The sequence below is a fragment of the Panthera leo genome, chromosome C1, assembly GCF_018350215.1.
Source record: "Panthera leo isolate Ple1 chromosome C1, P.leo_Ple1_pat1.1, whole genome shotgun sequence".
In the NCBI taxonomy this organism is placed as follows: Eukaryota; Metazoa; Chordata; class Mammalia; order Carnivora; family Felidae; genus Panthera; species Panthera leo.
In genome coordinates this window covers 18,758,638-18,819,585 of record NC_056686.1, presented here as the reverse complement: position 1 = coordinate 18,819,585, position 60,948 = coordinate 18,758,638, and the positions used below count along the sequence as shown (strand labels likewise).

The 60,948-nt window shown below is 45.8% G+C and overlaps 2 protein-coding genes across 11 annotated transcripts; one reads left to right on the top strand and one right to left on the bottom strand.

Moving 5' to 3' along the window:
* Nucleotides 1–366: 366 nt before the first annotated feature.
* On the top strand, nt 367–37,469 carry LOC122228851 (RH-like protein). Of its 5 annotated transcripts, none has more exons than XM_042954253.1 (10): nt 376–628; nt 10,079–10,265; nt 14,230–14,380; nt 18,718–18,865; nt 19,633–19,802; nt 21,497–21,634; nt 23,809–23,942; nt 28,963–29,042; nt 32,692–32,765; nt 37,264–37,469. In XM_042954253.1, the coding sequence occupies exons 1-10, from the start codon at nt 448–450 to the stop codon at nt 37,288–37,290; spliced, it is 1,290 nt and encodes a 429-aa protein (XP_042810187.1). In that variant the 5' UTR covers nt 376–447; the 3' UTR covers nt 37,291–37,469. The 5 variants fall into 5 exon arrangements, 4 of the variants coding, with proteins under 4 accessions (XP_042810190.1, XP_042810189.1, XP_042810187.1 ...); XM_042954254.1 differs by having other exon boundaries at nt 496–628; nt 10,079–10,305; XM_042954255.1 differs by lacking the exon at nt 21,497–21,634 and having other exon boundaries at nt 373–628.
* On the bottom strand, nt 34,427–57,066 carry TMEM50A (transmembrane protein 50A). 6 transcript variants are annotated; one of them, XR_006206773.1, is made up of 9 exons: nt 56,918–57,066; nt 55,222–55,327; nt 53,125–53,237; nt 50,396–50,463; nt 48,528–48,620; nt 45,143–45,203; nt 39,483–39,698; nt 35,952–36,051; nt 34,427–34,757 (listed from the first exon to the last, which is right to left on the bottom strand). XR_006206773.1 is itself a non-coding variant. In XM_042954259.1 (7 exons), exons 2-7 carry the CDS (start codon nt 55,312–55,314, stop codon nt 39,653–39,655), a joined length of 474 nt encoding a protein of 157 aa, XP_042810193.1. In that variant the 5' UTR covers nt 55,315–55,327; nt 56,918–57,066; the 3' UTR covers nt 39,230–39,652. The 6 variants fall into 6 exon arrangements, 2 of the variants coding, with proteins under 2 accessions (XP_042810193.1, XP_042810194.1); XR_006206775.1 differs by lacking the exon at nt 34,427–34,757 and having other exon boundaries at nt 35,123–36,051; XR_006206774.1 differs by lacking the exons at nt 34,427–34,757; nt 35,952–36,051 and adding an exon at nt 38,056–38,374.
* Nucleotides 57,067–60,948: the final 3,882 nt, after the last annotated feature.

Here is a 60,948-nt window from a genome sequence, read left to right as displayed (position 1 = left end):
ACAGTGAGAGACGGGGCACAAGCAGAGGAGGGGCAGAGAGAGGGGGAGACACAGAATCCGACGCAGGCTCCCGGCTCTGAGCTGTCAGCACAGAACCCGACGCGGGGCTCGAACTCACGGACCGCGAGATCATGACCTGAGCCGAAGTCAGACGCCCAACCGACTGAGCCACCCAGGCGCCCCATGAATGGCATCTTCTAAACTGAGCACAGTGCCTGCCGTAGAGTAGGAGCGCAGCAACTACTTGTGGAATGAATAAATAAATAGCGAATGAATGAGTTCATGTTGGAATAAGTGCATTTCTTCCCCCTCCCTGTCCTAGTCCCTCTGCTCCTGTGTTAACTCCATAGACAGGCCAGCAGAGCCAGGCTTGCAGCCTGAGATAAGGCTGTTGGCGGGTGTCTCCCCCTATGACTCCCTTGCGGGGGGGACGAGGGCAGACGGCTGATGCCTGGAGCTGGTGTAAGTGCCGGACCCAGAATGGGCTCTAAGTACCCACCATCCATGCAGTGCTTCCTGCCCCTGTGGACCCTCGTGCTGGAGGTGGCTCTCATTGTCATCTTCTTCTTTTTCACCTCCTATGACACTTCCTCACAGGATCCGAAGAAGCTCATGGAGACCTATCGAGGTGAGTGTCCAGAGGGGAGGTGGTCACAGAGGCAAGTAGCAGGGACAAGGGAAGAGGAGGTCCGTGATCCTCCGGGGGCCTAGAGGTTCCTTTCCACAAAGTCGTTGAGTAAATAGGTTCCCACACCTTCTTCCGTGGGTTGTGCAAAGACCCAGCCAACAACATAGGCTCTCCTTTAGGACCAGCGTGGACACCCCCTCTTGATGAAGCCTTCCTGGATGTGTCAGGGCAGTCCGGGGTCTCCTAGTCTGTATTTACAGAATTCCCTTTGCAAAATGGTCTTCGTAAGTCTCTGCTTCTCTGTCCCCTCCTCCCCTGTCTCCTTAACAGCAAGGAATTTCACGCTGTTCGGCTTTTAGTTTTTGTTTCCTGTTTGGGAGTCTCTCTTGTTCATTTCTGTGCCACCCGCCTTTCCGGGGCTTTGGTCTGTTGCCCCTCCTCCACCCCCAGCCTTCTCCTCACTTATTGGCCGGAAGTCTACATTCTGTCTGCAAACCCAGAGCCATAAGGTATGGCTGAAGAGGAGTGTAGAATGGTCGTTATTCTACATGCAGCTAAAAATAGTCACAGACTGTGACGAGGACAACTGTCAACGAGACGGGGGTGTCGCTTTTGCTTTTTTAATTTTTTAAAAATTATTATTATTTTTTAAATGTTGTATTTATTTTTGAGAGAGAGAGCATGAGCAGGGGAGGGGCAGAGAGCGAGGGGGCAGAAGATCCTAAGCGGCTCCGCACTGACAGCAGCGAGCCCGATGCGGGGCTCGAACTCACAAACTGTGAGATCATGACCTGACCCGAAGTCAGACGCTTAACTGACTGAGTCAGCCAGGTGCCCCCTGGCTTTTTGCTTTTTTTTAAAAAAAATTGAGATGAGTTTCAAGTGATCTCAGGGGGACGATGTCTTATCTATGATAATGGATGGGCCTCCTTGAGTGACCTCCCTGAGACAAAGCTGAACCTGGAGTCTGGTTGAGTGCCTGCTTCTTCCTAAGAGATGTGAACTGGCTAGTTAGTTAAAGCAAAGATAAGGCATCCCGGGGCCTCAGCAGCAGGAGTGGGACAAAGAGATGGGGGGGGGACGGGGAGGGGGCAGGCAGGGAGGTAGGTGGGGGGAGGGAAGCATCTACACTTCAGGGGCTGCCTAGGGAGGGGCCCTAGGCTTGTACCTAACAAGCAAGGCCTAGGCACAATTTAAATTCATTTCAGTTTACCTTAATTCTTTTCAATCCAATACAGTGTAATTCAATGCATGCATGCATTCATTCATTCAACCCTGTTATCATATCCCTAAATGTGGGATTTAGACACATGCCAATCAGAGCTTATATTTCTTGAACTCCCACTATGTACCAGGCACTATTTAAATGCTTTATGTTGAACCCTCACAACAACCCCATGAGGTAGGTATGGTTATGATCTCTGTTTTTCATACAAGGAAATTAGGCACATAGATGTTGAAGAGAGGTCACTCAGGAGCGACAGCATAGCAAATTTAAATTTACACAGCCTGGTTTTAGTTTCCACGCACTTAACCATTAGGCTTCACTGCCCCATTTTACAACGAGGTTGAGTCACTTGTCGTATAACCATTGGGTATAGGAGCCAGTATTTAAACTCTCTAGAGTGGCTCCAGGGTCCATGTTCTTCAGCCTCGTGCTGTGCTGCTAGCATAAAGTGTCCTCAGACACTCACTTTCCATAGAAGCACAGAGAAGAGCCCATAACCCGGGCAAGGGAGTGGATAGTGTCAGGGAAGGCTTCTGGAAGGAAGTGACTGCCCAACCAGGGCTTGGAGGCTCAGTAGGAGTCAACCATGTGAAAATGGATCATCATCCAGAGTGAGAGGACAGCAAGAGCCATTGTGTGTGTACTCATTGGAGTGGACCAGGTGAAGGCTTAACATTGCAACATTGGAGCACCAAGATGGGGGTAGGACATGGTAGACCGACTGGATTGAGTCTGGAGTTTGACCCTCATGCTGCTGACCTAATAGGACGAGTTTGGGTTCAGGTTATGGCGACATGCACCATATTTACATGTTACAGGCCAAGTACTGCTACATTAATATCTTTTATACATGATAATAATACACACACACAAATTAGAAAATTTGAAAGAGGTCAAATGAAATACATAATATTTTCAAATTACGGGTTGTGAGGGTACCAGGACCAGTCAATCTCGAGGCAAGGCCCATTGTTCCCATTACCGAGAAAGAATGTAAATCCATTCCTAGAGTCTTCTTGATAATTTCAAATTCTCTTGGTTGACTTCCTGTCAGATCTAATTAGACTGACTTCTTTTTAACTTTGTGACCAGTAAAGAGTTTGCCAACTCTTTGCCCTTTTTTTTTTCATACACTTGGCTGCCATTACGGTTTTGCCTTCATTCGGTGGTTTTAGGCAGGTGTCCGTTCCGTGAAGGTTAGTTGAACTAGAACTGGGTAACCTAATCTGTCAACTCACTTAATCTAATCCAGTCCAGGGGAACAACAATGTTATTCAAACCTGCCAATTCCAAAAAGACATTTTTGAGACAATCAGCAAGAATCCTGTACAATACCCAGGAATTGTTGTTAGTTTTGTTAAGTCTGAGAGCAGCACTCTGGGTTTTTTTTAAAGGCCCTATCTGCTAGAGAGATATACTGAAATGAGGCAATGTCTGGGGCTTGCTTTATGCCAAAAAAAAAAAAAAAAAAAAAAAAAAAAAGAAAGAAAAAGAAAAAAAAGAAAAAGAAAAGAAAGAAACAAAAAGAAAACAGTGGAAAAGGATAATAAAATAAGATTGGCCCCGTGTGACAGTCATCAAAACTGGGAATGGGCACATGACATTCATCAAGTGACTCTCTGCTCTTGCATATGCTTAAACTTTTCCATAATCCATAATCAAATTTAAAACAAAAACAAAACGAAATCCTGCCATCCGTTGCAACATGATGAATACAGAGAAACAGATGTCCCCTCTTCCCTGTGGCCCAATACTCCCCTCAGGCCACCTTCCAAAGCTAGGAGACTAGAAGCTGTCTGACATCCCGAACAGGCAGAGGAGGCTCCTGGGGTAACGTGGATCTTAAATACTCTCAGAAATGCAAACTTCACCCAGGGCCTTTGGAGGAAGAGGCGCCTAGATCAGTGGTTCTCAAAGTGTGGTCCCCAGAGCAGCCACCTCAGCCACGGGCACCTCAGGAATTTGTTAGAAATGCAGATTCCCAAGCCCAGTCCATACCTATCCATCAGAAATGTTCAGGGTAGGGCCCAGCAACCTGAATTTTCCCAAGCAAGCCCTCAAAGTGACTCTTATGCATGTGAAAAGTTTGACAAACGTTGGAGCCAGACAGATTCAAACCCTGCCTCTGCCTCTCCTTAGCTGTGAGACCTTGGGCAAATTATTCACCGTCTCTCTGCTTCATTGCTATCACAAGACAATAGCACTTTCCCATATAAAGACTGATTAAACGTATTTGCTTTTATTATTAATAGACTTTAATTTCTTCTATTTTTGAAATACCATTTTTTAATGTTTACTTATTCTTGAGAGAGAGAGAGAGAGAGAGAGAGAGATTGACCAAGCATGAGTGGGGGAGGGACAGAGAGAGAGGGGGACACAGAGTCCGAAGCAGGCTCCAGGCTCTGGCTGTCAGCACAGAGCCCGACATGGGGCTCGAACTCATGAACTGTGAGATCGTGACCTGAGCCGAAGTCGGACGCTTAACCGACTGAGCCACCCAGGCGCCCCAGTTCCTTATACTTTTATAAAAACAAACAAAACTGGAAGGGCTAATATGTTCCTCCGGGAGCCCCTGTGGATCTTCTGGAGCATCTTCTGAGGTGTGCGTTCCCTATGTTGGCGACCACCGTCCACACGGCCGGCGATGAGACCAAATGGGCAGGGACCATGAGGGAGAAGCAAAGAGTCCCAACATTCAAGAGATAGCTAGGAGATCAAATGAGCTGTACCCGGTGAAAGTGAAAGGAGCTCAGGATGGCTTTAGACGTGTGGTTGGGTATATGGACGTGCCAATTCCTGAGGTGAGAAGCAGGTTCGTGAAATGAACAATGATATATTCACTCTAGGATTGGGGATGAGGTGCCTCTGAGATGCTTAGGGGAAGCAGAGTGTATCAGCTATCCATTGCTGCATAACAGACCGCCCCCAAACGTAGTGACTTCCAATGGCCATTTTGATTTGTTAATGGCCATTCGATTTGTTCCCGATTGTGATTAAGTGGTTCAGCGATACGGGTGGGGCCCAGCCGGGTGGTTCTTCTGTCGGTTTCCTAGGCTCTCTCGTGCATGTGCAGCCTGGAGGTTTGACTGGGGTGGGACGGCCTCATTCACATGTTTGGCGGGTGATGCTGGCTGGTAGTGAATGTGATGTGGCTCCATCACCCTAGCCCAGACTTCTTCACATGGTAGCGGAATAGTTACTGCTGCAAAAGAGGGTAAGCCCCAATGGGTGGGTGCTTTTCAAACCTCTGCTCGTATCGTGTTTACTCATGTCTCATTGGCCGAAGCAAATCACAAGGCCCAACCCAGGGGGGAGGGGCCTATACTGGAAGGCATGATTCCTTCATTGGAACCCATTACCGTAATGATCTATACACAGAGCCTCTTCTAGGACTGCCAGACTGGGGGAACATCCTGGGCCCTGCACTGTGGATACTACCCAACTCCCCCCTTACTCCCCAAAAGGAGGAGAGCTACTAAAAGACATGAGGGGCTTTCCCACTGACATACAAATATGGTACCCCCAAATCCTAGAACGTCCCATATCTTAGCCTTGGCTGTCCCCTTTGATTGGGAAATCTCTTTTTCTATTCCCAGAATGCTGTAGGGGTGAAGGTAGGGTGGGAGTAGAGGCTATTGGGGAGCAGAAATCAGCATGGGGCACTATGGGTGGTCCCAGTCTGGGGCTGCCGAGATCTTCCCAGTCAGCAGTGGGGAGAATAGTGCGGAAGTCGAGCCTCCTAAGGGACAGAAGCTGGGTCTGGCTTCAGAGCTCTTGGTGCTGGAGTGCCTGCAGGCCAGAGGAAGGAGCAAAGGCGGGTGGGAACACAGAGCTAGGATCACAGGGGCAGCCAGGCCAGAGGAGGGGGGGGAAGAGTCTTGCCCAAAGTCACACAGCTAATGAGTGGTAGGCACAGGATACGTGATTTGCGCGAACCGGCGAAAATGTTCGTGACAATCCTCTGAGCAGGCACCATTGTTTCACACCCATTTTACAGATTAGGCAGCTGGGACACAGAGGTAGAGGTAGCCTCTGGACCCTGACAACCTGACTCAGTCTATACTCTTCACCATTATACTATGTGTGCTATACGGAGAGGCACGATGTGTGGTGGTTAAACCCAGATGGTCCAGATTCAGATTGCTCACCGTTTGCTAGCTGTGTGACCTGGGCTAGTTACAGCACCTCTCTGTGCCTCCCTTTCCCTATATGTAAAATGTGGGTAGCAAATAGGACGTACTGCGCAAAGTTGCTGTCGGTTAAAGCTGTCAGGCACTTAGAAGGGGGCCTGGGGGAGGGGGGCGCACCACATACGTGGCTGCTGTTACAGTGCTGGTAACAAGTGCCTCGTCTCAACACTGGCCTCTCAGGCTAGACCCTTTCTGCAAGCCATGGGGCTTTCATAAAATTCTCCGGAGGCCTGTCTTAGACTGTAAAATTCCCCTCTGGGGCCCAGTCACGGGGGCCCCTGTCGCACATCCACTCCTTATCACCCCTGAACACCTTAGAGGCCATTAGCCTATCAGCCCAGCAGCCGACGTGGGGTGCAGCGCAGGCTCTGAGAGGTGGAGGCTGGCACCACTGGGGATGCTCTGAGCTGGGACCTGGCCCTGAAGTGGGGGTCCGGATAATGAGACCTAGGAAGAATCAGAAAGGGGCCTGGGAGACCAGGAGAAGAAGCAAGAGAGTGCAGGGAGTGGAAAGGCCTGAATTCTAACGTCATGGACTGATTCATTTAGGGTGAATGGGCTCTGTCGACAGCTCCCAGAAACTGCCACCCTAACTTTATCCCGCTGGGTGGAGTACAGCTCCTCCCTTAGGGACAGTGTGGGGCCTTGGGGAGGAAGGCCCCGAGCTCCTACACCGGGCAGCGGTGGGGATGGTAGCTGTGCCTGATAAAGCCCCCCCACCCGAGATCCTCTGACTTCCTCCTCCTTAGGGCCCCCGCCTCTGCCCTATCCCGGTCACCCTCCTCTCCCCACCCATTGATCCTCTCCTCAGAATATGCCAGAGTTGGGGCGCCTGGGTGGCTCAGTCGGTTAAGCGTCCGACTTCGGCTCAGGTCGTGATCTCACGGCTCGTGGGTTCGAGCCCCTCGTCGGGCTCTGTGCTGACAGCTCAGAGCCTGGAGCTTGCTTCGGGTTCTTGTGTCCCTCTCTCGCTCTGCCCCTCCCCCACTCATGCTCGCTCTCTCTCTCTCTCTCTCTCTCAAAAATAAATAAACATTAAATATTAAAAAAAAAAAGAATATAAAAAAAGGCCCAGAGTTATAAGGGCCTTAGAGAGTACCAAGTCCAACACCTACATGTTTACAGAGAGAGAAATTGAGGCCCAAAAGAGGACAAGGACCTTGCCTGAGGTCCCTTAGTGAGGTGGGGGCGGACAAGAGCGAGAAACAGCCCAGCCCGGTTAAAGAGCACCATACCTGGGGGTCAGAGCTCGGTTCTGCTGCCAGCATGCTCTGTGGCCTTGAGGAGGTCACAGGCTCTCTCTGGTCTGCTTCTATACAATGGGAGGAAAATGAAAGGGTCTCCCGACTCATGGAATCTTCAGTAAGTCTGGACCCTATGCATTTAGAGTTGCTGCTAAATGGCACACGGGTTGGGCTTAACAGCGGTCTTTAAGACAAGATTGAATTTGAATGCTGAAAGCGGGGTGTCCGATCTCTAGTTGGCCACAGGCCCTTTCATCCATACGGTTTCCTGCTTGGGTCCTGAAGGAATTTGAGCGCTCCCAAGAGGAATGCCCTGTACAATATGTGCCCTGTCACCTCCATTCCCAAGAGGGTGTCAACAGGAGACTGAAATGTTGCCTGCACCTTTCTCTCCCCCCATGTCAGGGGAGAAGGGGCAAAAAGTTGAATCAATGCCCTTTCTCACCTACTCCCCAAGTTCCCAGACCCTTTGGGGTCCCCAGGGGTCTCCAACATCCTGGTGTGATCAGATTGTTTGGGGACACGTTAACACCCACCCAAGTCTGATGTGTACGACCCTAGGTCTACGCATTTCTCAATGAAAGTGGGTTTAAATGTAACTCGAAGGGGCTTTCTGAGACTTTGGAGAGTTCTGGAAACAAGTGCCTCCTCGTTGTCCTCAGGGCCAGGGATCGAGGCCCGCGGAGAGCAGGTGGGTTCTGGTAACCGTGATGGTGAAGAGAATGACGGCGGTGCTGGTGAATCGCCACCACTTACGGAGTGCCAAGCACTTGAACAAAATATCACTTCCTTCAGCTCTCCCGTCCCCTCGGGGGTGGGTATAATTGCCCTTATTTAGCTGACGAGGAAGGTACGGCACCTCCGAGGGCACACAGCTATGAGGTTGAAGCATATATAAAATGCCATTTTTATAGGTCAAAAATGGCCAAATGTTGGCAATTTTAATACGGTTTAACCTAATGGGGAATGACAGAACTGGGACCAAACAGAAGTGTCTAAACTTGAAGGCTGTGCTTTCTTTGGTGCGTGTGTGTGTTCACGTGTTGTTTTGTTTGTTTTTGTTCACTGTCTAAGTGCTGGTTGTAGAAAATTTAAACACAGAAAAAGAAAAGAAAAAAAAGAAAAGTAAAACTCTCCCCAAACCAGAGGATAATATTCATCGGGGGAAAAATTCTTGCAAGTTCTCTCCCTGGGTATTTATACATGTGAAATAGTCGGTGTTTGTTGATCAGTCTTTCTGTCCTGAGTGATGGTGGGCTATTATAGCATCAGACTCTGGGGACCCGACGAAGGGTGTGATCGTTTTTCCCATTGAGCGGGTGAGAAAACTGAGAGCAGATAGTGTGGTGGGTGAAGGCACAGGCTTCGGGGCAGACCATCTAGGTTTAAATCTGGCTGTACGAGCTGGGGTGAGTTACTTCACTCCTCTGTGGCTCAGCCTTCACATCTGTGACATGGTGATAAGAACAGCACCCGCCTTGGAAGGTGGCTGTACGAAATAAGTGAGATGGTCTGTGTGAGGTGATTAAAATCCTGGCTGGCTCAGTCCGGAGAGCGTGGGATTCTTGATCTCAGGGTCATGAGTTCGAGCCCCGCATTGGGCAGAGAGATTACTTGGAAAAATAAATAAAAGAGTGTTGCCGTATGGGAAACACTTAATACATGTAGGCTGCTACTAAAGTTCAGAGACATCACACAACTACCTTAAGCCGCACAGCTGGAAACTGCTAGAGCCCTGATTTGAACCCATGTTTGTCAAGCTGCGAACCATTTTTCAAGCTTGGAAGTAAATACAAGGGTCCACCCTTTTCCTTTTGCTGGACCTCTCCCTGCCATTAGGCAAAGTCTCTTGCGCTCCCCTGCCACAGCAGCCCTTGAGCAGGGTCCAAGGCTGGAAAAAGGTGAGGGTCTCTCAGAAGGCCCTGGTGCTTTCTGCCCGAACACTGGGTCCCTCCCAGCAAGGGACAAAGGGAGACAGCTGTTTTCTGCAAGGATAATCTGGTTCTTATCAACAGAACTTCGGGACCTGCTTCTGCCCCCTCTTTTCTGGGCCAAGTCACTGGCTTCTGTGGCCTTATTTTCTTTCTTTTTAAAAAAATTTTTTTTAATGTTTATTTATTTTTGAGAGAGAGAGAAAGAGACACAGAGCACAACTGGGGGAGCGGCAGAGAGAGAAGGGGAAACACAGAATCCGAAGCAGATTCCAGGCTCTGAGCTGTCAGCAGATGAGCTGTCAGAGCCCAATGCAGGGCTGGAACCCATGAACCGTGAGATCATGACCTGAGCCAAAGTCAGATGCTTAACCAACTGAGCCACCCAGGTGCCCCATGTGGCCTTATTTTCTCACGTACATGATCAGGAGGTTGAATCTGATCCTCCACAGCAGCGGTAATTACCTTCATTGAATGTCAACTGTGTGCCAAGCATCGATCCAGATGTTTTACACATGTTCATTCCATCGAGTTTAGTAATAATAATTGCTACATTTACTGAGCACTTACTATGGGCCAGGCCCTGCCTTTGTGCCTACCCAGCATTAGCTCATCGAATCTTTGCCTCAGCCCTGCCTGCTATGTATTTTCCCCATGATTCAGATGAGAAGACTGAGGCTCAAAGAGGCAAAGCAACTTGCCCAATGATCCTTAATGATCCCTTCCAGCTGCCACCCCGCAAATTCACGCGGAATGTAGGTACATTCTAATTCTGTAAGTTCTGTAAATTCCAATTTCATACAACTTTCCATCTCGTCTGCCTCCCTTTCTCCTTCTCCATATCTGCTCCTGGGCAGTCCTGCAGGATGTTACCATCATGGTGGCCCTTGGCTTTGGCTTCATCAACTCGTCTTTGCGGAGATACGGCTGGAGCAGCGTGGCCTTCAACCTCTTCTTGCTGGCCCTGGTGGTGCAGTGGGCAGTCCTACTGGATGGGTTCCTGGAGCAGCTCTCCCCTAAGAAGGTGGTCATCAAACTGTCCAGGTAACCAGACAGTGGCTGGATCGTTTTGTGGATCCTTGAGGTATGGGGCCCAAGAGGGCTGGTTCTAGAATAGCTGGGATGTCCCCTTGAAGCCATGCGATATTGGGATATACCCTCACAAATTATCCACTCTTTATCTAAAATTCAAATTGGGGGCGCCTGGGTGGCTCAGTTGGTTGAGCGTCCGACTTCAGCTCAGGTCACGATCTCACGGTCCGTGAGTTCGAGCCCCGCATCCGGCTCTGGGCTGATGGCTCAGAGCCTGGAGCCTGCTTCCGATTCTGTGTCTCCCTCTCTCTCTTCCCCTCCCCCGTTCATGCTCTGTCTCTCTCTGTCTCAAAAATAAATAAACGTTAAAAAAAATTAAAAAAAAAAAATTCAAATTGAACTGGGAATCCTGTATTTTCTCTGACAACCCCGGGCTCAGATCTACAGCCCTCCCCAAGACCTTTCTTTATTATTGACTGTGATTTTGTAAAGTTACACGAGCAGCATGGGTTCGAAGAAAAATGAATAGAGATTACAGAAAAAAAAAAAAAAAGAACTATCACAGTCTCTTGAAAATAAAAAAGTATTGCTAGTCCTCAAATGTTGGTGAGCAAGAAATAGCCACGCCTTTCAATTCAGGTTGATCCATTTGGCTGTGTTTATATGAAACTCTTAGAAGTAGCAAAATGACCCATGTTGCTAGGAGTCAGAATAATGGTTACATGGGGAATGCGATGATTACTGAATAGGAAGGAGCAGTCCGTAGAGCATGCAAACCTTCATCTCGGCGGCATGAGTTCAAGGTCCACGTTGGGCATGGGGCCGAGCCCCCCGCCAAAAAAAAAAGACAAAAAATTTTTTAAAATTAAAAAAGCCGTTAGCCCATGACAGGAGAAACTAGGTAGAATTTACCTTGAAAATTGGTTTTTGGTTTTCTCCACCTCTGAATCTCTGTCCTGCCCGGATGATGATGGTAAATCCCATCTTGGGGGACCTGTCAGCTCTCCAGGCCACTCCATCCTCCCCTCTGAAGCCCTGCATCTCTGAGCACATCTCTGAGCTGTTGAACATCTCCCCGTGAGCCAAACACTGTACCAGGCAGTGCACAAACATGGCTTCGTTTAACCCTTCCAGCAGCGGGCTAACTGGTGTCCAGGCTCCGAGAGCATAAGGCACTTACCAAGGGTCACACGGTTAAGGGGTAGAAAATGGCTTTAGCCTTTAACTATCCGTATGCAGCCCTTCCCACACACTCCAGGGTGGTCAGAACATGAAACATACAGAGCCCGGTCGGTTCTCTACTGACCCTGATGAAAACCTCCACATTTTTTTCTTCTAACAAGTTTTAGGCTAATCCCCACGGGGATTCAATCTGTCCCCGCCCCATCCCCCCAAGAAACACCTGGGAAGAGGCAAAGGGCACTCTCCTGAGGAGCTCTGACAGCGGTGGCCCTGGTCTGGCGTTTCTGCTGCCTTGGCTTAAGGTCACACAAACCTTCAGCCTCCTGCACCTACTGTCCAGGCATCTCTGGGCTGCTCCTTCTAAGGTCCCCCGCCCACAGGGACCAACTTGTTCTTGACTCAATCCAGGAAGACAAGAAGAGGCCCTTTGCAGCCTGAGTGAACTCCCCTGCCCCGCCTCTGACCGCTTGGATCCTCCCAGCTGTGACGCCCCCCCCGCCCCACCCCCAGACTGGCTTCCCAGATTGGAACAGAGAGCTTCTTCCCGACCTTTCCAGGGGCTGGGCTGGTGCAGGGGACGGGGCCAGGCTTGCCTCCGGTACAGCGCCCTCCCCTTCCCCCTCGGCCTCCCCTGCGCTGTGCAGCCTGACTTGGCACTGAGTTGCTTTGAGTCACCGATGACCAGTCCCTTCAGGGCAGGGGCCTGTCCCACTCAGCTTTGTCCTTTGTTTTCCTCACGTAGTGAAGACTTAGTAAATGGTTACCGGAACAAAATGAAAATAAAAAGAACCCTGAAAGTTGTGATATTTTTAATGCTGTATTTTGAAAGGTTCAGGAGGCCTCCCCAGAAGATAGTGGCGATAACCAACCCTCTTATTGTGCTTGAAATATATCAACTCAGTTTACCCTTAGCATAGCCTCATAGGCCTTGCCTCCACCTTATAGGCGAGGACACAGAAGCACAGAGTGGTTCAGTGATTTGCCCAAGGTCACACAGCCAGGATTCCAACCTAAGCTGGCTGGACTGGAGACAGCACTCCTAAACACTGTACTTCCCAGTCTCGACACCTCCCCAGTACCAACTGGCCCCTGGGGTCTGGAATCCCACCACTGGCACATGTCCTCTTGAATCAGGCCCTTGCCAGTTAAATGAGTGCTCACCCAAAAGACATGACACGGCCAGTCGTGGTGAAACTTTGAGTAACTCCGGATTCTAAATAATTCCTGATCCCTGTGAGACTCCTTCCCAGGCCCTTGGTCCTCTCCTGATCTTCCCTCTGAAGTCCTTGAGCCTTAAGCAAGACACTATGTTGGCAGCAAATGCCGAGGAGGCTGCGTCCAGACTTCAGAGCACAGGCTTTGGATCCAGGCCAGCTGGGTTTGAGCCTCAACTTTTGTTGTTAACTAGCTTTGTGGCCCAAAGAGTCACCTCTTCTAGTCTCAGTGTCCTGTTCTGTAATGTGAAGGTACTGACTGGTACCCTAGCATTGTTTACCGAAGGCCACTTAGAAGATTAAAACTTATTTACTTATTTATTTTAAAGGTTTATTTGAGAGCGAGCGAGTAGGGGAGGGGCAGAGAGAGGGAGAGAGAGAATCCCAAGTAGGCTCCACACTGCCAGCACAGATCATGACCTGAGTTGAAATAAAAAATTGGACGCTTACCTGACTGAGCCATCCAGGTGCGCCAGAAGATTAAAATTTAAACGAGGGGGTGTAGTCGCAAGGCTGTTATACATAATGCTTGACAAATTATGTTCTTTTGTACTGACAGTGGTTGGTGGTAGCATTAGGGAGGGGAGGGAGTCTCTGAGCAAGGTGCCCAGAGGAGGGTGGGTTGGTTTAACCACCATGGATTGTTTTGCTTAGTGCCGCCTCCCCCCGGAAGCCCTCCCTGATGAACCCAGTCCACACTGCTCTCTCCCTCCAGTGAGCCACCCCCCTCGCCACATGATATCATGGATAGTCTTAGTGGACAGACTCACAGTGTCAGCCCCATCTCCTCAGCTGGATCATAAGTACCTTGAAAACAAGTTGTTTTCTCCTCTTGAATCCCCACACTGAGCTTGCTCATTTGTCAAGGCAAGGAAGGAATCAGCAATAGTGCCAACAATGCAGGCTTCTACTCCCGAGTTAGTCCTTTGTGCCAATCGCGGTGCTAGACACACATGCACAAATTTTCCTTCTAATCCCCACAGCACTACCGTGAGATAAATATCATCATCGGTCGTATTTTACAGAGGAAGGAACAGGCTCAGTGAGATTAAAGAGCTGCTCAAGTGGAAAAGCTGGGACTGGAAGCCAGGCTTGTCCTACTTCTAAACCCAGGCTCCACTACCAAGGAGAGGGTGGCGGGTGCTTGAATGACAGGCAGGCCAACAGGTGAAGAGCGCCCTCTATTGAGCATCTTTGCGAGATGAAGGCAGAAGAGAAGCTGGGGGAGCAGCAACCCAGTTGTCAGACCCCAGAAGGGGGCCCTGAGGGAACAAGCAGCCCCTGTAACTCCCGATGACATTCCTGCAAGAAATTCCTACACCGTGAATCGGAGTGTCCTCAGCAGGGATGAGTATGTGTGGATCAATTTCCCAGATATTGATGCCCCCCTGATGGGGGAAGGAGCCCAAGGAGACCCTAGATGGGGCATCATCAGTCCCTGTGTGGGTGGAATCTTGTCTTCTTGTTCTCCTATTGCGTCCTCAGCTTCTTAAACAGCACCAGGCTGGTTGAACGAGGGAATAAGTGAGTGCATGAATGAGAGCATTCTTTTCAGTCATCTCTCTCTCTCTCGCCCCCAGTATTAAGCTGGCCACCATGAGCGCCATGTCCGTGCTCATTTCAGCGGGTGCCGTTCTAGGCAAGACCAACCTGGTGCAGCTGGTGCTGATGGCACTGGTGGAGGTGACAGCCTTTGATGTCATGAGGATGATCCAAAGGAAGTACTTCCTTGTGAGTAACAGCGCTGCGAGGAGGGGATTTCGGGGAGGAGGGGTCAGGAGGTGTGGGGGGTGCGGAACACCACCTCCATTTGGTGGGTTTTCTGGGATTAAAAAAATGTACAAGCCCAGACGGGGGTCCAAAGTGTGGTCTATGCTAAACGTTTAAACATAGCAACCTAATGGCTTTAACCAGAGGTGGTACAGTTGCTGGTGATGACAGGTCTAAGGTTTGACAGGGGATGTGGGTGACGGAAGTGTAATGCAGGAGAAAGATATTAGAAGAAAAAGGAGCAAGGAAGATAGAGGGAGTTGGATGGACCAAGATGATGACCTGGGGGAGTGATGGAGAGAAAGACTGTAAGGCAGGTGCTGAAATCCTCAGCGACCAAGAGGCAGGTAGATAATCAGCAAGGAGCATAGCGTCCGCTGGCAGGTCTTTTCAAGGGAGCTGGAGACATTTGGGGAGGGAAAAGGAACAGTTTAGATTGGAAATTTAGATAGGAAGTTCTTACCATTTATTAATTTTTGGTTCTCCCCATCTGTCTATAGGACTTCATTTTAACCCCTACTGCAGTGTATATTTCCTATAAATAAGGGCATTCTAGGGGCGCCTGGGTGGTTCAGTCGGTTAAGCGTCCGACTTCAGCTCGGGCCACAATCTCGCGGTCCGTGAGCCCAGAGCCCCGCATCGGGCTCTGGGCTGATGGCTCGGAGCCTGGAGCCTGCTTCCGATTCTGTGTCTCCCTCTCTCTCTGCCCCTCCCCTGTTCATGCTCTGTCTTTCTCTGTCTCAAAAATAAATAAATAAATAATTTGAAATAAATAAATAAATAAGGGCATTCTATTACATAACGGTTGTTCAGTTAACAAACTTTGGAACTTTACATTAACACAATATTATCTTATTCAAATTTCACCAATTTTCCCAATAACATCCTGTTACAGCAAAGTTTAAAAAATATAAATATATATGTATAAAGTTTACATATATATAAAGTTTAAAGTTTATATAAATATAAATACATATATTTAGTTTATATATATATAAAGTTTTACATATATATAAAATATATATAAAGTTTAGTTTATATAAATATAAATATATAAATATATATAAATATATATAATATTATATATAAAGTTTGAAAAGTTTATATACATAAAGTTAAAATATATAAATACTATATTTTTTTCTTTTTGGCCCATGATCACACTTTCCATTCATTTCTCATGTCTCCTTAAACTTCTTTGATCTGGAACAGCTTCTCAGTCTTTATCTCTCATGAACTGGACATATTTCGAGGTTATAAGCCATTTATTTTGGAAGGCAGCTATGTTCACCACTATATCACCAATACTGCACCTAAGCCAGTTATTTTGTCGAATGTGGCTTTGTGTAGTGTTTCCTCATGATTAGTTGAAGAATATGCATTTTTGGCAGAAATTACACGGAAGTGATGTTATGTCCTACTCAGTGCAAAGAATCAAGAGACACATGCTGTCAATTTGTCCCACTACTGAGGATGTTAACTCTGATCACCTGTTAAGATGATGTCTGCCGGGCTCTTCCACTGCAAAGTTACTGTTTTCCCCTTTATAATTAATAAACATCTTGTGGGAAGATAATATCCTGTTTCTTATCATGTTTTTCACACATTGATGTTAGCATGTTGATTTTTTTTTTTTTTTTTTTGCCTGAAACAGTACTACGATGATTGCCAGTATTTTTTTTCTTTTTTTAAAAGACTTTATTTTTAAGTAATCTGTTTACTTAAATTATGTATTACTTAAATAATCTCTATTTAGAGATCTCTAATCTCTAAACCCCAAGGTGGGGCTCATACTTATAACCCCAAGATCAAGAATCACATACTCTACCAACTGAGCCAGCCAGGCGTCCCCCCCCCCCCCCATATTGTTTTTTCTGATTCCATCTTCCCTTCCACATTCATTAGTTACCGTTCTGCTGTAAGAAAGAACTTTCTCTTCTTCCCCATTCATGCTTTTATTTATTTGCTTGTTTGTTTATTTATTTAGATCACTATGGGCTCAGGGATTCACCCAGGCATACTTCCATTTTCTGCCGCTTCTCTCTGCTTACTACAAGGATTAATTCCCACCCCTTACTTTCAAGGAAGAAAATTGCACTGGAGCTTTTTTACACAAAACGAAGGGAATTTAACATAAGGACCACCAAGGGCAAGGGGTGGCAGCCAGTCTCAGGACTGGAACTGGATCTGAGGAGTCTTTAAGACCCCAGGCAGTTCACGCTCTCCATCTCTGGGTTCTGTTCCTCCCTGTACATCCAACTTCTGTGCACATCAGCTTTCTCTTTGGTGGAGACCACGTACCTCTCCTACCGCTCTTGTTCATGCGCCTCTAAGGCCCAGATCCTACAGGAAGCAGCTCTCTTTGCTCTCAGCTAGTCCCAGGTCTATGATCCAGTAAGATAGAATCTGATTGGCTCCCGCGGCCACATGTCTACTCTGGGCCAATCAGCTGCAGCCAGGGTAGGCGGTCACAGAGTAAACACGTGGCTAGTCAAGAGAAGGGGTAAATTCCCAGAGCTGCAACGCGCCGTTGTGTGCAGTTCTTTGTAAACCTGTGCCTGCTTCGCCAGGGTCCTCGTAATGATTGTTTTAAAAGGCCGCAGTTATTCAAAGCCATCTCCTCTCCTCTCTTCTCTGCGGCTTTGAATCGCTAGTTGCGATGGTGCACAGGGGGATTTAGTACTGATTTTGAGAGGTGGCCGCTTCACCTCGGAACTTCAGTTCAGCCTGGGTTCTTGAGTGGAAAGACTCAGGAGGAAACCAGAGGCAGCAACCAGAGCTGTTTCAGTGGAGGCAACTCGAGAAATGGGTACAGTATTCCACGCCAACAATCCCCACTTGTGGTTCCTGGATTCCTGGGGGACCTCACACAGTTTTTACAAGGGACTATCACAGACTTTCGTTTTCTTGTGTAAGTAAAATGTGTGAAGGTATCCTTCCCGTTCACTCGTTCATTTCACATGTCTATTCCATGTCTATTATGTACCGGGCGTCTTTTAGGCAATGCAACTGTTGGGGACCTTCCATTCCAGAGGGAAAGGCTGCCAATAAACCATCAAATAGGCAAACGGTATCGCGTGTTAGAGAGCGTTAAGTACTACAGAGAAAAAATAAAATGGGAAAGGAGATACGAAGAGTTGAAAGAGGGATAAAATGTTAACAAGGTGGCCAGGGAAAGCTTCCCTGAGTAAAAAAAAAAAAAAAAAACATTGAGTAGAGACGTGAAGGCAGCAAGTGTACAAGCCACGTGGGTGTCTGCGTATAAGGGCAGGTCAAGGGCAGGGCGGTGGGAGTGGCCTGCCTCTTCCAGGAGTATTTTATTGCCCACGCTGTTTAGAATTGTTGGCACGTGGTGATAATAAAAAGACAGGCTTTTAATTGCTTTTATTATTGTTTTAAATTGTCTGCGGACAATGCACCCCCATGGCGGCTCACTCCTTTCACCTGCCATTCCAGGCATTGGAAAAGCCAGTGTGAAGTGGGACTGACACGGGAGCACATCTGTGGGTTTGAGAAAGAGTGAGAGTGTGTCAGGAGTGGGGCGGGAGGTGAAGCCGGGGAGGTTAGGGAGTGAGCAAGTCACAGAGGGTTCTATAGGTCAGAGCAAGAACGTGGACGTGGACATGGAGCGAGACAGGAACCATTGGAAGATTCTGAACAGAGATGGCCATGCGCTGACTGAGATGTTCACAGGGTCGCTCTGGCTGCCATGTGGAGAGGAGTCAGTAGGGGGACGGTGATTATTGCAATAGTTTGGGGTAGCGGTGATGGTGGGGCCAGTGAGGCATGGTGGTAAAAACTCTGCCAGTTCTGGATATTTCTTTGAAGGCACAGTTGACAGGACTTACGAGTGGTCCACTAAGTGAGTTATTCAGGATGACTAACTTGGATGTTCACAAAGCAAACTTAGCGTATGTCTAGCATTTACTAAAGACTTTTAGTTCAGCATTATAAAGTCTGGCCGCTTTATGCTGCAAAATTTATATTGCTCACCTCTCCATCAATTCTGCCAAAAGCAGGAAGCAGTGGGGGCGCATGTCCACGTGGCTTTTTGCCTCACCTAAGTGGATCCCAGCCCAAAGCATGTAAGAGCTACTGATGAGGCCAACCAGCAATTTCCCTGGAATAAGTACATGGTTACTCCCAGGTCTCCTCTGAGAGGGGAACTGCTGGCCTGGCTAAGCGCCAAACGCTGGTCTCATGACTCCCAAGTCACACCTCTAAGGTGAAGCTCAGAACCGTCTCCCGGGGATGGGCCCATGGGCGGAGGCTGTGGGCATTCACTGCCTTTGTTGCAGAAGGACAACCACGTCAACATGATGCACATCCACGTGTTTGCAGCCTATTTTGGGCTGATGGTGGCCTGGAGGTTCCGGAGGCCTCTGCATGAGAGAGTGATGGAGAAAGATCAGACAGCAAAGAGCTCCAGTTTGTTTGGCATGCTAGGTGAGGACAAGGTGGGGTGGGGTGGGGTGTGGGTGGGTGGGTGGGGGTCTCACCCCTGGAGTGAGCCAGAGGTTCCCAGATGGCTCTGGGGAAAAATCTCTCTCTCCTTTACCAACCCACTCAGGGTCCTCGGAGCCCCTCCATGATGACTCATTTCCCTGAGTGGTGTTGAATGGGTTCACAATCCCTTCTAGGGCAACGCCCTTCATTAATATCCAGAGGAGAGGGAAGACTCATGTACTTGAGTTTAAATCAGTTTGCCCAATCCTTTTGTCCTCAAGTTAAGGGAGGGAGGTGGATTAGTGGAGAAAGCGGAGGCCAGCAGTGGAGAGAGGGACAGGGAGGGGAAGAGGACGGTCATACTGGTGTATCCTGCAAAGCTGCAGCGGAAATGCTGAACCCTGACTCCCAGGAGAGGCTGGGAGGAAATCAGGCAGTGAGCTGGGCAGCAGGTGACCCAACAGCCAGCTATGAGGCCAAATGAAATTGGCACATTACGTTCTCAAAATAAGCATTGGGCCGTCACAGGTCAGACTCAGGAGGCCTGGGGGTTGGTGATCTCAACTCTCTGGGCCTTAGGTTTTTTGCCTGTGAAGTGTGTTAGTTGAGCCCTATCAACCTGAGAATTCAGAGGAGACATGACTTGCCCAAAGTCACACAGCTAGAAAGTGACCAGGCTGAGACTTGCCCACTCCAGGAAGCGCCCGCAGGCTCAGGCTTTGGAGTAGGAGTGCTGGTTCTGGGAAGTGACCCTTTCTGGCCCCCAGGAACCCTCTTCTTATGGATATTCTGGCCGAGTTTCAACTCTGCTCTGCTGCTGGACTCTCCAAACGAAAGGAAGAATGCCATGTTCAACACCTACTATGCTCTTGCGGTCAGCGCGGTGACAGCCATCTCGGTGTCGTCCTTGGCTCACCCCCAAGGGAAGATCAACATGGTGAGGAGGGGGCTGTCCCTTGGGGAGCACTTGGGTCTTGCAGGCTGGAGACATCTTCACGCTTCCTGTCCCAGAGCTAGCCCCACTGGGTGACAGAGTCTTATTTGCAGTGTCACGGAGCATCGGAGCATCGGGGAAGGGCACTGGCTTATCAAAATGGGAACTACAGTGTAGAGACCGTGAAATGATCAAAGGCTGTCTTCAGGGAGTGATTAAATCTATCAGTGTTGACATCAAACAGACCTAAGTTTGAAACCTGTTTCTGCTAGTTACTAAAGCCAGCCACCATGAGGAAGAGTCAGCAGAGAAGAGCTAGAATAGAATCAGTCAGTCTCTCCCCTTCCCCTAAGAAATTTCTAGAATGGAATGAATAGAATCAGAGGTAAAGGAGTATGTTACTTTAGCCATGTGATCTTGGCTAAGCCACTTAAACCTTTGGAGCTACACTGGCTCATATGTGAAGAGGGACTTACAAGAACATGCTCATAAAGTGCTCCATGGCAAACATCACTGGCTATTACCAATGTGGCCAGGGAGTCTGTGTGTGTGAGTTTGGGGGGTGGGGGGAAGAGACATGTGAAAAGGTAGAGCTAAAGACAAAACGGTTTCCCATGAAGATCGGGTATGTCCCCAACCAGCCAGGGGACATGGGAAAAAGTCTAGAGAGACAGCAAGGCCTGGAGTGGACAGAATGTGGCCATCCATGACAGGTTAAACACTAAGAGGCATGAGTGTCCTTCTGGGGGAGCCCCATGGTGACAGGGAGTCTAGGCTCAGACCAGGGGGGGACATCTAGGGAGGCAAGTGTGGCCGGAAGGTCAGAGAAGCCAGAAGCTGGTCCCAGGGCCCAGATCTCCCAAGACCTGGTTTGAGTGGAGGGGAGCAGAGGGAAGTAGCAAGAACCGCCCCCTGTTCTAGAGGAACAAAGGACATATCCGAAATGTGACTCAGGAACAAGGGCTAGCTTATTTTTTTTATTTATTTATATATTTAGAGAGAGAGAGAGTGCGTGCGTGGGGGACAGAGAGGGAAAGAGAGAATCCCTAGCAGGCTCCACACCAGCAGCGTGGAGCCCAACATGGGATTCGTACTCGTGAACCGTAAGGTCATGACCTGAGCCGAAATCGAGAGTCGGACGCTTAACTGAGCCACCCAGGCGCCCCACAAGGGCGAGCTTACTGACGTTAGGTCCAGTGGTACAGAGTGGCAGAATCACTAAATAGCCAATAATAATGATAAAAATAGTAAAAACAATAATGATGGGTTATATTTCTTCAGCCTTTACTCACGGTCTCTGCTAGCTAGGCCCTGGGCTCAGAGCTGTACATGTGGTAACTCATTTAATCTTACCGTAACCGTATTAAGTAGGTACTGCTAAAACTCCATTCTTCCGGCGGAAAAGCTGAAGCACGAGTGCTTAGGTGGCCAGAGACACATCACTAACAAGCGCGAGGGTGACTGGGATGCGCTTTGAAGTTCAGTGCCTCCCAGTCGGGTTGCCTGCCCCCTGAGCCTGAGAAGTGGAGTAAGATTAAGACAATTGCTGAAGGTCATGGACTCTCAATGGAGAGGAGGGGGTGTGAAGCAGGGAAGATATTACGGTGTTGCTTGCTACCAGCTTACCAAGCAACCCTGGGCGAGATGTTGTCCTCTCTGTGCCTCGCTTCACTCGCCCACGAGCTGTTTCTTTGCAGAATCATATCCACAATGCGGTACTGGCCGGAGGTGTGGCTGTGGGTGCCTCGTGTTATCTGATCAGCTCTCCTTGGCTTGCCATGGTGCTGGGCCTTACGGCTGGACTGATCTCCACCGGAGGAGCCCTGTGCCTGCCGGTAAGAACTGGGCAACCAACACCCTGATGTGCCTTAGGCCAGCAGGGCCCCGGGAGCATGGTGGGGCCATGCAGTGCCATGGGCTGCATTAGGCAGGCACTGGCACCTTCTCAGGCTGGCTTCAAAGCTTGGGTGCGATACCCACCCAGGTGGGATGGTACATTTGTTAGGATCTGGGGAGCAACTAACAGAATGCACTCAAGTTTGCTCAGGCATGGGGGGGAATATTAGAATATGCTGCTGGGAACCCAAGAATGGCTGACACCAGGGACAGGAGTGTTGTAAGGAGCCCAAGAAGTCCCAGCTCTTCTTCTTTCTTTGCTTCTCCTGAATATCCGCTCTAACCTCACTCTGTAGACTTCCTTCCCCCTCTTCTTCTACCCACATAGTGGAATGTAGTCTTGCTCTTCAGGAAAGCAGCCAGGTAGAATCTCTCGGCCCTATACCCAAGTGTTCTGGAGAAGGGACTCCTTGGTTTAGCTTGGACAGCGTGCTTATCTTGGGCTGGGGTGTAGGGGGGGGTGGAGAATAACATACATACGTGGCCGCTGCCCATGAGCCACATGAATGAGGGGGGGAGGGCAGCAGCCAGAAGAGGGACGCTGGGCCAATCCAGGCCATGTCCACTTCTGATTGTCTAGTTCTTCTAAGCAGATGGACTTTTCTTCCTTCCATACTCAGCAGTTACGACTAATGCCCGGATACCCCATAATAGCCACTTTGTTCTAATACGCTTCTAAGAGAAATATTTAGGAGCAACAACCCTTCATGGGTTTGAAGGCTTGGGAGGAGAAAAAGGAGTAGATTTTTAAGAAGCTGAACTTGGATGAACAGTGGATATTCCGGGAGGCAGTTTCAATCCAAGATAGGGGAAAATGTACCGACAATTTGATCTGACCAGCCGTGAGTAGTCTGCTCTTCACCTTTGGAACTGGAATGAATGTCTCGTAGCTCTTCTGCTCTGAGGCCCGATTCTGAGAGGAGGAGCATACAGCCAAAAACTGCGTAACGAGTTCTCATCAGGCTGGGTGTCCATTGCTTCCTCTGTGCCTGTTTCCTTGACTCTGTCACTGGGGGAATGATTCAGAGATGATTCACTCCTTCGTTCGTTCGTTTGTTTGTTCATTCATTCATTCAGCATGTATGTTTTCACATTGATCCTGCTTCCCGGGCTGTAGGGTAGTGAGGGAAATGGACAAATGAACACACAACCACGTGGCAGCTGCTGCGAAGCCCATCTAAGCCAGCCTGGGACGGATCAGGAAATGCCTCCTGGAGCAGAGGGTGTCTCAGCCACATGTTGACAGATGACTGATATTAGCCAGGCAAAGCGAGGGGCAACGTATTCCAGACAGAAGGCACAGTGTGTTCAAAGGCTCAATGGTGAGAAGAGACACCAAAGCATTGAGCTCACCTGGGAGTGTGGTGGCACCACAGTCTTGAGAGACGAGAGATACTCAGGTATATCCCCTGGGCAGGTTGAGGAGTCTGGGTTTTTATTCTGACGGCAAAGGGGATCCTCAGGAGGGAACTGGCCTGTCTAATTTGCATTTGTATCCACGTATGTTGGCTCATGGCCCCCTGGAAGGCTTCAGCGGCAGAGGGGAAGGAGTGGTGAGGATAAGTCTGGAGGGGTGGTCACATTCTTTTCTTCTCATTAGCCATGCTGTCTTTGGGGTGGCAGTTAAGTTTGGACTAGACCAGTGGGTCTCAGTCACCCACCATCGTCCCCTCCAGGGACGCTTGACAGTATGTGCGGACATTTTTTGGTTGACACACTGTGCGGGGATGCTCCTGGCATCTAGAGGGAGAGCCCAGGGATGCTGCTAAACGTGCTACGACACGCAGGACGGACTTTTCATAACACAGGGTCATCAGGCCTGCGCTAGACCCTTGCTTCCCAGAGGCTGGTCAGTGGGCCCGTAGCCTTGGCATCACCGGCAACTTTGTTAGAAATGCAGAATCTCGGACCCCAGGCTCACCGTATCTACCTCTACGGTCTAACAAGCTCCCCGCGTGATGCCCGGGCACGTGCAGGTCCGAGACGCGCTTCCGTAGGGGAGCCCCAATGCCTACCCCCTTTGGGTGGCCCTGGAGGCCAAGGATCTGCGGAAAACCCCGGGTGGAGAGTCCCAGTCCTGCACGTACATCTGCTTATGTGACGCTTGTTCTAGATGTATTTTAACCACGTGCTGGGGATCCACGACACCGGTGGCGTGTACTACACCTTCGGCCTGCCGGGGCTCCTCGGAGAGATCGCCCACATCGTGCTGATCACGTATCAAGTCGACCAGACCAAGACTGCCATGTGAGTCACTCGGCTCGTCCCCTTCACGCCCCCATTCAGCTCGGGGTGAAACGCACCCCCCGCCAGCGCCCTTCGCTGAGGCACACGTGTTCAGAGCCGGGCACTCAGCAGGCCTTAGCAAATATTTGTCGGCAGATGGATTAGTAAACCCTGCAGAGCCCCTACCTCTCCAGGCCGCGGCTGCTTTCCAGGAAGGACAGCTTAGGGGCGGGGCAAAGGCAGACAGGTGTGAGGCTCCCCCAGATGACCTGACAGAGCAGGTCAGTCAGGCCAAGCCAGCCGAGTCTGTTTCACAGCCGCTGGTGGTTTGGGTCTCGGGGAAGAGTGTTGTGCAGTCGGACTTGTTCTGACCTTGTAGCAGCAGGCACGCTACCTGATCTCTCTAAGCCCGATTATGAATGCAGACACTGATGGCGCATTCCCTCCTAGGGTTGTTGGAGGCGACTTGAGGCCAGGCGCCTTGTGGTTAAAAGGATTTAATACTTTTTTTCTTAAACATTTTTTTAATGTTGATTATTTTTGAGAGAGAGAGAGACACGCGCACTCGCGCACGCGCACGAGCGGGGGTGGGGCAGAGAGAGGGGTAGATACAGAATCCAAAGCAGACTCCAGGCTCTGAGCTGTGAGCACAGAGCCCGACGCGGGGCTCAAACCCATGAACCGCGAGATCATGAGCTGAAGTCGGATGCTCGACCGACTGAGCCACCCAGGCGCCCCAGGATGTAATACTTTCATGTAAGAAAACACTAAGCACAACCCTCCCTGAGGCCTGGGGAGAGGAGGAGCTTGGCCAAAGTCTCACTGTGAGGCAGGAACGTGGGCCTCCGGACTCGGCTCAGATCCTATGTCCTCCAGACAACGGATGGCGGTGACTGGTTTCACGTACCCGAGCCCTGGCCATCACCTCCCGGGGCTTGCGTGAGTAGCTTCCAGGCGTGGCGCACATAAAATGGAAAAGTGACTTGGGCATGATACGGGGATAGGTTTTTCCGGATGAACTGATACAGTGATCGCAGTAATAGTACTGATAACAATCGCCGCTGTTGATTGACAGCTTTCTAGATGCCAGGCACTCACTACGCGAAAATCATCGTATGCATCATCTCATGGAATCCTCACGACCACCCTGTGAGGTATTAATCATATTCCAAGAAATGATAACATGTGGGGTAGTGATCTGCCCTAAGTCACTTGGCTGGAGCCCATCTCCAGGTGGGGAGACACCTCAGTGGGGCTCCGATGGTGTGTCTGCCACTGTTTTAACAGCTGTGCAACTCAGCAAATCCTTTCCCCTCTCTGGGCCCCTGAGTCCCCTCTGTAAAGCTCAGGTGCCTGCTGGGGCCGGGCCGGTAAGGTCAAAAAATGGGAGCAGCGAGGGGAGGCTGGAAAACAGTGGGAAGTTGCTCCTCAGCACCAGGCGACCATAACTGCGCGGGGACCAAGGCTCAGTGTCCCCAGATGTGACTTTTCAAGAGAAGCCAAAACTCCAGAGCTATGCACCTACACTCCCAAGCATCGGCAAAAGATTCAAAATCGTCAAGACACATCGTGTGGGCCAAATTCTGCTCCGGGGCGGCCAATCTGTGACTTCAGAGCCACCGGCCCTTCTAGCTTCCTAAGTCTGTGATTCTGTGGCTCTCCTAGAGCAGTAAATCCTACCCTACCCCAGACCTGCATGGTTAGAAATCTGGTGATGAGGTAGGCGCCTGGGTGGCTGTTGCTTTTAAGTGCTCAACTCCTGATTTCGGCTCAGGTCACGATCCCGGGGTCATGGGATCCAGCCCGGCGTGGGGCTCCCCGCTCAGCACAGAGCCGGCTTGAGATTCTCTCCCCCGCCCCCCTCTCTCTTCACCCCGCAAAATTTAAAGAGATCTGGCGATGGGAGCCTGGCAATCTGTCTTCCACCCAGCCCTCTAGGTGATTCTCCCATAAACCAGTTGGAGACCGCTGGCCTATAGCAAAGAACAGGAAAACAAAGGCCGGTTGACCAATGGGGTGCTGCTAAAGGATTAACAAACAAAGCCCTGACTGCAGTGGTGCAAATACTCCCTTCTGTGGCCAATTGCAAGCCATCAAGGGGCTGTCACTGAGCGGGTACACTTAGGAAGGGTTGAGAACACGGCCCATGCACCCACCCTGTGAGCGGTCTCTAGCGCACCTCTGTGCGTCAACTCTGACTGCAAAACCTTATCACACGCAGGGACCGGGCAGCAGAGAGAGAGAGAGAGAGGGAGAGAGGGTCTGGAACTGAGACTATGTCTTTGGGTTTGTAGTGGTGGGGTAATGAGTGGGGGGAGGTCTCCGGCTGGGCAGGAAGAGAAAGCATATATTAGAGTTTGTGCCTGGGCAGGTTATAATATGAATTTTGCACTCCCGTGAAAGCTGACTGGTGGAGAGAGAGGAGTAAACAATTTCGGCTGTTAGTTGGGCCCAGTGATAAATGACTGCCAAGTAGACAAATACTGAATCCAAGAAACACAGTTAAAATCAGTGTTCTATTGTATGAATGCAGCACAATTTATGTATCCACTACTGATGAGCATTTGGGTTCTTTCCAGTTTGGAGCTATTACGAATATTCTGGTGTTGCCGCCATGAACATTCTAGCACTTTTTTTTTTTTTTTTAGAACATACAAATGCACTTCTGTTGAGCAAATGCCTAGAAGCAGAATTGTTGGATCACAGTATTCCCATGATCCCTTTTAGAGGAAACTTCCAGTTTTCCACCATAGTCTGTGCTGGTTTCTTCACCTGTGGCACCCGAGAGTTCCCCTTACCCTATATATTCTCTAACACCTCATGTTTTTCTTCTTTTTAATTTTCTCCATTTAGGCATCAAACTTATCTTTTTTTCTTTCAAAGTAGGCTCCACACATGGTGTGGAGCCCGACGTAGGGCTTGAGCTCACAACCCTGAGATCAAGACCTGAACTGAGATCAAGAGTCAAACGCTTAACCAACTGAGCCACCCAGGTGTTCCTAGGCATCAAACTTTCTCATTTTATTATTATTATTTTAAAAATGTTTTTAATTTTTAAATGTTTATTTTTGAGAGAGAGAGAGAGACAGAGCACACATGGGGGAAGGGCAGAGATAAAGGGAGACACAGAATCCAAAGCAGGCTCCAGGCTCTGAGCTGTCAGCACAGAGCCTGATGTGGGGCTCGAACCCATGAACAAAGAGATCATGACGTGAGCCAAAGTCAGGCATTCAACAGACTGAGCCACCCAGGCACCCCATTTATTATTATTACTTTTTTTTTTTAATGTTTATTTTTGAGAGAGAGACAGAGAACGTGAGCGGGGAAGGGGCAGAGAGAGAGGGAGACACAGGATCCGAAGCAGGCTCCAGGCCCCGAGCTATCCGCACAGAGCCCGACGCGGGGCTCGAACCCATGAAGTGTGAGATCATGACCTGGGCCGAAGTCAGACGCTCAACCGACTGAGCCACCCAGGCGCCTCTATTATTATTACTTTTTAATGTTTATTTATTTTTGAGAGAAGGAGACAGAGTGTGAGTGGGGGAGGGGCAGAGAGAGGGAGACACAGAATCGGAAGCAGGCTCCAGGCTCCGAGCTGTGAGCACAGAGCCCGACGCAGGGCCTGAACCCATGAACTGTGAGATCATGACCTGAGCCGAAGTCAGCTGCTCATCCGACTGAGCCCCCTGGGTGTTCCTAGGCATCAAATTTATCATTTTCTTAATATTTTCTTAACGTTTATTTTTCAGAAAGAGAGATCACACGTGTGTGAGCACTAGTGGGTGAGGGACAGAGAGAGGAGACAGAGGATCCAAAGCAGGCTTTGTGCTGACAACAGACAACCCTATGTCGGGCTCGAACTCAAGAGCCGTGAGATTGTGACCTGAGCTGAAGTTGGGATGCTTAATTGAGCCACCCACTCAAACTTATCATTTTAATTTTAATTTCCCTGATAACTGATTAAACAGAGCACGTTTCATATGCTTTTTGGACATTTGATTATCTTTTTTTGTGAAATGTCTCTCCAAGTTCTTTAGTTCTTTTGCCCATTTTTTTTTGTTGTGTTGTTCTGTCTTTTTCTTATAGATTTGTAGGAATTCTGGTTATAGAAGCCTTTGTCACATACATGTGTCATGAATATCTTCTCGCATTTTGTAGGTTATCTTTTGCCTTCTTTTTTTTTTTTTAATTTTTTTTTTTAACGTTTATTTATTTTTGAGACAGAGAGAGACAGAGTATGAACAGGGGAGGAGCAGAGAGAGAGGGAATCACGGAATCTGAAACAGGCTCCAGGCTCCGAGCTGTCAGCACAGAGCCCGACACGGGGCTCGAACTCACAGACCGTGAGATCATGACCTGAGCTGAAGTCGGACGCTCAACCGACCAAGCCACCCAGGCGCCCCTCTTTTGCCTTCTTAATGGTGTCTTTTGATGAACAGAAGTTCTCCATTTTAATACAGTTCAATTTATTTTTCCCTTTACATTTGCATGTTCTGTTTAAGAAATGTTTCTCTATTGTAAGGTCATATGGATGTCCTGCTAGGCCACTTAGTAGTTTAAAGTGAGGTCTCGGGGTTGTCTTGAAGGAGGGAGGACAGGGAAGTATGTTCAACAGGGGTGGGCAGGGGAGATGAGCCTTATAGCCAAGCTATGCTCCGCGTTGCCCTGATGGAAAGAGAACTCATCTTTAATTGCCTATGAGGAAACTTGGGGCTCAGAAAGGTTAAGTGACTTGCCTAGGATTATGCAGCTAGTGACAGTCCTTGAACATGAACCTGGGCTTTCTGCCTCCTGATCAAGTTCATCACCCATGGGTTCTGAGAATTGAAGTAAGCCAAAGAGGATCTTAGACTCCCCCCTTCCCTTCTTACATGTCTGTGTGGCTTTGCGGGAATGTGACAGGGGAATGTGTTGCCAGGGGAGAGGACGTTTGTTCTTCTGGTAGCCCTTCCTGACAGCATCATTACTGATGCAGACAGTCCTTTTTGATCTCTGCAGTCTGATGCCTGAATGTGACTATATTCTGCTTTGTCATTTCTAGGATTAACCACCAGTTGCTCTTGGACATTGGGGCACTGAGCTTGGCCATGGCTATGGGTCTGCTAATTGGTCTTCTGACAGGTAAGTATGAGACCACCCTGCTTCCCCATGGTGCAGGGCACAGGCCTCAGGGCCAGAGTGCACCTGCCCCATGGCTGGATGCGTATACCCATCCCCTTCTCTGTGAACCCCCTCAGCTCCGGCCAAATGAGGCAAAGCACTCAGACCTTGATTAACAACAACAAGAGAATCACATCATTTCAGCATGGGAAAGGCCCTCAGAGGCCGCTTGCTGTAGGTGTGGACTCTGAGGGCCAGAGAAAGTTAAGAGACTTTCCTGAGGTTGTAAGTAGGGGTGAGTGGCGACACTGCAACCTTGTGAACCCAGGGCTGGTGGCTTCACCCAATTTTGTGCATAAAGCCAAGGAAACCCTTAGGCCAAAAAGCTTACCTTTATTCCCTGAGAATACTCAAAGTATTATTTCGTTCAGCAAATATTTATTCAGCATCTACTATGAGCCAGACACTATTCTTAGGCACTAGGGACACAACAGTGAACAAAACAAGTTCCCTCATCCCATGGGGTTGATATTCTAGTGGAGGGGGTGGCAATAAATAAACGAAGACGTAGAGTATTTGCTATATTGGAGACTCAGGGTAGAGGAGCACAGAGTCAGTGTGAGGGTGGGGTACTCTTTTAGAAGGGGAGGAAGGGTGAGGCCCCTGGGTGGCTCAGTGGGTTAAGTGTCTGACTCTTGATATCTGCTCAGGTCCTGATTTCATGGTTGTAGGATCCAGCCCTGGGTCAGGCTCTGTGCTAAACGTGGAGCCCGCTTGGGGATTCCCTCTTTTCCCCTTTCTCTCTCTGCCCCTCTCCTGCTCGCACTCTCTCTCTTTCTCAAAATAAATAAACATAAAAAAAAAAAAAAGCATGGGAAGGAAAGGTCTATCTAATAAGTTGACCTTTAAGCAGAAACCTGAACAGAGAGAGGGAACAAGACCTACCACCCACGTGTTTATTTGGCAGAAGAGCATTCCATGAAAAGGGATAGCAAGTGCAAAGGCCCTGAGGCAGGAGCAAAGAATGCTCGGGGTGGCTGATATGGATATAGTGAAAGGGAGAGTGGCAGGGGTTGAGAACAGAGTGGTAATAAGGAGCGAGATAATTCTGAGATGGGAAGCCATTAGAAATCTTTAAACAGAGGATTGAAGTATGCTTTTGCTCCTGCAATATGACAGAATAGCGAAGAACCTCAGGGAGTTACTAATTTGCCAGTCTTGTTTATATGCTAGGTGAAAAGATGCTTTCTGTCCAGAACTGCTCACCTTTATTCAACAAGCAAACAGCTTTATTGGTTGGACATTCATATATTGTTTCCCTAAGCAGGGAATGAATGCCAAATAAGAGAGAAAATAGCATTAACAGACGTAAAAGAGTTGTATGGCCTTGGGCATATCGGTTTACTCTCTCTGAGCCTGGGCCTTGGGAGGCTTTTCTGTAAAATGAAAGGCCCGTGGTAGCTAATCATTGGGTTTCTTTTATGCTCCAAAACAAATATGAAGGTACTTTTTGGAATTGCCTGGGTGATTTTAGACAGCAAGACTGACTAGAATCACTTTAATATACCAACTGGCCTCAACTTTCATCAGAGTCGAGGAGATTAAATACAGATGAGAAAAATGCCTCCCTCTGTAAGTCTGCGTTCCATCTGTGGTGGCAGTCCAATCCTGAGTAGGGTTACCAGATTTAGTGAGTGAAAATACAAGGCACCCGTTTTTTAAATTCAAAATTAACTGAGCATCCTAGATTACTTTATCTGGCAACCTTCACCCGGACTATGACACCATTCACCATCGTCACTAGTATTCACAAAATGACACTGATGTGCACTGTCTTGTAAAACCCCTGGGAGGGCCTTTTTTTAATGCTTCACTGGAGTCAAAAAAGAAAATGGAGGAAAAGACACAGTGTTCCTTTAGGAGTCAAGACCAATGAGCATCCCTCTTTTCGTGCAGCTTTGAACATAAGAAAGCTGGTGAATAAGAAAAATGTGAACAATGGAAGGGGAAAGAGGCCACTAAGCAGCCAAGATAGCACCTGACTCCCTAAAGCCAAGCATTTTACTTGTCAAGAGGCCCCTGATTTGGGGCCTGTCTTCATTTACTTAAGAAACAATCCTATGGGGGCACCTGGGTGGCTCAGTTGGTTAAGCGTCCAACTTCGGCTCAGGCCATGATCTCACCATTCATGAGTTCAAGCCCCGCATTGGTCTCTGTGCTGACAGCTCAGAGCCTGGAGCCTGCTTTGGATTCTGTGTCTCCCTCTCTCTCTCTCAAAAATAAATAAACAGTAAAAAAATTTTTTAATAATAAAAAAAAGAAACGATCCTATCAAGCATGGTTATTGGGTTTCTGAATTCAGGCAGATTAGAAATGGCAGGTTAGAGGTGGGATAGTTTTCTCGAAGTAAAGCACACTGGTAGAAGTTAGAGGTCAAAGTAGACAGCCTAACAGAAGAAAAGAAATTCTTTAAGCCAGACACTAGAACATGTAAAGCTTGGGCTGCTGAGAGAAGAAGCCAACAACCCCAACAGCTATATACTTTCTCTGCATTATATAGTGCATATCATAAATGGATGTTCCTAGCAATATTTCCGATTAAAAAAAAAGCCTAAATGTGTTTAGTGTTGTCTCATAAGACACGAAAATATAGCATATTTTGAATGGATTTTCATCAGCTATCTGGAAAGTTCATGTAGGTGTTAGAGATCGTTTCTGAGTAATTCTAGCTAAATGAAGGGTGCTGGTTGCCTCCTACATGCCAATATCAGTTAAAGGTGTGCCCTACAAAAGGAAAATGTGACTAAGTACATGCCTACTCTTGTTAATCTTAATATTTAATGCATGAGGGCCGATCATCATTAAAAATACACAGATAAGGGGCGCCTGGGTGGCTCAGACAGTTAAGCATCTGACTTCGGCTCAGGTCATGATCTCACAGTTCGTGAGTTTGAGCCCCGTGTCAGGCTCTGTGCTGACAGCCTGGAGCCTGCTTCAGGTTCTGTGTCTCCCTCTCTCTCTCTGCCCCTCCCCCGCTCATATTCTGTCTGTCTCTCAAAAATAAATAAACATTAAAAAAAAAGAAAGAAGGTGAGCAGTCACTTCATGTATCCTGGGAAATTCGGCCAACTTTGTGCAGCTGGAGGAAGGCACAGGGCCAAGCTCTCTGGGCAGGGGCGGGATGGGCGGAGAGACGAGCAGGCACAAAAGCAAGTTGGTATAAACTACTTTCCTCACTAACAAGTGGAATCTTGAGCTGAGGTCATGGAGAGTTTATTGGAGCTGGTGACGCAGGACCTACAGGGCCACCTAATTGGAGTTGCTGTCCATGGTAGTTCCTGTGTTCTAAATGGATCCACTTTTAGGTAGGGGCACCATGTTCTATTCCATCTTGGGAAGCATGTCAGATCCGTGGCTATTGCATACCTCTCACTGTCATCTTAATCCTTTGGAGATATAATTGCACTTGCCAGTTTCCTTTAAAAGGTGTTTATAGAATTAACTAAGCTGGTCCAGGAAGGACAGCACTCCAATTTGTCTGTCTCCTGGTTGTAGAAGAAAAAGGGATTTTTGTGGAGATAACCATACCTGGCATAGGATATTTTTATTAATTTTGAGATAACAAATGCTGTGCCCTAAAGGTTTAACATGTAATTTTGAATTTTAACAGGTTTGGTCTTAAACCTCAAAATATGGAGAGGACCTCATGTATCTAAATATTTTGATGACCAGGCTTTTTGGGAGGTAAGATTTTTAACCTAATGTCATAGATTTTGAGTGAATGAACTCAAAAAGATACCTGGTATATCTGTTTATAGGTTGACTCAGTGTTTGGAGAACAAAATAAAAACCAAATGTGCGTGCGTGTGTGTATACATGTGTTGGTGAGGGCTGGGGAGGTGGTAAAGGTTACCATTTCCCTGATGCCTCAAGGTCACCGAAGGTCAGAGATGTGAGAATGGCCGCTGGCCACCCTTCTCCCATCTGGAGTCATCAAAGTGGGCAAGTAGTTTGACAGGAAGGTGATAGGATCCTGCAAGGCAAGGGCCAGAAGGCCTGCAGGGGCCAACAAATCTCTTCCCCTCATTTGACAGACACACTGAGTGGAACCATGGCTGTTCAAGTTCTCGAGTGTGTGGCACAGCTTGATCTAGAACACAACTCTTGATGAATTATAGCCAGTGGACACAAGAAAACATACTATAGGAGTCTGGGATCATTCAGCCAAAGAACAGAGCTCAAACAATGCAGCCGCTGCTGTGGGTCTCTGTGTTCCGTGTCGCATCTGTTCTCATGACTAGGCTAGGAAGAGGGTCAGGGCTCATTTCCTGTCATCCTCCCTTTGACCTACACTCTCACATTTCACTAAGAACTCTGATATGTGTAGGACGCCTGGGTGGCTCGGTTGGTTAAGAACTCTGATATGTGTCACCTTAGGTAACTTCCATTTGATGCTGAGGTTGAGTGGGCAAACTTGCAAAACTATAAATGGGAGGTTGGGGCCGACAGAGGTCAGGCTAACGCCCAACATCATACCATTGTGAGTGGCAGAGACAGGAACCAGGCTTCCTGAGTCCCAGGCCGATCCTTTCTCCACCTGGCATGCCAAGATACTGATCACGAAAGGGACAGAGAACCAGCCTTATTATGGATGGGCCTTGGCATTAGCATTTGTAGAGGCAAAAAGGAGAACCGGCCTCTTGTCCTTTTCCTCCCTTCTTCATCGCTTCTCTTTCCTTCTCTTCCTCTTCAAACAGCTTTATGGAGGTGTAACTGACAGCAAACACATATTTAAAGTAATATAATTTGATACATTTAAACATATTTATATGCCCATAAAACCGTCACCACCATGTTTCCTCATGCCTCTTTGAAACTACTCCCTCCCCGTTCCACCCCATTCCGTCCCCAGGCAAACACCTAACTGCCTTCTGTCCAATAGATTGGTTTACATTTTCTAGTTTTATAAAAACGAATCACACGGAACATTCTTTGGCATCTTTTCGCCAGCGTAATTATTCTGAGAGTCACCCATCACGTGGGTGCTTGTAAAGCGTCTCATCTCGTACCAGCTTTTCCCTCCAGCTGGTCTCTCCCAGTCCCTGCAAGGGTTCCTGCCCCTCTGGCGGCAGCAGGGTGATCTAGTGAAAGAGTTACTCAGAAAACTGGTTTAATCCAGCCATTCATTGGGCAAGTATTTATTGAGCAACTACTATACGCCAAGCATTCTGCTGATTAACCAGATATGCCGCAAACAGGACAAATGTCCAGCTCAATTATTTGAGTTGCAATCAACATTTGCTAACTAAATGGAGGAAATCTGAGGAACCCCGCCTCACACTGGCCACTGCGGCAGTGGGCGAGATGGAACAATGAATGGAGACCAGTTCTGCAGGGTGTCACATAGGCCAGTTTCTCAACCTCTCTTACTGGTAAAATAAGGATGGTAATCTTTGTTCTACCTCACCGGGTTGTTTGGGAGACCAAACGAGAGGTCATAACGTCCGTAACTACATTCTGTAAAATGCAAAGCAGCACATGAATGTGAAACGGGGGGTTAACCAACCACAAAGGAATGCGTAAGCCTAATACTTATCGTTTATCGTAAGCCTCCGGTGTCCGATTTTGCGCTAGATGCTTTTCAACATTATCTGACTTTTATCCTCGCAATAACCGTGCCCAAGAGTAAGGATCCCAGTCTCGAAGATGAGGAGTAACTTGTCCAAAATGATAGAGCTAGTGAGTAAATGGAAAAGGAGGAATTGAACTGGTGTCTGGCTCCGAAGACACAGCACTTTGTGTGTGTGTGTGTGTGTGTGTTGTGGGCAGTTGCTGAAGGACAGTCACTTCTCGCCCCGCTATTCTGATTTAGTTTCTTACAGCTGAGTAGAGCCATTTACTCAGCGGTATAACACAGCTTTCATTTGAAAAGCCAAATATCCATTAAAGAGGCAAGAATTCAAACTTCCAAAGCTGATAAATCCAGGGGTGATTTTTTTTTTTTTTTTTTTTTTTTTTTGTAAACCATCCAAAAAGGATTTTAAACATTATTGAATCTCCTAATGCACTTCAGGGAACCAGACTCCTGGGGGTTGGAAGGGACATTCCTCTGCTGGTTGCCCAGACCATGCCTGGAGGTTTGGGGGTTGGGGTACTCGCTATTCCCCAGAGGTCCCCCATCTCATCCTCGGATGGTTCTATTACTAATTGATCATTTATTCACTAATTAATTCCATTTAAAGTATTACCTGATCTATGACAGAGCTCTTGGGTGGAGAGCCAGGGAGACGAATCTAAACAAAATACAGTTCTAGGTCTCAAGAAACTGCATATACTAATCCCCTGTCTTCCTGTAGATGACAATAATCCTAACTCAGATGCTGATTTACAAAAATTCAGTTCATAACACAAGATTTCATTGGCTTGTGCCTTCACTAAGAGAGTAAATTCCTTCCTTCAACTTTTAATTTCAATAACCCATGGATTTTATTTTGTGCTTTCCAAAGCACAAGGACTCACTGACATCCACTTATTCAAATTAATCCCACAGTTAACCTTTCCGCAGAAAATAGCTTTGTTGTGAGTCTGCCGCAGGCAAGCCCCTGTTCTGGGTACTGTGGGGGAGGAGGGCATCTCAGAGAAACTAGGGCTTTCAGCCCTTGGAGGGACTGGATCTTTCTAGGTGCACAGCTCTGTTCAGAATGGAGTTCGTGATCCTGGCAGTAGCTGCTGGAAGAAGGAGAGGAGGGTAGGATCCTGAGTCTGGGGAGGTCAGGGAAAATGGAGCTTGGAGTTGTGTTGGATTTGGGTAAGTGACAGGAAGTGAAAGACACTGCAAGCAAGGGGAACAGGAGAAGCATGAGGCCATCTGGCTCGGCAGAGAGTCGGTGAAGGGAAGGATGAAAGGTAGACTAGAGCCACTTGACTTACCCTTCAGGCAGCTGGAAGCTCCCAGAAGTTTCAGTGGGGAAATGGTACAGATAATGTTTGAGAGTCGAGTAAAGTTAAGTTTAAGCTTGTAGAATGGATTCTGAAACGAGTGCAAGTATGCCGAAGATCATCCACTGGCTTCTGAACAAGTATTTGCAGCTTATTTTTAACATGATTTCATTGCCAAGAAATACAAACACCACCACTGATTTAGCATGAAAATACCTCAGAATGTGTTACGAGTTCCTCCTGCTGTTTTGTAAAATTCTCGAAACCTAGCCTTGTCGCACGGGTATCACCCCAGCTTCCGATTAAAATAAATGTTCTAGACACACAGTAAGGATCCAACAAATGCTTGTTCAACAAAAATGAGGAGAGGCGGTTTTTAGAGCAAAGTAGGAAAACAGATTAGGAGCCTGCCAACGGACTCCTCTCCTGGAGAGGCCCCTGAAAAAGAGCATTGTTCTGGAAGGTGGATCTGAATTCAAGTCCTAGCTCCCTCAGTGGCAGGCTAGTGCCTTCAGGCAAGTCACTTTCCTTTTCTGGGGCGGTTTCTTCGTTAGTAAAATGGGCTCAAATTCCACATTCTGGAGGCAGATCTGGGTTCCACCACCTCTTGTCCTGGGGTCTCTCCGAGCTTCAGTGCCCCCATCTCTGAAATGGAGAGAGTGATAGCAGTATCTCACTAGATTGTTGTAGGATTTAAAGGAGATACCGTGTGGGAAACGACAGCACACGGATCCATAAAAAAAAAGCCCCATAAATGTTAGCTCCTCGGATTTCCAGTTCTAGAATTCTGTGATCCAGGTTACTCAACACGCAGCGATGTCTGGTGGGCGTGACACGGCACAACCAAACAACTTGGTATTTTCAGCTTGCAGAAGAGAACACCCAAAGGGGACCTAAAGACAATCTTCAAATACTTCAAAGACTGTCATGGAGAAAAAGAAAACGATGTTTTTCTATGCTTCTCCAAAGAATTTAAGTAGGCCCAGTGGGCAATGCTGTGTAAATGCCGAACAAGTTGAACTTGTCTGCAAAACGGAATGAATTGCTTTGTACGGTAGTGTGTCCTCCGTCACTGGAGACATTCAAACAAAAGCCGATCACCGTGTATCCACGACTTGTGCAAAGAGCTCTGAGAATGAAGGTCTATCGAAGAGCTCTTCCAATTCAGATTTTATGAAAGACCTTCTAAGATCTTTGTGATGAGACAGCATTTTGGTCCAAATAGAAGTTTCCAAAGACCAGACTCAGTATGTGTCCACATTTCAAAAGTCTAAGGGCTCATCTGTTTGCTTTGCTTTTACAGTTTCCTCATTTGGCTGTTGGATTTTAAGCAAAAGCATCCAAGAAGCAGAAGTCCTGTCTGAAATCGAGACCACCTCCTTTCATTGTTATTCACCCTTTTTGTGTGTACAACAGACACTCTTTACAGTGAAGTCTCCCTAATTACATACAATGAGACAAGGTCAGAGATAAATGCGATATTTAAAAAAAGATTAAACATTTGTTTAAATGGTCATTTCATAATAGCTTAAAATAAATGTTTGGTTTCCTTTTTTTTTTAATTTAACGTTTATTTATTTTTGAGAGAGAGAGTGAGAGTGGGGGGAGGGCCAGAGAGAGGGAGACACAGAATCGGAAGCAGGCTCCAGGCTCCGAGCTGTCCGCACAGAGCCCGACGCGGGGCTCGAACTCATGGACCACGAGATCACGACCTGAGCTGAAGTCGGACGCCCAACCGACTGAGCCACCCAGGCGCCCCTAAATGTTTGGTTTCCTTAAAGATGATGCTATCAATATTTTCTTGGGTGCAGACACATAATTAAGATATTGGTTCAACTTTTTGTTTTAAACATACACATTTAACTTTATTTCATTGGTTGAATTTTTTAATGTTTATTTATTTTGAAAAAGAGAGCGTGTGCACATGTGTGAGCTGGGGAGGGGCAGAGTGAGAGGGAAAGAGAATCCCAAGCAAGCAGGCTCTGCGCTGTCAGCATAGAGCCTGACACAGGGCTTTATCTCATGAGCTATGAGCTCATGACCCAAGTCAAAAATCAAGAGTCGGATGCTCAACTGACTGAAGCAACCAGGCGTCCCAGTATTGGGTTCAATTTTATTGACAATTCTTAAGATTCTTTCTCATGCTCCACGAAGTGTGTTGTGCTACCCAGTGAACTCTTGTCTACATCGGCAGAGCAGATGATATAAAACAGGGAAAAATTAAGAATTCACTTATATTTAGCCCTATAATGTGGACACTGTGTTTCTAGTCCAGCAGTTTCACAAAGTAGTTCTTATTCCCCGAGCACAGGGGAAGATGTGGTCCATTGTGGAGGTACACCGACTCAAGATTTCAAAACTAGTTCTATGTACGACCTTGAGAAATTTAAGTTTCCACCGTCTGGCTCCTCCATCTGTAAAAAGAGAAGGTGGACCTTCAACCTCTAAGGTGCCCTCCAGTTCTCTAAAAACCCACCGTGAATGATTGGCTGTGGGATGGCAACAACACGGCCATTTCTTTGAGTGTGTGTGGATGCCCAGGCAATATTCCAGACCATATGTGCTAGAAGACCACGTGGCTGGTAGGGAAAAGAGTACCACAAATTTAAATCATCTAAGAGGTATTTTGTGTTTCACGAAGGACTAACTGTAGCAAGTTTTATGAAAGAAAACATTTCGAGCTGTAGTTCTGAAGAGCACGGATCCCATAGTTATCTTTAGATGTATCCCATAGTAAATCTTTAAAAAAAGATTCCCATTTTGCCAAGATTCAGGAAGAGCCTGACAGATAATAGGGTTCCAAAGAGAAACAGACTACGAGAATTCGCGGTAGTTAATGTTTGTAATTATAATTGACTTTGCTGGGTCTATCTTGAGGTTGGTGGTTCAGTACAGAGATACGATGAAACTTGGAATCCAAATGACTGTCAAACCAACAACATAAAATCCTGTCACCAGAGTAAAGCCTAGTGTCAAGTCTCTATCCTCTTCCTCTTTCCTTCAATGGTGGATGCGAACTGTCGGCGTCCCGCCAGGACCATGTGTCATCGCTGAGTGACTGACTGCCAACCCCTGCCTCCCCCATCAGTGGTACTGAAGGGACACTTCTGAGCAGCCTCGTGGCTGAAATCAGGAGCTTCTCTTCCGACAGGTTCACTCCCCCTTGGGAGACCCTCAGTGGCTACTGACGCTGAAATGTTTGCAGAATTTTTGGCAAAACTGTAGAAACCAAACACAAAGCATAGCAAGAAAGAATTCTGGCCACCGTGTAGATTTAAAAACATGAAAATGTTTATATCTTATTTAACATCTGACACAGAAGAAGCCACATTTACACAGACACATTAAATCTTCAGAGCACTTGAATCACAGTTTTGGACCTTAGATATGACAAATGCTCATACGAGATGTATCCGTAATTTCTTCCGTAATTGATTTTTACAAGTTATACCATGATAAGACTTAATTAAAGTTACTCATGTGGCATATTTTCAACATTTTATAAGTAAATCCGATGCTTACCACAATCGATTTTTGTTGCTTACACAGGAAGTTCTCATGATTTTAGTATTACACAAATCGAAGCTGAGACCACACTCAAAAATGAGCTTAGAAAATGGCATTACAAAAAACTGGGAGTGAGAAGTAAAAAACCCATGCAGGGCTGCTGCGCAGAAGTAAATCGGAGGTTTTCACTGCCATAAGTCTTCAGTGCGGCCAAACTTAAAAACCAGTCCCCTGCAAATGAAATCAGAAACATCACACCTAGTTGAGTTTGGGGCTAAAATGAGTATGTGAGATTTGGAAAATGGTGGGAAACTGGCAACAAAGAACTGCCGAGTCGTATGAAAAAAGCCATGGAACGTATCAGAATAGACACTGATCATGTGCGGTTACCCACCAACTCCACCACTGCCTTAGCTTCCAGGGGCTGAAGACGTAGGTCACCCTTAAAAAGTTAACCAGAGTTTAGTAGGTAACCATACTATCATATTCAATCCACAAACCTTTCTTGGGTGTAGATGTGTTAGACGCTAGGGCTACAAAGATGAGCAAGATGCAGGGTCCCTGCCCCCAAGTTGTTCACGTTCTTGATGACACAGCGTGGTAATGGCGAGAGAGGTGAGGAAGGGGGAGGAGGTATTTATACCACGTGTTGAGGGAGCACAGAAGCCTATAGAATTTATTCAGCCTGAATGTGTTAGAAAAGGAGTCACAAGGGCAGTAGGTAATATTTGAGATGGGCTTTGAGGGGCAAGCAGGAGTCTGAATGGGAGATTTGCAGGGACAGAAGCTAGTTTGATGAAGGAAGAGGTTTCAGGAGAGGAAACAGTAGATCAAAAGGCAAAGAGGAAGAAAAGCCCACAGGGCCTCGGGAAGAGCCCAGGAGGAAAAGCCCAGGAGACCGTGGCGTCAGGAACACGCACACACAGAACGTACAATCCAGGGTTTAGGGGGGGAGCGATCTACAGCTCTCTTCAAGGTTTCAACTTCAGAGGGGCAAGAGGGCAATTACACACATAAGAAGATACCTGTCTAGGTCTAGATCTGTAGATACACATAAAGGTGTCCGAGGTGCAGAACAGGAAGAGTCCAGTACAGCTAGATTAGAGCTTAAGGGGTAAGAAAGAGAGGGAATGGAGGTGGCCAGGATTTGGTAAGCCAATTGACCAGGGTGGCAAACTGCCCACAGGGGCTTTCCGACTCTTAAGTGAGTCAAGAGGGCAGCGCCAGCCTGTGCGCTCTACTCCAGGGGGCAACTGACCCCCCTCTCGGCCGATTTCTGAAATGGGGTTATGCTGAGCTGCGTCCCCTACTTGAACAACTATTTGCCTCCAGCTGATGGTTGCCATGCGAGGCTCAGGGTCGTCAGATCTTCCAGTTTTTGAAGAAAAGCCAAAAATTCAGATTTTGATGTAAAAATCTCTTGATTCTGAACCGTCGGCTCAATAAAACAGAAAATACCGCACAGGATAAACAAGACACAACTGTGGACAGAATCTTGCGGGATGGCCGCTAGTGTGGAGTTCTTCTGGAGACAGCTCCAAGTTTTGAAAAATGTTAACAAGGGAAATGACAGGATTGGAGCCATGTTTTTAGAAGGAAAAGTGACAAAGGAAAACTGGATTCAAGGGAGGAACCAAGCAGGGATGTGAACTGCTCAGGACGGGATGGTGGTGACCGAACAGGAGAAACGGACAACAAGGGAACAAGTTTAAGACAATTCAGAGGCAGGTTCACTGGGCCTTGGATGTGGGGGGGCCAGCGTGAGGGCGAAACTGAAGAAGGAAGCAGACGCCAGTGGCATATGGAGGTTTTCATTTTGTTTTCTCATCTGTTTCCCAGTTACCAGTGTATACTTAAGGTTAAGCCTACAATCCTAATGATCAGTTTACCCTTAGAAAAATAAACACTCGAGCGTCTTTTGATGAAAACAAAAATGCAACCAGGAAACGGTCTATACACTCTCGCAAGTATGTTAATTTCTCTTTATAAAGGATTTCCTAAATGCTCCAAAAAGCGATCTGGTCTCTATCTTCTGGTTAGGATGAGGGAGGCCTCCACCCTCCAGAGAGCCTGAATGCGACACACTTCAGAATACTACCCAACAGATGTAAATTGTAATCTGAAGAGTTTCTTGGGCAAAAGCCAGTCCCTCCTACACTGTCAGATGGTCACCTTTGGTACTGACATCTGTGTCTGCTTTCTGAAACCGTAACTTCTCAGCTGTTGCTGAGTATTGTTCTGTTACGAATCAGAATGGTAGGCAATCAGCTACAACTATCCTAGTAGCAGTGCCTATTTGCTGAATTTGATTTCACTTTGCTTACAGTATTTTCAAAAACCCGAATTCCTTTTCAGACTTAATAGGGACAACAGGACCAAATGAGAAACTAACCAAACTTGTTGCATATAAAAGCAATTTATCGTAATTTGGGACGAGTCGATGACTGGTTTCCGAGGTTTTGTGACGTATGAAAACTGCCGTATGAACTTAGTGTTTCTTCTCTCATTGGAAGAGATACACATTTCCCGAAAATCTTCCCCCTCAATCCTCTGTTCCTCCGTGCTGTGACAGAGTGACTTCTCTGCCACCAGCAGCATCTCAGCGTGGAACCTGTTTCATCCTTTATCACTGCCAGAGTAAATAATGATAAAGAAGGCTGCTGTTTGCCCCTCCCTGGCTGGTTCTCAGTAAATCCCCTCCCTAGGAAGCTTTTCTTACGCACCCTTATGCTACCTTCCTTTGGCTGAAGTTGTGGGGTACTTAGTTCTCGGGGCACCTCTACCCCTGGGGACATACGGGAGTAGCGAGCTCAGGGTGCTTGGTCCTTCCTTACACATGCCCAAGCCTCAGCACCGCAGCTTGAAATGACAAGAAATCCTATCAACGCTGACTTTCTCATAAGCATGCTACACTACCCTACAAAATAACAAACGTCCTCAAATTTTATTTCATACGTTGAGGAATGAGGTTTACTCATGCTGCATTTTTGAAGTCTAGTGTTACACTCTACAAAAAGGACGGGGGAGGAGGGAAACAGAACTAACACTAAACAACCGGTTGCGGACAGCAAAAGGAGAAAACGCCAACTGAATTCACCCGATTTCAAATGTCATCATCCCAGTAGAGCTGGAGCCTGAACTCGAATCAGCCTCAGTTCTAGCCGGACGATCTCAGACAAGGAGCCTACGTTCTCTGTGCTTGTTCTCACATATAGCATGGGGATGACGGGGTGTCCTCCAGAGCTGTGCCGGGGATTGGCTGAGAGCATACAGGTAAAACACTAAGAAAGGTGCCTCATGGGGCACCTGGGTGGCTCAGTCGGTTGAGCGACCGACTTCGCCTCAGGTCATGATCTCACAGTCTGGGAGTTTGAGCCCCGCGTCGGGCTCTGTGCTGACAGCTCAGAGCCGGGAGCCTGCTTTGGATTCTGTGTGTGTGTGTCTCTCTCTCTTTCTTCCTCCCCCGCTCATGCTCTGTCTCTGTCTCAGAAATAAACATTAAAAAAAAAAAAAGAAAGGTGCCTCGTGCATAATAATTGCTCAATGAACTTTGGTCATTATTATTTTCCACATAAAATCAGTGGCTTAACTTTTTGCTATTGTTGTTTAAATTCTTTGGGTTTTCTCCACTAGTTTTATAAGAATGACCCAAAGATGTTGTGCCTCTTGCCACTCCTAAGTTCACACTTTTTTTTTTTTAAGGCTAATTTATTGGGGGGGGGGGGGGGAAGGAGGGAGAACCAGCAGGGGAGGGGCAGGGAGAGGGGGACAGAGGATCCGAAGTGGGCTCTATGATGACAGCAGAGAGGGGCTCCAATCATGAACTGCGAGATCATGACCTGAGCTGAAGTCTGATTCTCAATGAACTGAGCCATTCAGGCGTCCCTAAGTTCACATTTGTCTTATTTCCAAACTGATTTTATAAAATTCCTAGAATTCCTGGTGAAGGAAGAAGTCTGAATATCACTGCTGAATGTTACTGAATGGCAACAATTAGAATTTCACGAGTGGTTCAAGTAGATACGGGGCTTCGATTTCCCCTTTTGGGGGGGTGGGTAGGAAGGAGCAGAGAAGGAAAGTCTGACCATGGACTGTCCTACAACATACAGTAGTGTTTGAACCTTTTTTGGATTAGGGACTTCTTTGAATATCTGGTGAAAGCCATAGATCTCTTCCCAGAAACAAGCTGAAACACCAGTGTCTTGCATATACAAATGTCTGGTGGTTCCCCATCTTCAGATCCCTACTCATGGTATGATGGTTAAGAATCCCTGATGCAGAAGATAAAGAGAAGCTGTGGTGGGGCTGGGGTTGGGGAGGCTAAGGGCAGGGAAAAGGGCAGACCCTTAGTTTCCCTAAAGAGTGAACACTGAAGAAGATTATTGATAAACGTATTAAGGTTTTTAGGGGATTTTTAAAAAATTTTTTAAATGTTTATTTATTTTTGAGAGAGACAGAGACAGAATGCGAGTGGGTTAGGGGCAGAGAGAGAGAGGGAGACATAGAATCCGAAGCAGGCTCCAGACTCCGAGCGGTCAGCACAGAACCCGACACAGGGCTCGAGCTCACGAGCTATGAGATCGTGACCTGAGCCGAAGTCAGTCACTCAACCGACTGAGCCACCCAGGTGTCCCTTTTTAGGGGATTTTTTAATCTTTTAATTTGTCATTGCATCAGAAGGATAAAGAATGTTAGGACTTCTCCACACCTCAAATCTCATGCATAAGTTCTAGTAACACCAAGGATAGAAAGAACTATAAAATGCACTCGGAAACAAAATTGTAAGGAGAAAGGGTTTTAAGCAGGCTTTCACTGAAAGCAACTGTTAGAGATACAGATTTAACATGAACATTGTCCTGATGAATGGAGAAAGAAGATGTGGTATATATACAGATACAATGGAGTATTACTCGGCAATCAAAAAGAATGAAATTTTGCCATTGGCAACTACGCGGATGGAACTGGAGGGTTTTATGCTAAGCGAAATGAGTCAGAGAAAGACAAATATCATGACTTCACTCACATGAGGACTTTAAGATACAAAACAGATAAACATAAGGTAAGGGAAGCAAAAACAATGTTAAGAACAGAGAGGGAGACAAACCATAAGAGACTCTTAAATACAGAGAACAAACTGAGGGTTGCTGGAGGGGTGTTGGGTGGGGGGATGGGCTAAATGGGCGATGGGTTATTAAGGAGGGCACCTGTCAGGGTGAGCACTGGGTGTTATATGGAAGTGATGAATCACTAAATTCTATTCTAAATTCTATTCTAAATTTTATTCTAAATTCTATTATAGATATATTTTTTTTTTATTGGAAAAAAAGAATGTAAACACTCTTTTTAAAGAAAAGAAACATAGGCAAATAATAAAGAATAAAATAAAATGAACATAGTCAGTGTTACATAACTAAATCTACACAAATCATAGTTCTTCATTAAAGGGGACATGGTTGCAGTTTAAAAAACCAGTGTATGTTCCCAAGGTTGGCAACGAACCAACTCACGTATTAAAATATCTTTCTCAGCCTCATTCTTTACATGTTATGACATAGCATGGGGGAGGGGCACTGGACAGGGTAAATTTAAGCAACTAAATATAGTAAGTGACTTAAAAGAAACAATTATAAAAAAAGAATTAAGGAAATAGGATGAAGAATGCAAAAGAAACTTACCCAAAAAAGATGAAGGCATTTTGGAAAAATACAGCAATTCCAGGATATACAATGGCTTTTTCTGTAAAAATAGTTGCAAACATTTAGTTTCTGATATACTGGTGAACAGCGGTTTTCCTGCCTTACATAATTAAATTTTCTAGTAACCATGGTTGGTTTGAATATTTATTAAATGATGTAATACGTGTGACAGAGTCTAGCACTGGTTTAGTAAGTGATTCCTTCAATTAACAAATATTTAGCAAATGCATATTATGTTCAGCATCATTATGTGCTGAGAATATGGCAGTAAATAAAACAGGCAAAATATTTTTCATCTTCATGAAGCTAAACAATGTAGAAAATAAGGAGAAACAAATGAAGTGGGAAAAGGTAAGAGAAGTGTAGTGAATGATGACATTTAAAAAAAATGTTTATTTTTTTTATTTTGAGAGGGAGAGAGCACATGAGTGGGGGAGGGGCAGAGTGAGAGGGAGAGAAAGAATCCCAAGCAGGCTCCCTGCTGTCCACACAGAGCCGGATGTGGGGCTTGATCCCACAAACTGTGAGATCAGGAGTAAAGCTGAAATCAAGAGTTGGACACTTAACCAACTGAGCCACCCAGGTGCCCCCAGCTGCCCCTTGAATGATGGTATTTTATACAGGTGGCCAGGAAGAGCTCACAAGAAGGTGACACTGGCATAAGGTCAGGGGGGATGTGAGGGTAGGGACCATGCAGAAGCAGCAGAACAGAGGGCACAAACACCTGGAGGTGGGAACATACGGGCACATGAGAGGAACGGTCATGTATGCGAAAGAGAGAAAAGCAGGAGACAGATCAGAAAAGTACGAGGGGCGAACTGGGTGTGCGTGCGTGTGCGTGTGTGTGTGTGAAGATCCTATAGGGCTCTGCAGTCATGGTGAGGGCTCTGGTTTTCATTCTGAGGAAGATGAGAAGCCAATGGAGGGTCTGAGCAGAAAAGTAACATGAGCTGACATATTTTAAGAGGATTCCTCTGGCTGCTGTGCTGAGGGGATGGGAGAGTAAAAGGGTAAGGGGAGAAACAGAGACCAAAGCGGAAGCTATTTTAGGAAGTCGGACAAGAGACTACAAGGGATTGAATGAGGGTGGCAGTAATGGAGATGGCAAAAAGTGGTGGGATTCAGGGGGCGCCTGGCCGGCTCAATCAGTAGAGCGTGCAACTCTTCTTCTCGGGGTGGTGGGTTCAAGCCCTACACTGGGTGTAGAGATTACTTAAAAATAAAATCCATAAAAATAAAGTGGTGGGATTCAGGATATATTTTAACAGCAGAATCAATAGGATTTGCTGATGGACTGATGTGGGGTGAGAGAGAACAAGAGGTATCATCTTTGACAGGCCTTAATCACCCAGTTTTTGGCCTAAACATTTGGAGGGACAGAGTAGCCACTAGTGACTGCCAGGGGAACATTTGTTCCAATTTATCCCAGACTGAAGCTGAAATTCTCCTAAGTTTCTACTACTGGAGCCAAGGTGTGATGAATAGATAAATTATCAACTTTTTCTCAGAATAGTTTTAACTTAATCTGATTACCGTAACAGCTGGTTTGCATAGGCCTTCACTACTACAAGGCCACATTAAATATTCCATATTAGTGGTAACAATGGCTCATAAAGATCCTACAGAAAGGCAACTTATAAAATTACACATCTCCTGATAATAATTCTCAAAGCATAACTTGACTCCAGAAGCCTTTAGGAAAAAAAATCACTAAAAACTCTAGGAGATAAACACTTTCCTACAAAAAGGGGCTCTGTATTAATAACAGCTATATCCAGGAAAGAAGAATTACAAATAATATTATTTACTTCTTTGAGCTCTTTTATGTTTTCAGTATTCTACAATAAACAAGTATTGGAATTCAGATAAAAAAGTAACATTTTTGTTTTTAAAATATGGTGATAAAAGATTTTGTAGCAGCAAGAGAACTACTTAAGTTATCATGTAAAATGCAGAAGCCTGTGTTCGAAACTTTATTTATAGTATGATTATAACTACACAAAAACACAAAAGAAGAGACCAAAGGAAATACACCAAAACATTTCAGAGCAGTACGTTATTATAGTCTGCTATACTTGTTTTTTTTCTTTTCTACATTTTTGGTAACATGGTTTGAGTAATAACTTACATGAGCAACAAAAAACATACATATTTAAAAAAGACTATCATTCCTGTCTATAAGACTTAAAAGATCTTCCTAAAAATTCAGGAAACCCACGATTTTCATCCAAGAATTACACTTTGTTCAAAGAAATAAAGGGTTAAAATATGGGCTAGTTTAGATCTCTGCTGGTCCAGTTTTTGCAAATCATTAATACCATATTTTTACTGTGAGAAGCATAGTCAATTTTACCTGGAACATTAAGGGATTTTCATATTTTTCCGGGGTCCCTCAAGGTGAAATTTCAACCAGGGATCTAAGAGCAGGCCTTTTCCTGTAGGCCTTGCTTTAAAGTGGCCTGATACTTGCACATTAAGTGCTCATTTACTTTCTATCTAGAAGGAGATGATGTCATAGTACCAGGGAGGCTAACCTCAATAAATTTTAATTATAGGATGTTAGAGCTTTGCATAGGTATCATTCATCAAGTCAAAACTTGCCAAATAGCTTGAGAACATATATATTCTGCTTTTGAGGTTTTTGGAAGCCAACGAGAAGCAAGGTTTGGAGCTGTGTCCCATTACTTCTAGGCTCTATTCGAAGGAAAAAAAAAAAACCAGAAGAAAGGAATACCAAAAACATACCACATGAACAAAATACTGATAGGGTGAAGGGAGTTCCCAGGCATAAATGCTAGTAGCTGACCCATCTAGATAAAAAAAAAAAAAAAGCTTTATTCTAAAATAACCTGGGGTGTCCAGGTGGCTCAGTCGGTTAAGCCTCCAACTTCGGCCAGGTCATGATCTTCTGGTTCATGAGTTCAAGCCCCACATTGGGCTCTCTGTTGTCAGGACAGAGCCCGCTCTGGATCCTCTGTATTTCTCTCTCTGTGCCCCTCCCCAGCTTGTTCTGTGTCTCTCTGTCTGTCTCTCTCTCGGAATAAATAAACTTACAAAAAAATAAATAAATAAAAATAAAAATAAAAAAACCAACTTTTGAGGCACCTAGGTGGCTCAGTCGGTTAAGCGTCCAACTCTTGGTTTCGACTCAGGTCATGATCTTACATCTCATGGCCTGTGAGACTGAGCCCTGGGTCCGGTTCCAAGCTGACAACACAGAGCCTGCTTGGGATTCTCTCTCCCTTGCTCTCTGCCCCTCCCCCGTGCACGCTCACTCTCTCTCAAAATAAACAAATAAAATAACCAACTTTAATGCACAACTTCAGTAATCCACTGAAGTAAAATGTAAACTATTTTCTCTTACCTTTAGCAACATAACCTCCAAAGAGAATCCACATAGATGCAATCAGAGATCCAAAGGCCAGCATGAAACCAATGAACAGCCAGATGCGAGCACCTTAAAAGAAATAACATTTTACCAGAATTGTTTCTCATGTGGCAGCAGTCAGTTCAATCAACTTTTCAAAAGGAAAGCAAAAACCAAAACAGAAAAAATGTATCATTGCCATTTAAAATCTAAAATAAGAATGAAAGATGTGCTGAGTATCTTGCATCAGTGCAGACGTTGGCCTTCTTCCTGTTGGCTGGTCTGTATTCTAAGTGCCTATAATTAATCTCCTTAAATATGAATACTGAGAAAAACTCAACCATCCTATAAAAATCTCACAAAATATGTTTCATATTTACAGGCTTATTCTCCATATATTTTTAGAAATTGTACTCCAAAATTTAGACTCCTCCAAGAGAACTTTGAGGCAATAACATGTGTATACTGAGCAAAAAATTCATATTCAGTGATAGATGAATAGGTAAGTCAGGCAGCAAAATAAATTCAAACTTACTGTGACTGGTGCTTAGGAAAGCTACATTAAAATTATGTTAATAGAGGAGGACAAACAAGGTTTAAATCACATTTATATAATATTTATGAAGATTTGCTATAAAATAAACAGCCCTTAGATGAACTGACATGACTTTAATTGGCACGAATACATTTTAATAAAAACACTGCCCTCTTCCATACAGCAAAGCAAATAGAATGCTGTATTTAATTTCTGATTTCATCTCCAAAACATAAGAGCATTATGAAAATAATAAGCTGACAGTTTTAGATATGGTATTAAATCCAACGGACTCTGGCCCCCCGAGCTGTGCTAGCTAACCAGTGTTAGTCAGAGATGCAAGGGCCACATTCTAGTCCTGGCGCTAGCTATCACTGGCTTAGCAGTATCAGCGCTGGCCGCTAACATCTGTCTGTTCGTTTACAGTTCACGGTTATGGCAGGTCAGGGCTCCTGTATCTCTGCTACTTAAGTTCATCTGCAGAGACAGTGAACCAGAGAGTCTGAGAGTGTAGATCAGAGCTGACTCCTGCAGCTTCTCCTGTTTCATTAAAAAAAGAAAAAGAAAAAAAGTCACCTGAATTTTGCCTAAATGTATTTATTTGTAGGTTTCCTTTTTGTGTGGATGTAATATTTTGTTTACCATTTAAAGTGCTTACTAAATGTGCCCCCCATGTCTTTGCGTATACTGGACTCTCGAGGAAGCCGACCCACACACATGCTGAATTTGGCCTCCCTTGGGTGCGCGGCCCAGGAGTCTCAGTGGGGAGGGAAGGGAGTGGGTGAACCTAAGCACCAAAATTCTATTACTCTACTCCGTTCTGCAAGATGCAAAGAGTTCTGGACGTTGGTTACACAATGATGTGAATGCGTTCACGACTACTGAACTGTACACTTAAAAATGGTCAAGATGGTACATTTTATGTTGTGTATTTCGAAACACACCCCAAATACTATGATTCTAAACTATTTCAAAAATGCCAATCCAATCAAGTGAGGCTGGCAAAAAAGAGAAGAAAATAATTTATATGGTATAGCTTAAAGTACCAGAAGTTCTATCTTGCACATGGATTCTTTTATTAGCTATTGTCTTTTACCGTCCATGGTACGTATTATTGCATGGGGTTATATACTCAAGACTGTGCACACTATACTACACAGCCGACTTCGATTAAATGTGACTTGTACCTTATGCCTTGAAACCTATAGCCTCTGTTCTAGACAGGCCTCCATCCTATTTCTGAGGTGAAGGGGTTAGACGAGTGGTCCTTCCAGGTAGAATTCTCACTTTTAAGGATGTATACGGTAAGATGTTGTTTACACCTATTTACCTGTTTGACCCAGGCAACCTTCACTGTAACTATCACCTCGGACTTGTCCATTTGATACTGCATTAATCCTGTGTGAATAAAATAAAGCCAAGATATCACGGTCTTTGACTCCAAGAGGAAACTACTACCCACGACATCAAATCACCAGAGCCAATAAGCTAGAGTGCCTCAAATGCAAGGTGAGGCCTCATGAGTCTTGAGCAATGGGCTCATGTAAACGTAAGCAAGTCCCTTGAAGCAGATACCGTCTAAGCAGTGGTGACAGCCACCAGACCAGCAGAATTAACATCACCCGGGAACTGATTACAGAGAAAATTCCCCAGCCCCACCCTAGACTTACTGAGGCAGAAACTCTGGGCAAGGGGCCCAGCAATTTGAGTTTTCACAAGTCCTTCAGGTGATTCTGACACTAACTAACATTTGAGAGCGACATTTTCAAAATTATGTCTCATTTGTTAAAGTTTGAGAGTGAAATCCTCAAAACGATCTTGCTAACATGGAACCATCTTTACCTTTGGTTCTATCTAGCTTTCCATTTGTGCAAACGCCACCTATAACATGCATGCTGACAAAACAGAGAGGGCATGGTCCCTAGACAACCCCAAAGTACTTAAAATTGGCTTAGGAATGAGGGGTTTTTTTGGTGATAATTCTGTACTAAGGTCCAATGTTTGGAGAAATAATTCTACTTCAAGCAAAACAACAGCTTTTTGCTCGGAAGACATTATCAAAGGGATTCACGCAGTAAAATGTTGGGGTTTTTTTTAGCCCCTGATACACGTTCCAAACAGGAAATCTTTCGTTAACTTTCACAGAGAACCACTCTAAATCGAGATAACCTGGCTTTCTTTAGAAGTAATTGTTCAAAAATTTAAACATCACAGGACAATGTTAACAATATAGCAAGTTAAGAAGTTATAAAATTTTATACACACTATTATCTGTGTGTATACCTATATATCTCTCCACTCGTGCGTGTGTGTGTGTGTGTGTGTGTGTGTCTACCACTAGAATGTAAGCTTCATGAGGGCAAGGACTGTGTCTACCTTGTTTCCCATTTTTATTCTCAGTGCCTGGCACAGGGCTTGGCACATAGCAGGTGCCCAATAAATGTGTTGACTATGTGCACCCTAATTTTTTAAATAATAATATGAAGTCATAATTATTCTTTCAAATCTAAGTTTTAGAATGATCAAAATACTCATAATTATTGTCAGTGATCTCTATTATCAACCACATTATCTGGTACACAAAATAAATACATTTTAAAACAAGCATAGGATTTTTTTTAATAAAAATTTTTAAAAATGTTTTACTTATTTTTTAGAGAGGAAAAGAGAGAGAGAGAGAGATAGCGCACAAGCAGGTGAGGGACAGAAAAAGAGAGGGAGAATCTGAAGCAGGCTCCAGGCTTTGAGCTGTCAGCACAGAGCCCAACGGGGGGCTCGAACCTACCAACCATGAGATCGTGACCTGAGCCAAAGTTGGACGCTTAACCTACTGAGACACCCAGGCGCCCCAAACAAGCTTAGTGTTTTTTAAAAATGCAGATGTTCTTGGGTTAGTGGTACTTTGCTCTTGTTTTTCTCCTTGCTGAGCCATCTCAATAAACTTTCTAGCCCTCTGTCAAACAGTCACGCCCCTGCCATGTCAGTCTCCACTATCAGGCACATTCTGAAATGAACAATCTCCATTTGCTCTCTGGCATTACTAATTTCACATATAATCTCAAACTTACACAAAAGATGTCAAGTACAGTTCAAGTAAATTTTGAAAGTTGCCAACCTGATGCTCCATCACCCTAGAAATGTGCATGTGTTTCCTACAAACAAGACAGTTTCAGAGAACAATACAAGCCTCGAAACTGGGATACTAACAATGATGCATTACCACCATCTCCTCTTCAGACGTCATTCAAGTTCCCCAGTTGGCCCAATAATGCTCTTAACAGCAAAAGAGCAGAATCATGAAACACATCTTGTTCTCATGCCTCTTTAGTCTCCTCAGTTTTTTCTGGCTTTTATGACCTTGACCCTTTACTCCAGCCATCCTGGTCTCCTTGCCATGGAGCCTCTGTCCTTGCTATTCCATAGGACTGGAATGATCCTCTCTCATATAGCCCCACAATCACCTCCTTCATTTCTTCAAGTCTTTCCTATGAAAGCGCCTTCTTCATAAGGCCTTCCTTGACTCTACTGAAAATTTCTGTACCCTTGCTGACATCTACCTACCTTCTCTGTAGCACTTCCTGGTATCTCACAGGCTATATGTACAATTTATTTCTCCTTGGTTACTCTCTGCCTCGCTCATTTGAGTATAAATTCCATAAGTGCATGGATTTCCTCCTGTTTTATTCACTGCTGTATTTCCTATACCTAGAGCAGAGGCTGGAACATAAAAGCTTAAAGAATATTTGTTGGCTGAGTGAATAAACAAATGCTTAGACAAAGGACACAGTTTCTGACCTAAACGTAAAGTCACAAACATCAGCAGTACAGAAGGAAGAGGAAAGAGGAGAGAAGCTGGGTGTGGGAGTGGAAGAGGAGAGGTGGAAGGGAGAAGAGGAAAGAGAACGATTGCTTTTCTTTGTAAGTCCTCCTCTGCGAGTTGACTTTTAATCCATGTCCAATACGTTGATGACATTTAAAACTATGAACTCTACTCGGCTACATGTAAGACATTTTTATTTTGTGGCGATCTACATAAGTAGTGTGGACAGTGACACTTACATGAGGAAGGCTATGGTTGCTATGACACCACAGGCGTGGTACGAGTGGTTGAATTCTTCCATGGTGGGGTAAATGACAGCTGCATCTATGATAATCCACCAGCCTGTAAAAAACTAAAGCAGACACACACAAAAAATGTGACACTAGTGAGAAATTACAGTAACTTCCTATCTTACTAGCTAAAAAGAAAGCAAAGTATCTAAGAGACCCCTTCGGATGAATTTCAAGATTTTCTTAAATGTTCCAGCAGTTTCTCGCATATAATGTGCACGTGGCTTAACCCCTGAGGAAATATTTGATACCCTTAAGTCGGCCAGCAATTACCACGTAACACGAACTTCTTTTCTAAGCCCACTTTGGTCATTATTTTATATTGTTGTAATAAAGTCTGTCATCTTATTGTGTGAACTGGAAATAAGTTGTAATAATCTCATGGCAGGAGAAAGGAAAAAAGTGATTCACATGCCAATCGACAGAAGGAGTAGCTTGTTGCTGATGTTAGAAGCTTCCAGAAAGATGTTATCACTGAAGACAAAAAAAAAATTATTCAAAACAATATGGGGAATAGTGATTGTTGGCAGCATTTGAGCTGTCCTCTTGGTGTCGTGAGATAGGTAAGGGCCCGCAGTTCGCTTTTCCTTTTGATGCATTATAGTGCGGTGTATGGATGCTTTTACGTGTGAGGTTAAATTCAATTTAAACACAAAGTTATCATTTATCTTAATTGAATTTGGTTCTGGATATTATCAAGGGCCAATACATAAGGAAAAACATTAAAACTACACAAATATTAGCTAACCACAAACTCAAGAGTAAAATATTAACCAAATTCTGGTAAGTAACTGAGAAGGTTTTGAAAATAACACCGTACCCTACCCCCATTCCCAATCATGACCCAGTTAGCTCTGGGAACTGCCATCTTCTGGCAAGTCTTTAAAAATAACTAATTTAGGCTGATCAAATTATTTTTATCAGGTTACAGACAGCTCCATACTCTATTAATGACATTTTTACCGGCTAGCCCGAGTACCTCTCATTTTTTTATCCTCATCTCAATGCTTTTATTCAAGATATTTTCTTCATAAACTAAAATGTAAAGTTTTTTTTTTTTTTTTTGGATGTTTGTAAGAGCAGAATTTCTACAGTAGTTTTTTGTTTTTTTTTTTTTTTTTTTTTTTTTTTTTTTTTTTAAGATTTTATTTTTAAGTAATCTCTATGCCCAATGTGGGGCTTGAACTCACAACCCCAAGATCAAGAATCCCATGCTCTACGGACTAAGCCAGCCAGGTGCCCCTCTACAGTAGTTTTATACTTTACTGTTACTTTGGAAAAATATAGGGTAATCATTTTTCATAAATTATAAATGTCAGAGACTAGGCAAAGAGGAGATATTTGAACTCGGATTTTCTTTTTTCAAGATTTATATTTAAGTAATCTTAACACCCAGTGTGGGGCCTGAACTTAAACCCTGAGACCAACAGTCACATGCTCCACTGACTGAGCCAGCCAGGAGTCCCTAAACTTAGATTTTTGTTTGTTTATTTAAAATCCATTATTTAGAGCACATGACCACATAAGAGCATAAAACACAAATATCAGATGCCTTGAGGGATTTGCAATGTAAATAAAAATTTTACCCTATAGATTACTTCTCGGCAATACACTTTAATGAGTTTCCTGTTTGGTTTTTGTTTTTCAATGAGATTGAGAAGAAAGTTAACTCTGGATTATGAAAAAGTGCAACCATCTCTCTCCACTGGTTTTGACCTGTTTCTTTCTTAAACACTTTCTGGTTACTTAATGTACTGACAAAAAGGAGGCATTACTCGTATAATGAATAAATGTAGAAACCATTACTGTCTTATATACCATGCATTTAAAGAAAACCAACCATTCTACTAATCAATATCAAACCATAAGGTCAACTCTTAAAATGGAATAACTCAACCCCCGCATAAACAAAACATCAACATTTGTTAAAACAAATTTAGTGGTCAAAGATAAAATCAATAGTACATATTTAAAAACCTCCTACAGAATTCAAAACACACAAAAACAAACAAAATAACGAATGGCCAAATTACCAATGACACTTACTAGAACACCAGCAGCAATGGAAGCAATAGTATTGCGCTTTTCCCCCCAGTCAATGCATTCTGAGCATCTCAAGCCTTCTAGAAATCCAGACATTTTTTTCAAGTCACTTAAAAAAACAAACAGAAAAATCAATTAAATAAAGTACTTCTATTTACTTGCTTCAAACATGACTTCTGTTCCTAGAAGATAATTAACGGTTCAGGGATAACTGAATCAAAGTGAAAGACTTTATTTTGGCTACATATGCTTCTTCAGAATATTTAATTTTTGATGAATTTCCACATCAAAACTTTGGAAAACAAAATTTAGATTCATTTAGCTTATTATTTTTTTTAATTTAAAAGATGGTTTTGGTATATTTAAGAACTAGGAACAAAGGTGGGTATCCAAATATTGAAAAATTTTATAACGATGATTAATTTTAATTCCAAACTAAGTTATTATGTGATTTTAACATTTACAATCCAGGGGCACTAACATAATGGAGAGACAATGATAGACTTTGGCTGAGGTAAAGCATGCAGTTAGATGAAAAAATACTTGTATTATTTCAAATAATACTTGTAAATTATTATTTCAAAAATACTTGTAAAATTTTCACATTTTATCATAGGACATGTGTTTCTACTCAGATTAAGAAGTTAAACACTGCCCTACAGGTCTTCTACTCACATCCCGTCCTTTCACTTCATTATTTTTTCCTTCTCCAACCCTTTGTTTTAGTGTCACTTCCAGTAAAGAACACCAATTTCATGTTAATATCTGTTTCTGATTCTAACAGATGTTTTCCAGCCAAAAGAAAGCACAAAATTGAAGTTAATACTAATTCAGACACGAAAACATCCGCTGTGATGAATCCCGACCTAACAAATTACATAAAACCATTCCTGCGAGCAGACCTAGGCAGACCTGGCCTAAAACCCATCCGGATTATCTCTATTTCAGAGCATGAAAAAGCCTGAATTACGTATAACTTGCTAATTATCAAGACACACCCAAACTCCTACAGCGACTCTGAACCCGTCTGTTCAACTACTCTTGTAGCCAGCAATCCTGATTGTCCAAAAACATGACATTCTAAAAAAGAGCCATGAGTCCAATCGTAACATCCCTTTTAAGCATTAAATATTAAAAACTGAGATTGTAACCAATACTAATATGTTTTTAAGACAAGCCCAGTTTTGACCATTCACCTTTGTTTTTCCCTGGGAGGAAGAGCAATCCAGTTTGTGTTAGTTTCGGTTCGTCTCAATGTCCCCGCCCCGAGCCCGTCCGAGTCCACTTTTCTCAAGTTTATTACCGTCACACTGCCGCACAAACCCCGCCCCCAGGCTCGGGATTCTCGGTCCGCAGCGGACACGGGCTGGAAGGATGTGGGAACTCGTTCTAGCTCGGCCACCCCCTGCCGCGTGAACCCGCCGGTGACGCTCCCTTTCGGGGGCTGTTTCTCCAACCCTAAAGGAGGGGACCACGGAGACGCCGCAGGGACCCCGCGACGTCCCGGGGAGGGGCGCGGTCCGGCAGCCGGACGGAGGAAGCGTCCGGGAAGGGTCCAGGGAGGCACAACCCGAGCCCGCAGCCTCCCAGAGGGTGGAGGCGATGACTCGGTCGGCACCGGCCGGGCAGACGGCCCCGGGCCCGAGCCCTCTCCGGCCTGTGGCGGCGACCCCCTCCCCCACTCCCGCCCGGCACTTACGGCCAGCCCCGCCAGTGCAGTGAGTCCCGAGCCAGGTGTCACGCCGCGCGCGGCCGCCTCACTTTCCCCTAGTTTGCAGCCAAGAAAACAAAACAGCCACCCGCCGCCGGGTACCCGGATGAAGCAGCACCGCCCCCCGGGGCTCGGTCGCGCATGCGGAGACTGGGGCGGAGGGGGCGGCGCGGAGGGGGAGGGGAAAGGGCAGACGGAGGCCGGCGGGAACCAGTGCCCCGCGCCAAAGGGGGCTGGTGCTCCGGGCGCTCGTGGCGTTTCGAAGATGGGCGGGCTAGCCTGAGTACGCCTTCCCGGCAGAGGTGTGAAAAGTCGCCCTTGGTCTTCAGCTTTCCGAAAAGGGAGGCGTCTGTTGGGCCCTGTATCTGTCCTGTGTGAGGTGGTAAATTTTCGAGGGCTGCGGAGGGCCCTGCAGTTATCTCAGGCCTGCGGTGGCGGGAGAAAGTGCCGGTCCGCGTGGGGCAAAGAGTGGCTCTGGGTTTGCAGCCCCCGCCCCAGCTTTAAGTTGTTGAGGGTGTTTGTTTCTTTCTTTTTATTTGGTTATTTTAGAGAGAGAGTGGGGGAAGGGGCAAACAGAGAGAGAGAGAGGGAGAGAGAATCCCAAGCAGGTGTCATGCTCAGCACTGAGCCGGATGGGGGACTTGAACCCACAACCCAAGAATCAAGACCTGAGACGAAATCAAGAAGAGGCTCAACCCAGTGAACTACCCAGGAATGCCCGAGTTCTAGGTTTTTGAGTCTTATTTTCTCAGTGCCTGACCCGGCCCTCATTGTAGCTCCGCCTCCAGAAGGGGCGGGGCCAGTCCCAGGAGGCAGGGACTACCCAGGTGAGGGCGTGGTGTACTGTGCAGTCCAAATCCGCGTGCTGACCCTCTTCTGGGGCTTGGCCTCCACCCCCCCTCCCCGCCCCCACCCTTTGCTTTAAGGCCGGGTTTCTCAGCCAAGCCACTGCTGACATTTGGGGCCTGATAATTTTGTATATGGGGGCTTGTCCTGTGTACTGTAGGGTGTTTATCTGCATCCCTGACCTCTGCCCACAGGATGCCGGGGTTATTCCTGCTGTTGTGACAGCCAAAAATGTCTCAAGACTGCCAAATATCCCGTTGGGGGAAGGGGAGTCATCTAGGTTAGAGCCGCTGTTAATACCGGTTTGGGGGAAGTGACCCTTTTCAAAAGCAGGAAGCAATGAAGTCTTGATTACAAGAACCACTTGTGGCCTGGCTCGCCTGCTCTTCTCCCAAGAAGCTCTTGGTCTTGCTCCATCGGCTCTAGCCAGAGGTTCTCCCGGAGTCGGAGCCGCCCCAGAGGAGGAGCAGGTCCAGGTCCAGAAGGCGCCACCAGAAAAAGCACGGGCGCCACTCGTGGTCTTACTCGCTGAGCGGGTGGAGTTCCCGCAGCAGGTCCGGTCCTGCGGGAGGGTTGTATTACTACGGGATCACTCGGGGGCAACAGTACTATGGCTTAGGGTGTAATACGATAGCCCAGGGTGTACCCGAAAGAACGCAGTGGTTGGAGGAAGAAATCCAGCAAGAGGTCGCGGAGCAGAACCCCGTTTTGCTTAAGTGAAAGGTTGCGCGTGTCATTTGTCGTCAAGAGGGGCGCAAAGTTCACCTTTTTTACATGTGGGGCTACAGTGTATGAGGAAGCTGGGAACCAAGGTTGTTGTGTCCTTTAATTTCTTTGATTTCCTTTGATGCATACAATGTAGCTTTGTGTTTTGCGGGGGGTGGGGGTGGGGGCATTAGCTGATTAGTAGGCAAAACTGTACAATACAATCCATAGCGTATTTTTAAAGGACGTTGCTCTTACCCCTTAGGACTAAAGATTAATTGTGACTGTTAAATGGCTCCGAGTGGAGGATTCTACTGCAGGCAGTTCTTAAGAGAAACTTTTTTGGTAATGTTTATTTATTTTTGAGAGAGAGAGACAGAGCATGAGCAGGCGAGGGGCAGAGGGAGAGGGAGAGGCAGAATCTGAAGCAGGCTCCAGGCTCTGAGCTGTCAGTGCAGAGACCCATGTGGGGCTGGAACTCACAGACCTCAAGATCACAACCTGGGCCGAAGTCGGAAGCTTAACCAACTGAGCCACCTTGGCACCCCCATAGGAGGTTTTTAATCAACTTTTCCTTTCTCGATGTTTTCTCTCTCCACCCTTTTTTACATTTACTGGGGTTAACATGATTGTCAAATATTTTATAAACATAAGTAAGCATCTTTATATGGCTTTTATAATAAAGCACATGCTTAATTTGTCATTCTTAGCCTTTTTTGGATACGTTGTAGAATGAGTGCTTGTTTTTGTCCTTTGTAGGTACAATGGAGCTATTAGAAATAGGAAAAGCCAGTGCAGCTGGATGTTGGGGAATGGCCAACATGGCCTTGCCAACCAGTCTCAGAACTGGTCCTGTAAAGAAAGAAACTTAGGAGCAGCTGTAACAAATAATGCAAAGTTCAAGACAAACCAGATTAACCTAAACAAAACTTTCCAAAAAACTATTGCCTGAAAGATCTGGTTAACCATTTTTATTCGATTTGCCTTAGACTACACTTCCAGAAACTCTAGCTAAATATAACTTGCTAATGTCAAAATAGCAGATCTGAAAATACTAGACACGCCCTCACTCATGAAACTGGGAGAGTAATCAACTTTATATTTGGTGACCAACCATACCAGATTGGGACTGTCCTTGAAAATCCCACGTTCCAAGAAACCCTTCCTGGATGTAACAAGCCCGGGTTTTCAGCAAAGAGTGCCAGAGATTGGGGGATAGGAAGAGATACAAAACCCATATTATGTTCCCTCCCCCCAAAAAGGAAGACAACATCATTTTTAGTGACAAATGAATAGGGTGATTATCTGCCTTATGTTGACCACTGACACTGGCAGCCATGATTTGTGGTTGACCATAATGTATCTATTGTGGCATTTTCTCAGAGCAACTTAAATTCTAATCATGCGCCTTCATAGTCCACGAAACCATTGCGCTTTGGGTGGAGTTAATGCTAGTTTAATTTTTAACTTTGTGAATATTGTGACCATGTTTTCTAAGCGTTGAGATGATGAAAATGCAAGAGTACGATACCAATGCCAGCAGGAGCCAACCAATACTGAAAAAGAAGACTAAACGTCTGTGTCGTTTTAATGACAGGCGGAAGGACACAGGCAACTGGCTTTGGATAAATGATCCAAACAGAGCGTACTGCACAACTTGCAGAAAAGAATTTGGGGTTGGGTATGGTGGAGGGGGTGTGTGAAAAAACATACGGAGACTGAGTACCACAAGTGTGGGATGAGACAAGCAGTACTTTTGAATCAATTACAAGCGTCTTCCTCTCCTAAAAAGACACCAGTGCTTGATGGAAGATAGCAGTCGCTGAATTAGCGTGGGCATACCCCCCAAATGAACATGTGTTACGTTATTGCTTCCTTGATTGCTCTATGAAGCTGAGTGAAGTTACATTTCCGGATTCAGAGGTTGCAACTAAAATGTCCTGTGGACGAACAAAAGGGGAACTTTTGATTATGGATGTATTGGTCCCTTCCAGCATGGAGCCCATTCTGTCAGATCTCACCAATAATCGTGCCTTCTGCAGTATGTCAAGTGATGTGTTGTATCATGGCAATAAAAAAGAGTTCCCCCTACCTCTTTGGTCCTTTGATTTGAAAAGTGGGGTTTCAAATAGGCTGCTTGGTTTCTGTGAAGATTTTAATGACACCTCAGGAAACATTAAACAAAAGAGCATTGATAATCCTGTCCAAATACAATCTAGACGTGGCTCACTTATTTGCATATTCAGCAGATAGTACGGATGTAAATGTCAGCAACTTCCATTCAGTCTAAAAAATGGAAACCTCTTACCTGTTAAATGTCCTGCACACCTTGTACACAGACTGCTAAACAGGGATGTGATTTACTTTCTTGTGACATTGACTCTTACGTAATGAAAGTTTTTGGTGACACTTCAGTTTCAGAGGAGCAGTTAATGAGACTTCTGACTTTGTAGAAATGGAAAGAGATA

Bases quoted from the DNA above. Each gene is read 5' to 3' on its own strand.
- LOC122228851 (XM_042954253.1), top strand. From the start codon at position 448: ATGCCTGGAGCTGGTGTAAGTGCCGGACCCAGAATGGGCTCTAAGTAC. The intron at 23,943-28,962 runs GTGAGTCACTCG...TGTCATTTCTAG, and splicing joins GACCAGACCAAGACTGCCAT to GATTAACCACCAGTTGCTCT. The intron at 29,043-32,691 runs GTAAGTATGAGA...GAATTTTAACAG, and splicing joins GCTAATTGGTCTTCTGACAG to GTTTGGTCTTAAACCTCAAA.
- TMEM50A (XM_042954259.1), bottom strand. From the start codon at position 55,314: ATGTCTGGATTTCTAGAAGGCTTGAGATGCTCAGAATGCATTGACTGG. The intron at 45,204-48,527 runs GTAAGAGAAAAT...CTATTTTTACAG, and splicing joins TGGAGGTTATGTTGCTAAAG to AAAAAGCCATTGTATATCCT. The intron at 39,699-45,142 runs GTAAGTTTCTTT...TTTCATTTGCAG, and splicing joins AATGCCTTCATCTTTTTTGG to GGGACTGGTTTTTAAGTTTG.